The following is a 72089-nucleotide window of genomic DNA, read 5'->3' as shown; positions in this document are numbered from 1 at the left end:
ACCTGCAGAACAGCAAAGAAAATTTTCAAAGCTGCCAGGAATATGACAAAACAGCTTACATTCATAGGAAGAATAGCTAACAATGTATACTAAAATATTGTTGACTGTAATCACCCTGTTGTGCTATCAAATACTAGATCTTATTCATTCTATCCAACTATATTTTTGTGGTCATTAACCATCCCCACTTCCCTTTGTCCCCTACTACCCTTTCCAGACTCTGATAACCATCATTCTATTCTCTATCTCCAAGGGTTCAATTGTTTTAATTTTTAGCTCCAACACATGTATGAGAACATGTGAAATTTGTCTTTCTGTGCCTGGCTTATTTCACTTAACATACTTACTTCCAGTTCCATCCATGTTGTTGCAAATGACAAGATCTCATTGTTTTTTATAGCAGAAAACTGCTCCATTGTGTATAAGAACCACGTTTTCTTTATCCATTCATCTATCGATGGACACTTAGGTTGCTTCCAAATTTTAGCTATTGTGAACAGTGCTGCAAGAAATATGAGAGAGCGGATATCTCTTCCATATACTGATTTCTTTTCTTTTGGGTATATACCCAGTAGCAGGATTGCTGGATCACATGGTAGCTATATTTTTAGTTTTTTGAGGAACTTCCAAACTGTTCTCTATAGGGGTTATATTAATTTACATTCTCACTCAGTGTACAAGGGTTCCCTTTTCCCCACACCCTCGCCAGCATTTGTTATCTCCTGTCTTCTGGATATAAGCCATTTTAACTGGGGTGGGATGATTTTTATTGTGGTTTTGATTTGCATTTCTCTGATGAACAATGATGTTGAGCACCTTTTCATATGTCTGCTTACTATTTGCATATCTTCCTTCAAGAAATGTCTATTCAAATCATTTGCCCATTTTTTGATTGAAATATTAGATATTTTCCTATAGAGTTGTTTGAGCTCTTTATATATTCTGATTATTAATCCCTGGTCAGATAAATAGTTTGGAAATATTTTCTCTCATTCTGTGGGTTGTCTCTTCATTTTGTTGATTGTTTCCTTTGCTGTGCAGAAGCATTTTAACTTGATGTGATCCCATTTGTCAATTTTTGCCTTGGTTGAGTGTGCTTGTGGGTTATCACTCAAAATATATTTGTCCAGACACATGTTCTGGAGTTTCCTCAATGTTTTATTGTAATAGTTTCAGAGTTTAAGGTCTTATATTTAAGTCTTTAATCCATTTTGATTTGATTTTTGTATATGGTGAGAGATAGGGATCTAGTTTCATTATTATGCATAAGGAAATCCAGTTTTCCTAGCACCATCTATTGAAGAGATTGTCCTTTCCCCAGTGTATATTCTTGGCGTCTGTATTAAAAATGAGTTCCCTGTAGATGTATGAATTTCTGTCTGGCTTCTCTATTCTTTTCCATTGGTCTATGTGGGTTTTTTTGGGGGGAGTTGTTTTGATTTTTGTTTTTGTTTTGCTAGTACTGTTTTGGTTACTATAGCTCTGCAGTATCTGTAGTATAATTTGAAGTCAGGTAATGTTATTCCTCTGGTTTTTTTCTTTTTGCTCAGGATGGCTTTGACTATTCTGGTTTCTTTTTTGTTCCTTAGAAATTTTAGGATTTTTTCTATTTCTTTGAAGAACGTCATTGGTATTTTGTAGGGATGCATTGAATCTGTAGATTGCTTTGGGTAGTATGGACATTTTAACAATATTGTATATTCTAATTCATAAACACGGAATATCTTTTCATTTTTTTCATGTCTTCAATTTTTTGCATCGATAGTTTATGGTTGTCATTGTAGAGATCTTCTTCTTTGGTTAAGTTTATTCCTAGGTATTTTATTTTATTTGTAGCTATTGTAAATGAGATTATTTTATTGATTTCTTTTTCAGATACTTCCCTCTTGGCATGTATAAATGCTACTGATTTTTGAATTTTGATTTTGTATTCTGTAACTTTATTGAATCTGTTTATCAATTACAATAGCTTTTGGTGGAGTCTTCAGGTTTTTCCAAATATAAGATCATATTATTGGCAACCAAGGATAATTTGAATTCTTTCTTTCCAATTTGGATGCTCTTTATTTCTTTCTCTTTTCTGATTGCCCTAGCTAAGACTTCCAGGAATATATTGAATAATGGTGGTGAAAGTGGAAATTCTTATCTTTTCCCTGAACAGAGGAAAGACTTTCAACTTTTTCCCACTCAGTACAACACTAGCTGTGGGTCTGTCATACATGGCTTTTCTTGAGTCGAAGTATGTTCCTTGTAACCCCAATTTTTTGAGGGCTTTTATCATGAAGGAATATTGAATTTCATCAAATGATTTTTCAGCATCAATGGAAAAGGATCATATGTTTTTTTTCTCTTTATTCTGTTGATACGAAATATCACATTGATTTATTTGCATATGCTAAACCATACATGCATCACTGAGATAAATCCTACTTGGTCTTGATGAATGATCTTTTTAATGTGTTGTTGAATTTGGTTTGATAGTATTTTGTTGAAGATTTTTGCATCACTATTCATCATGGATATTGGTGGGTAGTTTTCTTTTTTGATATGTCTGTCTAGTTTTGATATCAGGCTAATACTGAAGTCATTGAATGAGTTTGGAAGTATTGCCTCCTCCTCTAATTTTTGGAATAGTTGGAGTGGGATTGGTTTTAGTTCCCTAAATGCTCATTAAAATACAGCTGTAAAGCCATTGGTTGCTAGGCTTTTCTTTGCTGGCAGGCTTATTATGGTTTCAACCTCATTACTTCTTATTTGTCTCTTCAGGTTTTGAATTTCTTAGTGGTTCATTCTTTGTAGGCGGTATATGTTTAGGAATTTATCCATTTCTTCTAAGTTTTCCATTTATTGGCATACAGTTGCCCATGATAGTCTCTAATGATCCTTTGATTTTCTGCAGTATCAATTGTAATGTCTCATTTTTCATCTCTGATTTTATTTGTTTATTTCTTCTCTATTTTTGTAGGTATTCTGGCTCAAGGTTTGTCAATTGTGTTTCTTTTCAAAACACCAATTTTCGTTCCATTGTGTTTTTCATTTGAATTTCATTTATTTCTGCTGTTATCTTTACTACTTCTTTTCTTCTACTAATTTTTGGTTTGGTTTGCTTTTACTTATCAAATTCTTTAAAATGCATTATTAGGTTGTTTATTTAAAGTTTTTATATTTTTTTGTTGTACATGCTTATTACTATAAACTTACATCTCAGTACTTGCTTTCCTTGTATCTCACAGGTTTTGGTATGTTGTGTTTCCATTATCATTTATTTTAAGAAAATTTTCACTTTTCTTTTTAATTTCTTCATTGACCCACTGGTCATGCAGGAGCATACTGTTTATTTCCCATGTGTTTGTATAGTTTCCAAAATTCCTTTTTATTGATTTCTAGTTTTAGTCCATGTTGGTTGGTCAGAGAAGATAATTGATAGGATTTACATGTTTTTGATTTTTTTGAGACTTGTTTTGTGACCTAACACATGATCTATCCTTGAGAATAATCTATGTGCTAAAGAGATGAATATGTGTTCTGTAGCCATTGGAGGAAATGTTCTATAAATACCTGTTGGGTCAATTTGGTCCACAGTGCAGATTAAGTCTGATATTTGTTGGTTCAATTTTTTGTTTGGAAGATCTGTCCAATGCTGAAGTCTCCAGCTATTATTGTATTGGAGTCTATCTCTCTCTTTAGCGCTAATAATATTTGCTTTATGTATCTGGGTGCTCCAGTGTTGGGTGCATATGTAATAACAATTTGTATATTCTCTTGCTGAATTGACTCCTCTATTACTATATAATGACATTTTGTCTCTTTTTATAGGTTTTGTCTTGAAATATATTATGTCTGATATAAGTATAGTTACTTCCACTATTTTGGTTTCCATTTGCATAGAATATCTTTTTTCTATCTCTTCATTTTAGTTCATTTACAGTCAGTGTTATTGATAGGTAAGGAGTTACTCCTGTCATTTTGTTATTTTCTCTTTCTTTCCTTCCTTCCTTCCCTCCTTTCTTCCTTCCTTCCGTCCTTCTTCCTATCTTCCATTTTGTGATGGTGATTTTCTCTGGTTTTAATTTGTATAGTTTCCAAAATTCTAAAATTTAATGTTTTAACTTCTTGCTTTTATTCTTTGTGTGTCTGTTGTAGTTTTTTTGATTTGAGGTTACCATGAGGCTTGCAAATAACATCTTATAACCCATTGTTTTAAACTGATGACAACTTAACACTGATTTCAAAAACAAACACAGAGAAAACTAATAAAAACTCTATACTTTAACTTCATCCCTCCTGCTTTTTACCTTTTTGTTGTTACTATTTATGTCTTATACTGTCTATGTAGTGAAAAGTAGTTGTAGTTATTGTTTTTTATAGGTTCATTTTTCAGTCTTTCTACTGAAGTTATGAGCAGTTTACATACCACAATTACGGTGCTATAATATTCTGTGGTTTTCTGTGTACTTACTATTATCAATGAATTTTGTTCAGTCAGATGACTTATCCTCGTTCATTAACATTTTTCCTTTCAGATTGAAGAACTTCCTTTAGCATTTCTTGTAGGACAGATCTGATGCTAATGAAATCCCCCAGCTTTTACTTGATTGGGAAAGTATTTTATGTTTGAAGAATATTTTTACTGGATATACTATTCTAGGATAAAAGTATGTTTTTTTTTCTTCAGCACTTTAAATATGTCATGTCACTCTCTCCTGGCTTCAGAAGACTGAGAAGTCTTCTGTCAGATGTACCTAAGCTCCTTTGTATATTATTTCTTTCTTTTTTCTGATGCTTTCGGGGTCCTTTCTTTATTCTTGACCTTTAGGAGTTTGATTATTAAATCTCTTGAGGTAGTCTTATTTGAGTTAAATCTGCTACATATTCTAGAATCTTTTTTACTTTAATATTGATATCTTTCTCTAGGTTTGAGAAATTATTATTATCCCTTTAAATAAACTTTCTATTTCATTCTCCTTCTCTCTCTCTCTGTCTCTCTCCCTCCTCTCTAAGGTGAATACCTCTTAGATTTGCCTTTTGAAGGCTACTTTCTCATGTTGTATGTGTGCTTCATTTTTTTTTAATAATTATAGTTTTTACTTTTGTGTCTGACTTTGTATTTTCAAATACCCTGCCTTCAAGCTCAGGAATTCTTTTTGCTTGGTAAATTCTGCTGTTTTGAGACTCTAATGCATTCTTCAGTATGTCAGTTGAATTTTTAGCTCCAAAATTTCTGCTCGATTTTTAAAAATTATTTCAACCTCTTCGTTAAATTTATCTGAGAGGATTCTGAATTCCTTTACTGTGTTATTTTGAATTTCTTTGATCTTCCTCAAAACAGCTATTATGACTTCTGTCTGAAAGATCACATATCTCAGTCTCTCTAGAATTGCTCACTGGTACATTATTTAGTTTGTTTGGTGAGGTCATGTTTTTCTTTCTGTTCTTGATGGTTGTGGATGTTCATCAATATCTAGGAATCAAATAATTAGGTATTTATTGCACTCTTTGCCATCTGGGTTTGTTTGTACTTGTCCTCCTTGGGAAGGCTTTTCAAGTACTGAAAGGGTATTGCCCAAGGCCCATGGCTACCACTGCCTGCCTACTGCCAATGCTTATTTATAGCCCAAAGTCTCTTTAGTCAATAGGTGGCAAATATAGTCTAACTTGTGTCCTTCCCTTTAGGGTGATGAGCTCACCCCCAAGATCAGGATTGTTCCAAAAATGCCATCTGGGAGCCAGGACCTTGAGTCAGGAACTAGAGGAATCTACTTGGTACTCTATTATACGGTGGCTGAGCTGCCACCCAATCCACAAGACAAAGTCCTTCCTGCTCTTCCCTTTTCTTTCCTCAAGCAGAAGGGGTCTCTTCCCATGTGCACTACTGCCTCAGGCTCATGGTGAGTACTAATTGGTTACCACTGATGTTTACTCAAGGTCCAAGGGTTTTTCAGTCAGTTTGTGGTGAATGCTGCCAGGCTTGTGTCTTTTCCTTCAGAGCAGGGGGCTTCCCTCTGGCCTAGGGCAGGTCAAGCAATGTGGTGCAGGAGTGAAGGCCTAGAATCAGGGACCCCAGGAAACTCCTTGGTACTCTACACTGCTGTGGCCAAGCTGGTACCCAAGCTGCAAGATAAAGTCCCCTTTAATCCTTTTCTCTCCTTTCCCCAAGCAGAAGGGGTGTCTCCCCTTGGCCACCACATCTGGGAATGTGCTGTGTCACACCTTAAGCCAGCACACCACTGGGTCTCACCCAAAGCCTGCGGTGAGTATTGCCTGGCTGCTATTGACATTTATTCAAGGCCTAAAGACTCTTCAGTCAGCAGATGATAGATACTGCCAGAAACAAGTCCTTCCCTTCAAGGAAGTGTGTTTCCTTCTGGCCCACAGTGTATCAAGAAATGTCATATGGGAGCTAGGGCCTGGAATGAGTGCCTCAGTACTCTGCCTGGTGTCCTATTCTATTGTGATTCAGCTGGTACCTAAGCTGCAAAACAAAGTCCTCTTTATTCTCTCCTCTTCTCTTCTCAAGCAGAAGGAAGGAATCTCTTTCAGAGCAGTGAGCTCTGCTGCCTCAGGTTGGGAGAGGGATGATGTAAGTACTCCCTTGACTGCCCTGGGTGGTGTCTCACTAGGTGGTTTGCACTGCAAGTCCACTGGCTCCAAACCCAGCAAAGCACCAGGACTTGCCCCAGAATTGCAGTGCTTATGGCCTAGACAGTCCTTCAAGTTTATTCAGATCTCCAGAGCCCTTTAACTCATGGTGGTGAGACTTGTAGGAACTCAGGTTCTGGTTGCTGATGGTTAATTTTCCTCTGAGTAGGGTGAGTCTAAATCCTCCCTTCCTCTGTGCATGGGTGTTGGCTGAGTTCTGCCTAGTTTTGCTTTCTGTTGTGACAGGGCAGTACTGAGTTTCAATACAAAGCACACAATGACTGCACTCTCCCTTTCCCAAGTGAACAGATTTTCTCTTCCCACCATGTGGCTGCTGCTGGGGGTTGGGGTAGAGGTGGAATTGGCAATTCAAGACTGCCTTTCCTGCCCTCTTCAGTGCCTCTCTCAGCAATATGACATTTAAATCAGGTGTTGTGATCACTAACCTGATGTTTGGTTCTTATGAATGTGATTTCTTGTGTGGATAATTGTTCGATTTGGTGTTCCTGCATGGGGAATGACTGCTAAAGGGTCAGCCATCTTGCATCTCCAGATCTTTATTCTGATTCTAATAAAATTCCAATAGCTTATTTTAATATGGTAAAGATAACTTTCAAAATTATATAGAAGAACTAAAGTTTGAAAAACAAGCCAAATAAACTTGGCATTAAAAAATTCTATTTTTGACCAGGCACAGTGGTTCATGTCTGTAATTTCAGCACTTTGGGAGGCCAAGGCAGGAAGATCGTTTGAGCCAGGAGTTTAAGACCAGCCTGGGCAACATGGCAAAATCCCATCTCTACAAAAAATACAGAAATGAGCCAGGCTTGGTGGTGTATGCCTGTAGTCCTAGCTACTCAGGAGGCTGATGTGGGAGAATCACTTGAGTCCAGGAGGTCAAGGTTGCAAGGCTTCATTGAGCCATAATTGTGCCACTACTCTCCAGCATGAGTGACAGAATGAGACTCTCTCTCTCTCTCTCTCTCTCTCTCTCTCTCTCTCTCTATATATATATATATATATATATATATTTAAAGGAAGTGCCAAAACAAACCATAACCAGAGAGGAGATATGTGCCTCATACATATTGCCATATTACTGACAATAGATTTGTATCTAAAAAGGTATATATATATATATATATATACACACACACCACAATGTTTATACAATGATAAGTAAAAGAAAACAAACAACCAGATATCCAAAGAGAAGCATAGAATGGTGAATCTATTCATGCAATGGGATATATAAATCCTATAAAATGAATACAAAATTATAGATCAATTTCAAAGATAGTATTTGGGGTTAAAAAATTAAGTCACAAAAGAAAAGACAGGATGGATCCATTTATATAATAATAAAATATACAAAACTAAATAGTGTATTATTTAGAGAGACATGCATATAGCATGTCATTATTAAGAAAGTAAAGAAAATAAATACTTGAAAATTTAGAATAGTTTGTGATTAACTCCTCAGGAAGGAACAGCAGTCTAATTGGGAAGGGACATACAGGGCATCTCAAAGGTATTTATTATGTTTCAATTCTGAAGATGAATGGTACATACATATGCACTTTTATTAATATTATTAGGATCATAAATATATACAATTGTTTCATGCTTTCACAATGTGAAAATCCCTAAACAACATGAAGCCATATAAAATAGACATCTTTTAAAAATTACTATTATAATTGATCATTAATATTTATGCCATCATTATTGGGTCTCAGCAGATACAGTAAATAGACAGGGATGTACCATGATGAGTTCAGTATTTTTTCTGTCCAACCATATCCAAGGCTCAAAGAATTACCTTGTCAAATAAGTGAAATGTTTAGGGTAATAAAACACCTTTCGGCATTTCAGCAATAGTAGTATAGTCCTGCTTTTATTGATTTTAGCACAAAGCTAATTTTATGCTTGAGGAATAGATAAATTCAGAGTAAATCTTTAGCAATTCCCAATTAATTTTTGACTTATTACATTTAGTAGTGGAAGTAGCAGGATGGAAGAATGAGCAGTGTTAATGGTTAGGAGTTTTTTATAGAGGTAAGGGAAAAGACCAGAAAATATTTAACACGAGTGATGAGAGGGGCTCAGAGCTTCAAGGACTAGATTTTACAGATATTCCTGCCTCTTGCAAATAGTAGATTGGTTCTCAGAGAAGGAAAATTAAAGAAATTAAAGATGGAGTTTAGTGGGGAAAATAAGAAAAATGATGATTAATACCTAACGTGTAAAATATAATGAGCTAGCACTTGGTATTAGTTATGCCATTCAATAGCCACAATAAGGTTAATATCACCAAATTATAAATGCTGAAACTTAATCTCAGATGGTAAGTTACTAATTGGTAAATGTCAGAGCTATCCTGAAATCATGGTTTGCTACAGAGATTCTTATTTAATGGTGTGTAATATTCTGGGAAGCATAAAAACAAAAAATAATTTTTAAAATTTAATTAAATTTATATATTCCTCATATTTTCCACAAATATTTGAGGTGCTTTAGCATTGTATATAATTTGAAATGAAATTCAAAAAATACTTAAATATGTTTAGATCCAGAGAAAATACAAATAGAATAAGAGGATAAGATTAAGGAAAAAGTTAGGAGATAGGATGAGTTTCTTCAGAAAAAGGTTGTTCAGCAATAAATTTTATTTCCTACCATTTGTTGGTGAGGTTTAAACCAAAATTAAAATACAGATATCTAGAGAGATAAATGGATTGAAACTTTATTCAAAAACTCTCAGCAAACATCATCACTCTCATGGGACTTGAGATTCCGTATATAATCTGTGAGTCAATGTTGACTTTTACTATCTCTCTACAGATTTATTTTGAAGCAGAACATATCTTGTGCACCAAGATTTCGGAGAAGCTTTTTTAGAACCTCCAACTTTACAGTAGCCACATTTGTTGTGGAAAGTTACTGTGTAAAAGCCTGGTTCTTACAATTAATGATGGGCAAAAGATTCATGTTCATGAATATAACTCAACTGTGTCCAAAATACATACTGTTTTGATATGCAGACATTAGACTTGGGGAGTGTGACATACTCTTTTCCTCTGAATTCTCATCTTCAGCCAATACTAAAAGTCTGTCATTTAAATAAACTTTTTCCGGTAATAAATTATGAGGACCAAAGTTTGAGTTTAATTATAAGTGGACCTGATGCAGTTCATCAGGAAATAAAGAGCAATAGATGTCTGTACTATATAGGTGATTATCAACCTATTGCGTTGATTAGAAAAAAATAATACATTTTACAAGATCAGGTGTTAAAGAGAAAAAAAATGGAGAGAAAAAAAGAGATTCTGCCTAGAATATATTTTCCTTAAATATATGCTTACTCTGTAGAGGATGAGAATAATTCCAAATTCTAGATCTGAATGGAGCACTACATTTAGACTTTGGAATATCAGAAATATGGACAAGAGTTGGACCATTTTGCAGCTATAAGTTTTAAAGTTTTGCCAAAATATATATTGTAGAAAAGGTAAAGGATGTCGGGGACCATCCCGCAAAGTGCTTTCCCTATAAGATTGGTAGAATGTTGGGACCAATTATAGAAATAGGTTGAAGTGTCAAAAACAAGCTTAACTCATTTGAAAGGTGTAAAGAGTACCTAAGGGAAAGGAAATGAATGAAGATATTGACTTGGTTTTACAGCTACAGAAAAAGAGAGAGCAAACTGGCATGTTTAGACCATGACAAATGATTTGAGACCTGAAAAATTCAAAAACTATCGAAAGGTCAGATTTCGAGTACAAAAAAAAAATGAGAGAAGACATATGACTTTTAGTAGGGCCTTAGGTACCCAGTTCTGGGAAGCATCCTCAACAAGTCACTATTATGTCTTCTGTCAGTCTTTCTACTGAAAGTTTGAAGATCAATAAACTGGAAAAAATGTGAAGGCAAGGGGAAAATACTTCTTAAAGTAGTATCTACAAGTCTAAGGAATTAAAAACAGAGGCCGGGCACGGTGGCTTACGCCCATAATCCCAGCACTTTGGGAGGCCGAGGTGGGCGGATCATGAGGTCAGGAGATCGAGACCATCCTGGCTAGATCAAGACCATCCACGGTGAAACCCCATCTCTACTAAAAAAAATACAAAAAATTAGCCGGGCGTGGTGGCGGGCACCTGTAGTCCCAGCTACTCAGAGAGGCTGAGGCAGGAGAATGGCGTGAACCCGGGAGGCAGAGCTTGCAGTGAGCCGAGATCGCGCAGCTGCACTCCAGCCTGGGGGACAGAGCAAGACTCTGTCTCAAAAATAAATAAATAAATAAATAAATAAATAAATAAATAAATAAATAAAAACACAAGCTGTGGTGGATTTTCAGAAGCACAAGTATTAACAGATTGGTATTTTTAGGGGTGGAGGATAGGCAGTATTTATTCTTGGTTGTCTTTTTGGAAATTTGTAGGAAAGCTTGCTGCTCTATGGGGAGTATTCTCCTAAATCTACTCTGTATAACTGTATTATTTACCTAATTAAAACATTGCCAGGCACTTTTTCAAAATGCATCTTCCTGTCAATCACTGTTACACATATTCATGTTATCTATTATGGAAAAAAAAGATTGTAGTAAAGTCGAAGAGTTTTTTGGAGTATGCACAAATTGTAGTCCAGATAATACTTGTAATTATATTTCACACATGAGCAAGAGCTAGTAATAGGGGAGCTAGTAATAGGGTTTCTAGGATGGGTCCCACATCCATGTTTAGAACTACAGGCACCTAAGGAAATAATGTGCTTAAGTAAGTCAATTGCATGAAAATTGTAGCTGTGCAATTGGTTAAGTTCTGAGTTACTAAGCATACTGAGGCTGACTCAACTTTTATTTTTCTGATTTATTGGATTTGCTTTGAATTCTCCATTGAATAGAGTTTAATTTCAGCTTATAAGTTTTTAATGGAATGTTGTAATTATTTTCTAACATATTTCAAAAATAGTTTAATATTTATTTTGACTTCTAGTTTGCTTAATTAATTTTAGTGTGGTGTTAATTAAGGACAATAGGAAATTTATTCAGGGAGAAGTGTGTGTATGTGTGTATTCTTTCTTGAAAGGCTTCTGAGTTTTCTGTGCAGGCACCCCTTGTTTTATTGCACTTTGCCTTATTTTACTTTGTGGATATTGCATAGTTATTGTTCACAATGCTGTGTTGAACAAGTCTATTGGCACTATTTTTCTAACAGTATGAATTCACTTTGTATCTTTGTGTCACATTTTGGCAATTCTTGCAGTATTTCAAACTTTTATGTTATTATTATATCTGTTATGGTGATTGTAATCAGTGATCTTTGATGTTACTATTGTAATTGTTTTGGGTTGACATGAATTGTGCCCATATAAGATGGCAAACTTAATCAATAAATGTTGTATATGTTTTGACTGCTCCACCAACTGGCCGTTCCCCCATCTCTCTCCCTTCCCTAAGGTTCCTTATTCCCTGAGACACAACAATATTGAAATTAGGTCAAATAATAACCTCACAATAGCCTCTAAGTGTTAAAGTGAAAGGAAGAGTCACATGTCTCTGAATTTAACCCAAAAAATAGAAATATGATTAAGTTTAATAAGGGAGGCATCTCAAAATCCAGCGTAAGCTGAAAGCTAGGTCCCTTGTGCCAAACAGTTAGCCAAGTTGTAAATGCAGTGGAAAAGTTATTGAAGGAAATTAAAAGTGCTACTTCAGTGAACACACAAATGGCAAGAAAGCAAAACAGCCTTATTGCTGCTAGGGTGAAAGTTTGAGTGCCTGGATAGAAGATCAGACAGACACAACATTCCTTTAAGCCAAAGCTGAATCCAGAGCAAGCCCCTAACTCTCTTCAATTCTGTGAAGGCTGAAAGAAGCGAGAATGCTGCAGAAGAAAAGTTTGAAGCTAACAGAGGTTGATTCATGAGATTTAAAGAAAGAAGGCATTTCCATAACATAAAAGTACAAGGTGAAGTAGCAAATGCTGATACAGAAAGTATAGCAAGTTATCCAGAAGAGCCGACTAACATGATTGATGGTGGCTATACTAAACAACAGATTTTCACTGTAGATGAAACAGCTTTATAATGCAAGAATATGCCATCTAAGGACTTTCATAGCTAGAGAGAAGTTAATGCCTGGCTTCAGATCATCAAAGCTTCAGAGAACGGGCTGACTCTTTTGTTAGGGGCTAATGTAGCTGGTGACTTTTAAGTTCAAGCCAGTGCTCATTTATCACTTTGAAAATCCCAGGGCTCTTAAGAATTTTGATAAATCTACTCTCCCTTAGCTCTATAAATGGACAACAAAGCCTGGATGACAGCACATCTGTTTATAGCATGCTTTAGCTGAATACTTGAAGCCCACTCTTGAGACCTACTGCTCAGAAAAAAATATTTCTTTCAAAATATTACTGCTCATTGACAACGTGCCTAGTCAGCCAAGAGCTCTAATGGAGATGTACAAGGAAATTAATGTTGTTTCCATGCCTTCTAACACAATATCCATTCTGTAGCCCATAGATCAAGGAGTAATTTAGACTTTCAAGTCCTGTTATTTCAGAAATACATTTCATAATGCATGGTTGGCATAGATAGTGATTCCTCTGATGGACCTGTGCAAAATTAATTGAAAACCTTTTGGAAAGCATTAATCATTCCAGATGCCATTAGGAACATTTTTGTTACATGGAAGGAGGTGAAAATAGCAACATTAACAGGAGTTTGGAAGAAGTTAATTCTAACCCTCATGGATGACTTTAAGGCTTCAGTAGAGGAAGTTACTGTAATTATGATAGAAGTAGCAAGAGAACTAGAACTAGAAAAGAAGCCTGAAGATGTGACTGAATTGATGAAATTTCATGATAAAACTTTAACGAATGAGGAGTTGCTTTTTATGGATGAGAAAGGTAAGTGGATGCTTGAGATGAATTCCATTCCTGATGAAGATGCTGTGAACATTACTGAAATGACAACAAGGAACTTAAAATATTATATAAACTTAGTTGATAAATCAGGAGAAGAGTTTGAGAAAATTGAAAGTTGACTTTTTTTTTTTTTTGCAACAGAGTCTTGTTGCCCAGGCTGGTCTCAAACTCCTGGGCTCAAATGATGCTCCAACCTTGGCCTTCTAAAGTGTTGAGATTATAGGCATTAGCCACTGTGCCTGTCCTCCAATTAAAAAAGAAAGTTTAACATACCATCAAACAGTATCAAACGCTACAGATAAATCTTTCCTGAAAGGAAGAGTTCATTGATGCAGCAAACTTCATTGTTGCTTTATTTCCAGGAATTGCCACAGCCACTCCAGCTTTCAGCAACCACCACCCTCATCAGTCAGCAGCTACAAGCATCAAGGCAAGTTCTTCCACCAGCAAAAAATACATTACAACTCAATGAAATCTCAGATGGTTGTTAGCATCTTTGACCAATAAAATATTTTTAATTAAGGCATGTACATTGTTTAATGGACATAATGCTATCACACATTTAATAGGCTATAGTATAGTATAAACGTATCTTTTATATGCACTAGAAAACCAAAATATTCATGTGACTTTCTTTTTTGCAATATTTGTTTTATTGTGGTTGTCTGGAACTGAAGTTCTTCCACCAGCAAAAATACGTTACAACTCAATGAAGTCTCAGATGATTTTGGCATCTTTGACCAATAAAATATTTTTAATTAAGGTATGTACATTGTTTTATAAACATAATGCTATTGCACTCTCTGACGTATGCATGTATATTAGTGAAGTATATTGACCCGATTAATATTTTACAGCCACAGCCTGGATGTGGCACACATTTTTTCTGGCCACCATTCATTTTTGAGAAATTGGCCACTTGGTCATATCTACTTGCAAGGGGGCCTGGAAAATAAGGTTTCTAGCTGATTGACCATGTTTCCAATTCAACTTTTTAACTATGAGAAAAAGAAAGAATGGTTTTAGGGGGAAACTTAGCAACATACCACAAAGATCAAAACGCAGTCAAACCTTCTTTACACTCTGATTTGTTCAATTTTATCTTACGATTTTATGTATTTTTATATCATATTACACAGCACGTCTTCTTCAAACCTCTTCTTCTCCAAATAAAATAGCAGTGGTGGCATTACAAAAAAGCACTTACACTGCAAGTGTGTGCATAGACACAGATACATACATACATCGTATATGTAGCACCCATAAGTACACATAACCATACATATACACACATGTACACATATACACACACAGATATTCAGGTAAAATATCTAAGGTCAATGGAAAAAGAGACAATTCTAGAATTTCCATGACAAAGTAGGGAAGATACAAAAGAATGAAACTCAGACTGTCAGGCTTCTCATAGGCAGCTTAACAATATCTATAGAAATATATTTGACAAAATTATCATTTATATATAAGGATTAAATAAAGACACTTGGGTCATGCAGGAAATCGAAATGAACCACTTATATTCTTCTTCTCTTAAAAAACAAATCACTTAAAAATAGACTCAGTAAAATAAAGTCATAACAAAGGTTTCCAATTCAATAAAGAAAACAGAAAATAATAGAGAACAATAAATACACAGTTGACTTAAAATAGCCATTGTTAACATAGTGGCATTTTAAGAAACAAATAATAAAATATGGAGATTATCTAAATATAATAACTACTACTTTAAACCAAATTTAAGATTATAGCTAATTTCAATAAAATCCTGGTGACAGGGAATGCTGGAGAGACAGTAAACATGATAAAGATGTTTGCATGTGTGTGCACACGTGTGTGTGTGTGTGGAGTATAATTCATTTATACTATGAATATATAATTTAATATTGATTAAAATAACTTTTTGGGTTAGAAGTCATAGGTACTGCTTAGCTATAACTTGATTTGATGAAGTAATAAATAACTTCAAGTTTCAGAATATACGCTAACATAAAACAAATAGATGTAGAACTTCCAAACCACCAGAAATTAGTGGGAGAACAGACAATAAACAATACTCAATTCTCCATGAAAGAACAGGAAGAAAGAAGACAAATAAGAAGCACATGTATATTTCTACTAAAACATAATAAAATAAGTTATGTCAGAAATATGATAAAATGAGTGATTGTAAAAAATAAGAAATGACAAAATAATGCTACTAAATTTAAACATTATCAGATTGAGTTAAAAAAGCAAAATTCAGCAATATATCATTTATAAATTTTGTTTACAACTAAATGATATAAAAATAATTGAAAATAAAGCAATGACCAAAGACACAAATGAATAGCAATGGAAATGCTATTTCCCAAACAATGAAATTTATGACAAAATGATTAAGTGGGAATGAGAAAAATGTTTAATTTTTGAGAAAACAGAGATGCCATCAGATAATGGGTACAGGTATGCCTCGGTGTGCAGAATCAAGTGAGCCTGATTGATCCATTCAGAGGCATAAAGCTCTTCTCTCTGTGTTTGGTGCTTTGGACAAGGCTTGCATATTACAGCGTTTGTCTAATATGCTGACTAAGACAGTCACACTGCCTTAGTCCAGCCTTCTTGGGCACACCATAGTTTATCTTTCAATAAAGGTAACTACACGCAAGCATAAAAACTATGCTACTCATAAAAACATCTCTAAATTATCAGTTAAACTGCTAAGTATTCAAAACAAAGTCAACAAATCAGCAACAGTGAAAACAAAGAGAACTAAGAAAGATCCATTTAAACCAAGAACATGTAGAAACTAGAGTATTAATCGAAGACAGGAGTGCTCATTAAAGATGATATTGATAAGGATAAATGTTAAGTATTCAACTCCATTTAAATGCAGCTACTCAAAATGTATGTCTTTCCAAAAGGAATCAGTGGCACCTTGTCAAATGCCTTAAAATAAACGTGGTAGGGGAATTGCTGACATAGCTTCTTCCACTTTCCTTCTGGATGTCTGGTACTTACATACTCCCCTGGCCCTTCAAGTCTTTCCTCTTTCCACTTGAGGAGGCAGTGTGTCCGTTCTGAGATCTCAAACTCTGTGCTGGGAGAACCACTGCTCTCTTCAAAGCTGTCAGACAAGAACGTTTAAGTCACAATTTTCTGCTGCCTTTCCTTCAGCTATGTCCTGCCCCCAGAGGTGGAGTCTACAGAGGCAGGCAAGCCTCTCCTTGAGCGGCGGTGGGCTCCACCCAGTTTGAGCTTCCCAGATGCTTTGTTTACCTAGTCAAGCCTCAGCAATGGCGGATGCCCCTCCCCCAGCCTCACTGCCGCATCGCAGTTCAATCTTGGACTGCTGTACTAGCAGTGAGCAAGGCTTCATGGGCGTGGGGCCCGCCTAGCCACGCGCAGGATATAATCTCCTGGTGTGCTGTTTGCTAAGACAGTTGGAAAAGCACAGTATTTGAGCGGGAGTGTCCCGAGTTTCCAGGTACCGTCTGTCATGGCTTCCCTTGGCTAGGAAAGGGAATTCGCCGACCCCTTGTGCTTCCCAGGTGAGGCAATGCCCCGCCCTGCTTCGGTTCATGCTTCATGGGCTGCACCCACTGTCCTGCACCCCCTGACAAGCACCAGTGAGATGAACCTGGTACCTCAGTTAGAAATGCAGAAATCACCCTTCTTCTGCATTGTTCACGCTGGGAGCTGTAGACTGGAGCCGTTCCTATTCGGCCATCTTGGAATAATCTCTCATATATCTTATGGTAGTACCCTTTTGGTTATACTATCCCAAGGTTGATGATTTGTACAATAGAGTGGTAACTTTGAATGTCATGTGCAAAACTTTCGTTATTGTTTTTTTTTTTTTTTTTTTTTTTACCTTAGATCACCAGATAATCCGTTTATTCTTTCAAAAACTGGATACATGGAATAAAGGAAATAATTAGGAATTTTGATATAATATAAATGTGACACATATTTAGTCAAAATATTGAAGCAGTATGAAAGAGAAGCAATAAATAAGTGATGTTTTTGAAAATAAATGTTTGTTATTTTAAAGTAATGCAGCATTAGTAGAGTTGTTACTGTCTTTTTCTCAAAAAAGACTTGGAGTAGTAAATTATGTGGAAAAGTATTCTTTAGTCACTACGATTTGATTTGCTTAAACAGATATCTTGAAGGCTATACATGAATTCATGGAATATAATTATACTTTTCCGAAACATGTGTAGAGTTTACAATGTTTCTCGATATTTCAACAATTATATATTATTCTGCCAAAATTAGGTGTATCATGCACGTTTCAAATTCCATTATTTAATGGCTCTATGTATTGTCATAGTTAAAAGAGACACCATTCAATATGTCCTAAAGGTATTAAAAAATCTAACCATTACTCTATAAAGTGTGTATAATAGATGTATCAGTGAAAAAACATATGTACAGATCTCAAAAGACGTGATTTTCAACCTTAAGTACAACTTTCAAGTAGTTCTCCTATATCTATTGATTTGGGCAATTTTCCTTTTTTTCTGATTTGTGACTTTTCTGTGTTATTCTTTTTATTAAGTTATACTTATAGAACTATGAAATTGATTTTCTTTGGAAACTTTTTCCCCACTATTTTAACTTTGAAAGAGATTCTAGCATCCCATCATATTTTTCCCCATCAAAATTGCCTGAATTAAAATTGGCAACCTAAAATTAGTTTTCTAACTATAATTTTGAATTTTGTTTAAATTGCATTTTTCATAGATTTGTAAAATTTGAAATCAATTATGTGTTTAACTATGCGAGGGGGAAGAAAATTAAAGTCACATTGTAAGTGAAGCAAATCATTGTTACCTTTTATCATGCTATAAAATGCATGCTTTGGTATATGAAATATGTGAAGAAGTTTGAAACTTTGGATAAATTGTTTTTTCCTCTGTATTCTCCCAGAAGAGCTGTCTATAGTAAAATTATAGAGCCTGGAGTGGATTTATGTAATTAGCTTGGTTGCAAGCCATCCTTCCCATAGGTCAAGCCAATTAAAGGATAACTAAGGGAGACATGGCTCCAAACAGTGGCATATGGCACAATGGCACTAATGCTCACTGGAGAGGGAAAACAAAGTCACATGGATTATAACTTTGACATAAAATGAAATTGGATGTTGAACACTCGGACTCAAAATCTCCCTCCCTTTTTGTTTTTACTCTGCATACTTTCTTTTCTCTCTTCTGCTCAGTGTGCTCTTTAGTGAGAGGAGGAGAGGAAGATGTGAACACTGTGATTTTAGTCACGGTATTATTTGCCACAGTGTGATTTGCCACATGGTGATCATGGTATTAGTTGCCACTCTGTGATCAACAACTTCCTGGCTTTGTTGTTAATACTGGCAAAGATCCAACTTTGATGCCATGGCATATGCTAGTTTGCTAAAAATTCAGCTTCCTACTTTAGAAATCTGAGCGTGCAGCCTCAGGACCCAGATAGACATTCGATGGGGTTAGTCTGAAGATTAGGCAAAAACTTTGAGTAAAGTGTTAAAATAATATATAGAAGAAGCAGTTTGAATTAATAATGCTAGATTGTATTTAGTAGTAAAAATAAATAAAATCACAATCTTCACCGATTTTTCTTTACAAATTTAAGGTTAAAAGGGGAGAATTTTAGCGAATAGAAAAATAAATGGAAGTGTGGAGTTACTCATAATCAAACACATAGATTGTGTCAATTAGTGGTACTCAGGAGTGTCAGAAGTGTAAATTGACAGGCTCACAAATGTATAGATGTTTGTTTCTTAATTCAAAGTCCATCAACTACTGCTTCAGGATTAACTTTAGATTGCAAAACAATTTGCCATCAACTGTGATGGGATTTCAATCCGCTCTGCAGTTTGTTCCCTTGGTTCTGTTCTTTTGCCCATTTTAAGGACTAAATTGTTGAAACTAAAGCTAAAAAGAAGTAGAAAATTAAGCCATTTTAACGACATTTTAAAGGACTTTGTATTGCACCAAAAATAGCTACTTTGAAAAACTATGGATAAAATATTAGAGATTTATTTTCCTTCTGTCTCTGCTACTAACTTGCTGTGTGATTTTAAACACATTTGATTTCACCTCTATCTGCCTTAGTTTCCTTACTTATGAAGTAATGGGAGTCTGGGAGTGGGGTGACTACATGGTCTGTGATGTTTTCTTCTGCCATAAACATTCTGAGTCTAATGCACCTATTTTTAAATCAGATTTCAATCTGCAGAAAAATAAAATGAAGAGTTAGGTTGAGGAGAGATTATAATAAAGTGCATATCTAGAAAAGATAATTCAATTTTTTAAACCACAAATAGTTACTCTTTTGAACAAAGGTTGCTGTATACTATGGCATGTGGTGCATCGCCCCTTTACCTCAACATTTCTCCTTGAGAACTATACTAAAAGCCTTCACATCCCGTCAGCATTCCCTCTCTATCCAAATGTCTTTATTTTCTCATCTTATATTGCCTAAATTATTTGCATTGCATAGCCATTGTTCTTTAGGGACCTACATTCAAAAGACTGCTCTGTGCTGAATCACATTGAATTTCACCCTAGACATTTATTAATGCCTAATAATATCAGTTTTCACATAGAAAAATGCTTTATTTAAGCACTCTTTGTGCTGACAGTCTAAGTCTCATTAAGCAATATTGCATTTTTGCTGTGAAAGATGCATAGAAATATGAAACTAATTTTCATTATTCACATATGCTGTGGCTGAATTTATAAATACGTGAAGTAAAATATACTTTTTATATTCTAATTTATTGACATCTTGTGAATTTTCAGTAGATGGATAGTTCATGCTCTGGCTATTTTATTCTCCTCTAAAAATCCGTAAGCAAACATGTTATTCATGAGCCTACATCTGACTATAGACTATAGATGAAAGGTTTTACCTTGTCCCCCAGTGCTGTGTACAGAGACTGAATGATATCCCTAAACTTAGTTTCTTTAAAATGCTACAAGCTAAACTAGAACTGGTAACAAGAGTATTGTAGCAGAATTATCAGTTCATTTTTTAAAATAAAGGTGGGTGTGTGAGGCTTGTCACATCTCTATATTTACAGTGAAAAGTCAATTGTAGGCAGTTTGTGTTGAAAATGACAGCATTTCTATCAAGCTCTACATCAGCTGCTGCTAGCCAGAGTCAGAATTATCATCCTTCACTGGGCTGTCTTGCTTTATGATATCAATTAGCAAACAATCTGTTTTGTTGGCAAATGGTACGATTAGGATGCAAAACAGAGTTACTGTGAAGCAAAACATTTTTCATCGAAAAGGCTGTTTTGCCCATCCATGAGGAGGGGGAAATGGTATCATTTTTCTGTCTTTCAGTCTTTCTTTAATTTGACAATGATGTTAGTTTATCAACACAAATACACGTAATAATATTATTAGGTTGGCTGTTTTTATCTTTTCCAATAATGTTAATATTTAATTTTTAAGTAATTTACAGCTTTTTTTTTTTTAGTTTTCACTTGTTCTAAAATTTATGTTGGAACCCCTACTTACACTCTAGAAAACATTACAAAAAAAAACAAAAACCAAAAAACAAAACACACACACATATTCCACAAAAAGCAGAAGAGAAGGTACACTAGAGGGCACTAGTAAGCTATACTTTTTATTTTATTTTATTTTTTTCACTTACCAATGTAATTTGCATGTCTTTAGGGATGCTTTTACCACTTAATCTGATCTACTTGAGACTACTCATTTTTCTTTGTTTCTACTTGTTTTTTATTTTTATTTTTTTTAGAATAAAAAAGAAGCTGAGGAAGCTCCTTTGCTATTTTTCATTGACCAGGAAGTTCCAGACCTTTAGGTTCATTATTTTGATAAGCTTTATCCCACATGGATTGTCTGAGTGGCCTTTATACCTTTATTGAAATCCCCTGATTTGGTCCTATGACATTTCTGATGCTTTTTTTGAAAGAGCATCTCTACAGCTGCAAGTGATTGCTACTTAAGCCCAATTGTAAGGGTTTCGAGATGTACACAAATCACTCCTGGCTGTTTTCTTAAGCCACATTTAAACCCTAGTCTCCAGAGGTGAAAGGCAAGATGTTAAGTAATCTGCCACCTGGCTCATTCTAACATCACTGGTAGAGAAGACAAATTCATTTTCTGAAAAATAAACAAGAATAATTTTTTCTTAAAAGGTCAAATGAAATTAATGCTTCATGCTCAAATCTCTGGCATTTCAATTAGCTTTTAAAAGTCAGAAACAAATAGAGATCTCTAAAATGTGCCTAAAGAGAACATACATTGTATTTGTTAAACAAAATAAACCAAACTTAATGACTTTCTCAAAATATATTGCTCTTGCCTTCTTATTTAACAAGATTTTTTTTTTTTTAATTTTAAGTTCTAAGACAGTAGGAATAAGTTTGAGTCCCCAAATCTCTGTTGTTACTGGGCACTAACTTTCATTCTTTCAATTGCGCATTCTTTTGAAATATTATTTATTAAAATCATGAGTAAAAAGGTGAGAGTTAATTCACAAGTACACCTAATGTAAAGAATGTAGAAAATTCCTAATAATTGTAATTATAATATTAATTAAATTGCTTATAGTAATATTTAGTAAAATACAGTTAAACCTTGATAATAGTCCAAATCCAATCTGTTGAAATCTAATATTTTGCAGTAACATATCTTTTGGAATTTCTGCTCTCAAAGACTCAGCTACAAAAATACAAATATTTATAGTGTATATCTTATGTAACATGTGTTTTTTTTCTAATACCCATATGTTACTTCTGTCAACAGTAACATATAGGAGCCACCTTAAAATAGGACTAAAGAAATCCATTCTCATATCATCATCCTAAAGTGCTATATTCTGAAATATTGAGCACAAACATCCACCTTAGCCTCCTCCCCACTACACACAATACCAACCATTACCATTGCCATCTTTTCTGTTGTTGAAGTTATTTTTAAGATTTGATTGGGAGAATTTTCCCAGGTTGTGGATAGGATGGGGGAAAACCTGCAGAAGACAGGGCTCAGGTTAGTGGGATGGCATTATTTTTCTCCTTTGCTATGCCAGTAGTCATTTGCCAGTCTGTTGGTCTGTTATCTCTATGGACACCAGGTTAAAAAGGCATTAAAAACATGGCGCCTCATATATTAGATCAGATAAGATCAAAATGAATTTGGTCAAGTTCATGCTGGCAGGCAAGTGATGGAGTCAGACCAGGACTGAAAACCAAATTTGTTGTGGCTTCAAGTCCAAGGCTCTTTCTGCTTCACAAACCTGTTACGAAGGGGAAGTCAAAATCCCCACCCACCACCCAAATCTCGTCTTGAATTGTAATATCCAAAATCCCTATAATCCCCACATATCAAGGGAGAGACTAGGTGGGGGTAATTGATTCATGGGGGCTGTTTCACCCATGCTGTTCTCCTGATAGTGAGTTCTCAGGAGATCTGATGGTTGTATAAGGAACTCTTCCCCCTTCACTCTCTCCCACCTTGCTTCCCCTTTGCCTTCTGCCATGATTCTAAGTTTCCTGTGGCCTCCCCAGCCATGCTGAGTTATGAGTCAATTAAACCTCTTTCCTTTATAAATTACCCAGTCTTGGGCAGTTCTTTGTAGCAGTGTGAAACGGACTAATACAACCTACAAGTGTTTATTAATTTTCTCTACGTAAGTTTTGAATAATTATTGTAATGATTTAAGATTATTAAAGAAAGTCAATTTTCAGTAACTGAGATGACTAAAATTATTCTTTTTCCAGCTTTATTGAGGCATAATTGATACATAAAATTATATATATTCAAAGTGTACAACATGATTTCATATAATTATATATATTCAAAGTGTACAACATGATTTCATATATGTATACCTTGTAAAATTACGATGATCAAGCTAATTAACATTACCCATTACCTCCCATGGTTTTTTTTCTTTTTTTTGCATATGATGAGAATACTTACAACCTACTCTTTTAGCCCTATTTCAAGTATAATATCTTATAATTAACTATAGTCACCATGGTTTTCCTTAGGTCCCCAGAACTTATAACTGCAAGTTTGTACCCTTTAATCAACATTGCCCCCATCTTATCCACCTCTTCAGATTCCTGGCAACCAACATTCTACTACCTGTTTCAGTGTATTTGACTATTTTATATTCCACATATAAGTGAGATCATACAGTATTTTTCCTTCTGTGTCTGGCTGTTTTCATTGAGACTCATGTCCCTCAGGTTCATCCATCCATGTTGTTGTGAAAGGCAGGGCATCCTTCTTTTCTAATGCCAAATAATATTAAATTTTATATATATATATTGCATTTTATATAATATATATATACATACGCATACACACACAGAACACATATATATTTATAAACCACAATTTCTTTATTCACCCATCAATGAATATTTTTTTCCTTTATTTCTTCTAAAAAAAAAAAAACAGGATACATATGCAGAATGTGCAGGTTTGTTACATAGGTATACATGTGCCATTGGTGGTTTGCTGCACCTATTGACATGTACTCTAAGTTCCCTCCCCTCATCCCCCAACCCTAATCCCCCAACAGGCCTTGGTGTGTATTATTCCCCGTCTATGTCCATGTGTTCTCAATCTTCAAGAACATGTGGTGTTTGATTTTCTGTTCTGTGTTAGTTTGCTGAGAATGATGGCTTCCAGCTTCATCCATGTCCCTGCAAAAGACATGATGGCCTTCCTTTTTATGGTTGCAAAGTATTCCATGGTGTATATGTGTCACATTTTCTTTATCCAGTCTATCATTGATGGGCATTTGGGTAGGTTCCATGTCTTTGCTATTGTAAATAGTGCTGCAATAAACATATGTGTATATCTGTCTTTATAGTAGAATGATTTGTATTCCTTTGGATATATACCCAGTAATGGGATTGCTGGGTCATATGGTATTTCTGGTTCTAGATCCTTGAGGAAAATACCATACTGTCTTTCATAATAGCTAAACTAATTTATATTCTCAACAACAGCGTAAAAGCATTCCTATTTCTCCACAGCCTCACCAGCATCTATTGTTTCTTAACTTTTTAATAATCATCATTCTGACTAGCATGAGATGATATCTCATTATGGTTTTGATTTGCATTTCTCTGATGATCAATGATGTTGAGCTTTTTTTCGTATGTTTTTTGGCCATGCAAATGTCTTCTTTTGAGAAGTATCTGTTCATATCCTTTGTCTATGTTTTGATAAGGTTTTTTTTTTCTTGTAAATATGTTTAAGTTCCTTTTAAATTCCGGATATTAGACCTTTGTCAGATGGGTAGATTGCAAAAATTTTCTTCCACTCTGTAGGTTGCCTGTTCACTCTGATGATTATTTCTTTTGCTGTGAAAAAGCTCTTTAATTTAATTAAATCCCACTTATCAATTTTGGCTTTTGTTGCAATTGCTTTTGGTGTTTTTGTCATGAAGTCTTTTCCCATCCCTATGTCCTGAATGGTATTGCCTAGGTTTTTTTCTAGGATTTTTATGGTTTTGGGTTTTACATTTAAGTCTTTAATCCATCTTGAATTAATTTTCATATAAGTGTAAGGAAGGAGTCCAGTTTCAGTTTTCTGCATATGGCTAGCCAGTTTTCCCAGCACCATTTACTGAATAGGAGATCCTTTCCCCATTGTTTGTTTTTGTCAGGTTTGTCAAAGGTCAGATGGTTGTAGATGTGTTGTGTTATTTCTAAGGTCTCTGTTCTGCTCCATTGGTCGATACGTCTGTTTTGGTACCAGTACCATGCTGTTTTGGTTACTGTAGACTTGTAGTATAGTTTGAAGTCAGGTAGCGTGATGCCTCCAGCTTTATTCTTTTCCATCAATGAACATTTTTATTGTTTCAATATCTTCATTGTTGTGAGTACATCTGCAATGGATACGGGAGAGTAGATATCTCTTTCATACATGGATCTCATTTCCTTTGGATATATACCCAGAAGTGGGATTGTTGGATTATATAGTATTTTTAGTTTTACATTTTTGAAGAACCTCCATAATGTTTTTAATAACCTCCATAATGTTTTTAATAATGCCTATACTGATTTACATTCCTATCAGTGGTGTGTGAGGGTTCCTTCTCTTCCACATTCTCACTAATACTTGTTATTTTTTGTCTTTTTGATAAAAGCCATCCTAACAGCTGTGAGGTAATATTCCATTATGGTTTTGATATGTATTTCCCTGATGATTAGTGATATTGAACACCTTTTCATATACCCACCGAGCATCCCTTTTTTGGAAATTACTTTCAAATAAAATGTATAAAGAAGCTTTTAACATCTTCTGAGTAAGATAACACCTAGCTTTTAAACATGCATGTTTCGAATATTCCCCATTTTCTAGTATGCTTTTTTAAAGTGCAACCAAATAGAGTTGATGTTTACATTAGCAAATGTAAACAAAACATCTTAATTACTAGAAGTATTTGATGTCCTGAGATGTTTTGTTTTCCTAGTGGGAAGCAATTCATTTAAAACATTGTATGAGGGTCATACGTTTTGCTTTAATTTATGGTGCTCTCAACTTAAGGACAAATACTACACTTAAGAGTAAGACAAGTATGACTTTCATAAATATATTTTCATAAAGTCACAAACTCGTTGTTTACCAATTTGAACACACTATCATAATTGTTTTTATTTGCATTAAAATACTCAAAATTAATATTAAAGGCTTGCATTTAAGCCATTTCCATCATTTGTTTTCTCTATTACAACCATACTTTATGCTCTCTCAGTAAATTGCTAGATTTTAAATTTTTACTAAGGTATACTTTATATACAGCCTTATCATTATTATATTATAGTAAGTCCCAATAATAAATACTGCAGAAATAGTTGTAGTCTTATGTGAATATACGCAAAAAGGTTTTCAGGTGTCAGCAGTTATGCTGACACTGCAGGCACACATTTAAAACCAAAAATCACATTTAGAAGGCTATCTTGATTCAACCAATGGAAGATCTTGCATTTATGGCATGTTTAAACTATAAAGTAAAACAAATTTCCAGTTTCCACAGGAAACAAGTTTAGCAGGTTTATTTCTTAAGAAAACATCTGGTTTCAAATAACACATTGCCAATATTTTGCAGAAAACAAGGCTCTGCAACAGTACAATCAATAGATCTACATATAGGTATTGATATATGAGAAAAACAAAGACCTTTATTTTGTTGTCATGTAAATAATGGTTTCTCAATTTTGAAATTATATGCATCATCCGTTTGACTTGGCTCCATTTGTACATGCCGGCCTGGAATCACAGTATAAAGCCATGTGGTGAGAATATGCTGCCATGATTGGTGGTAGAGCAGGAAGGAAGGTGAATTCTGTGTTACCTCTTAAATTCTCCAAGAGCATGTCACATGATACTATACCTACAATTCAATAGAGTCAAAATTCTAAAACATTTATCTATTAGATGAGGTGTTCAGAGATTATAACTGAGGGCTCTATAGGAAGAAATATCTGCTTGTCCCAAAATGGAAAAATGAGATGAAGAAAGGGAAAGAGGAAAGAAGAAAGGAAGGAAGAGATACTTAATGTCTACCCCTCTGAGAGGCACTGTGATAGCCACTTTTACATGTTAGCTCATTTCATCTTCAATCAAACTATCTTAAAGTAGATAATGCAGCTATATATCAATCCACCAAAGAAAGAGATACAAGTGCCTTTCTATGAAATGTTCTGATACAGTAGGCTGTGTGTGATTGACTAGATTTATTGTTCATCAGAGGAAGACATTGTTCAAAGCATTATAATGTATTATATGTATGTGTTTGTGTGTGTGCATGTTCACACATGAGATTGTGCATGAATGCATGCATGTGTATACAGGAAGTGCCAAGTCAGCATTGCGGATGAAATTATTTTGCCATGAAATTCTAAAACTTAGCAAGTTTATGAATAGAAATTTTATTTATCCATCTGATAATTTAAGCTTTTGGAAAAATGTCTGACTTTGGTGGTGGTCCTCAAACCAGCCTTAGATCTGATGATTGCTAGAAGGACTCACAGCACTCAACCAAGCTGTTATACTCATGGTTATGGTTCACTACAGAAAAGAATACGGATTAAAATCAGCAAAGAAAAAAGGCACATAGGCAGAGTCCAAGTAAGACTAGGTGCAAACTTTTGGTTATCCTCTCTCAGAGGAGTCAGATGAACAGTAGTTGATTCTTCCAGCAACAATATGTGACAACACTTGCAAAGTATTGCCAAATAGGAAAGTTCATCCAAGCTTTAGTGTTCTAAGATTATATTAGGGGTCAGTTATATAGGCATGAAATGACCTACGTGACTGATATAATCTACTCAATCTCCAGCTAACCCCTCTCCATATGAGAAACTGATGGCCCTGGACTTCAAGTGAATAAAACATGCATTCATCATAACTATCTGGCTTGGTCCAGGGCCCAAAGGACTCAAAGACATGCTTTTCAGGCAGGCTATTCCAAGGGCTTTGAGGATATCTTCCAGGAGTGATCAAAGGCCAGTCCTGAAGTCCTTCAGAACATGTGGGGTTTGGATAGCCCAGGTCTGCTGAGTTAACCATTCACTGCATAACATAAAGGCTGCAGGTATTTCCTGATTTCTGCCACCTACTGCACAAAGTTAACAGTATATTATGAAGATTTTTAGATGTTGAAGACATATTTCTTCATCAAATAAATAAAGATTATAGCCTGTGGTTAATTTATTCAGAAAGGGACTATGTACAATGCATACTCTCTGATAAAAAAAAATTGAGGTCAAAATGTAGCTTTCCAGGAAAGTTTTGAGAATATTGGTAAGATTTAGGTTGCAAGTCACCATTCAGAGGCTACCTTGAGGTGCATGCCATATGACTCTACCTTAGGAATTAAGCCCAAAAGTTGGAATTAAGTTGTGTCAGATGCAAGCATAGCTGAGTGCAAGGAAAGATCTAACTAGCAGACATCTATAGCTTAGAACTGGAATTCAAAAGAACTTGGACATACCCAAGGAATTAGGCATGCTTGGTAGACATGATGGGCTAAGGCTTGGTCAGTTATTAAAATAAGGGGTAGAATAGGTCATTAGTATCCTAAGGCTGCTATAACAAATTACAACAAACTTAGTGGCTGAAAACACCACAAATTTATTATCTTACAGTTCTGAAGGTCAAAAGTCTGAAAATAATCTTAAAGGGTTAAAATTAATGTCAATGCCAAGCTGCATTTCTTCCAGAGGTTCAAGGGGAAACTCTATGTCTTTGCCTTTATCAGCATCCAGAGGCAGCCTGCATTCCCTGGTTCATGGCCTCTTCTTTCATCTTCAAAGTGCATCAGTCTAACCTCTGACTGTCATCACATTTGTTGTGATTCTGACTCTTGTGTCTCCATTTTTCCTCTTGTAAGAACCTTGTGATTACATTCTACCTACCTGAATAATATAGGATAATTTCCCCACTGCTTGTCTCAAGATCCTGAACATAATTACATCTCTGAAGTTCCTCTGCCATGTAAAGTACAATACTCACAGATTCAATGGATTAGGATGCAGACATCTTTGGAGGACCATTATCCTGTCTATGTAACAGGAGACAAGGCATCCACAGGAACAGCTGGAGTTGAAGGAGAGTTATAGCAATTACCACTTTTTGATGTTGGGTAGCCCAGTCAGGTCCAAAAGAATATGGCTGCAGCCTTACTTACCTAGGAGATTGCCATCAATCAATGGATGGAATGTAACCCTCAAAGGACCCATCAACATTTAACAGGGATTTTTCCTTAGTTTTGTGACTCTAGAAAACCAGTGGTTAGTAATCAAGAAATACTCCTTATATGAAGGACTTACTCAAATTAACACATGTAAAGAGGAATTGGCTTACCAACTGCCATTTATTTTGCATTTACTATATGTCTAATTTTGCCAAACCAAATACTTAGGTTATTTCATGCAGTTCTCATTGCAGCATTCAAAAAATAGGTTTTGGTAATCCTCAATGAGAAAATTGAATCTGAGTGTTCATTTACCTGCCCAAGATGTCTTAGAAAGTAACTTGGAAGAGATAGAATGTGAATCTGAGTGATTTCAAAGCCTAGGCTTTCTCCATTAGAATGCTAGTATGCTAATTAACAACATGGGATATCCCTTTACATGACTTAATTTTTTTCTAGCCATAATTATTAATCCATTGTTATGTTCATAATCCAGGGTAATCTCTTTTTCCAATTCCAGTGATGTCAAGTTGTGTGTGCTATACAATATTATATCTAACAGGAAAACATGATTTTAAACAATTTTAACTAATGTTTGCATGAATTTTAACTCAAATGCTCAGGTTTGAGGATTCCATTATGATGACATTATTCAGCCTTTTAAAACAAATCAACATTATTGGATATCTACAAAAAGAGTGCTAATGGATTATCAATTTCATCTCTTCTTCTGCCTGGAAGCTTAGCTAGACTAAATTTTGCAGTTTCCCTTCCAGTCATGGTCTCACAGCCAGCTTCTAGCCCCTGATGTAGTTCATTTCCAGGCTTCATCTATATAAATATCCCACATGTAATCTTTATGATATTTTCTGGCTGACTAGATGGAGAGGGCTTCACAGTAAGCTTGAGAGCCAAATTCCACAAAGTGGAGGAACTCTACTTTCCCAAATACTCTATTGGAGAAGAGCTACCTAGAAGAGCTATTCAACCAAGAATACTGTTAATATGTTATATTATATTAGTGGGGCTGAAGTCCAGGGGTGGGGTGGTAAAGCTACTGAAATTTTCAGGGTTTATTTACTACAGCAACTATTATTGCCTTAATCAATACAGATCCTATCCTTTGCAATTATTTTATTCCATACCTGAAAAAACAAGTCTTTTATTGACTGCCATTTCACCTTCCCTGAAGCAAAAACATAAAAAATTTTAAAGAAAGACAAAAAGAAAAAATTATTAAAATGTCTATTTTTTAATAGAAAATAAGTGTCATAGGTATCTGTCAGTGAGTAGCAGTGTTTCTTCCCTTTCATCTATGCTTCTGTCCCCAGTGACATCTATATTAATTTCCCATGAACGTTTATGTCACTGCCCTTATAATTGTCTCTAATGGTGCCTAAAGCAAATCTAAATAATCTTACTTTGACAATTTTATGATTTCTATCTTGCAATGTCACAATAAACTTTCACTCAGAATAGATAAAAGCAGAAATGTTAAAAGTAATAAAATAACGAGACTCAGTATCTGCTTTAATGCATTTCTGCAATAGCAATAGTACAAGTTATTTTAGTTCTTACCTTAAAATTAAAGTTAATGAAATATGTAAAACAATATAAATTGTGTTATGTGCATGACAAATATCATATAAAACAAAGATATGTATCATATATCTAATAATTATAGACATTACCTATTTATGTTATCCTGTAGTTTTGTAACCAGTAATGAATAAATTTCAATAACAAATCTTCTGAGATTACTGGGAATCTCATTATGGGAGGTAATTTTATTATGTGATAACTGAGGAATGATTCTTTAAGGCCCACTCTTTCCTACTTCATAAGCTTCTAGTCTTGAAGACCAACGTTTAGGCATTAGCAAGCAAAGTCTGGAATTTTGAGTTAAGCAGTGATACAATTTGGCTGTGTCTCCACCCAAATCTCATCTTGAATTGTAATCCCCATAATCCCTATATATCTAGGGAGAGACCTGGTGGAACATGATTGGAACATGGGGGCAGTTTCCCCCTTGCTGTTTTCCTGATAGTGAGTAAGTTCTCGCGAGATCTGACGGCTTTATAAGGGGCTCCTCTGGCTTCGCTTCTCACTCTTCTTTCTCCTGCCACCGTGTGGGGAAGGTCCTTACTTCTCCTTCGCCTTCAGCCATGATTGTAGCTTTCCTGAGCCGTCCCCCAGTCATGTGGAACTGTGAGTCAGTAAACCTCTTTCCTTTATAAATTACCAGGTCTTAGGTATTTCTTTAGAGCAATGTGAAAATAGACTAATACAAGCAGGGTAGCAGAAAGTACGTTCACAGACATGACCTACAGGGTTCAAGTGGGCCACGATGAAGTGGATTTTGAAATGTGCAGCAAGATACAGTTCATCCATATTCAGTTATGAGAACTAAGTCCTGTCAGAGCACACCTGACCATGTCACTTTATCCCAGGTATTGTGAGCCCTGTATCTATCTTGGTGCTAAACAGTTTCCCCTTTTTGATGAATAGCTAATATGATGCTGCCGAAATTGTCAGCACCGACTATTACAAACAAAGTCAGAATCCTAAAAATTTGTCTGGGAGTATCAAAAAAATATCGAATCAGAATTTTGTCCAGCTACATCTGATTAGACATCTCTAGGATTGCAATCTGATGATCCTAATTCTACTTTTTGATGGCAACACTGAAAACAAAATGCATTTAAAGCAGTGTAAACCACTGATTTCCAAACTGGTCTGCAGATTAGAACCACTTGGGGATTGTTAAAAAAAATTCTAGCGCGCAGGTAGCAGCTGAGAACAATTAAATCACAATTTGAGGCTGCAGTTGGGCCTTCAGAATTTTTTGAATCTCCTAGGTGAATTTAATCTGCAGGCAAGTCTGGGGACCACTTATAGTTATTTAAGAATTTTGATGATGATAATAGGTTCCCATGCCAACTTCTCAACAGAGGTTGTAACTTGTGTATATTAGACAATATTGCCAAACAAATATTATTTCAGTTCAAAGTAACGGGCATTTAACAAAAAAAATAAAAAGCATGGAAATTAAAATTACTTATAATCTTATCAACCAAAAATAATTGTGATAGATTTTTTGATCTGATTATTAATAAGGGTGTGTTTGTGTATATGTTTGTAGGTCTAACAAAAATTGCGTACTGTTTTGTAGCCTTTTTCTTCTACTTAACAATTTGTAGAATCAAAATTTTGCTTTTACATGCTGCTTTATGTGGCCTTATTCTGCAGTCCTTTTCAAAAACTCTTCTGGACCAAAGCACTGTTTCCTTTTTTATAATTACTTATCTTTAATCTGCCCTTAAGGCCCTTTGCTTTGGGGCTTAAAAAAGTTGAGGCTTACTATTTTAAGTGAATCATAAGCATTTTGTTTGCGTAAGTGAAAACTGGATCTTTTCCCTTCAGATCAAATCAGAAAGAAATTTAGCAAAGAAAGTGGATTTTAAATGTAGCTACATCAAAATCACCTGGAGAGATAGTTAAACTATTCATGGCCTCATCCCAGAGTTTGATTCACTAGGTTCAGTATGTCAAGGGTGGGGCCCCAGAATTTGCATTTCTAATAAGTTCCCGGGAAATGCCAGTGCTACTGATTAGAGAACCACACTTTTAGAATGATTTTGATTCTTCGTTATCTTCTCTTTGTTTTTCTTGGTCTCATCTTTATTATGTTACAAGTAATTTTCATTTGCTGCTAGCTTCATAAATTCCCATCTTTGATATAAATTTCCAAATACTTCTTTCAAACATACCACTTCACCAAAACTGACTCAGACTGAGAACTCTGCTTCTGAATAGTTCAAAATTACTGATACCTTTTCTCAAAAAATGATATGCTGAGGTCTCTTCTATGTCCAATGGGCATGTTACCCTCAACTCACCTCTTCTTTATTGAAAAAAAAATTATATTCCTTCCTTCCAAATTCTGAGAGATGTATTTACCATAAGTTTGAGATATCGGAGGGGGGGGGGGGAAGCTCCTGTAACAGGTATGGCAAAATGTTTGTGTAGTGCTTTGTGCACCAGGCTGGAAAAAGCAAATTTCTTCAAACCTGCAAATGAAGGTTGTGTTGTGTTTGCTTTGGATACAATTTTTAAATCTTTTTCTTTTCAAGTGTTAATTCCTCCAGTAAAGATAATCTGTTCTCTTTCATGTCTCCTCCTTGGGCAATACATTTCAAAGATTAATTTAATATGGATAGCATGCCTGTGTATCTTGCCTAATACAAAATCCTGAGGATATTATTTCTGGCTTAGAAAGCATGGAGAAATTTATATCTAGGAGGTTTGGAATGCTCAGTTTTCAGAGAAGTTTTGCTGCGTGTCTGGCCCTGGCAGTTTGCCCGTGTTCTCAGTGGGTCATTAATAAAGTCTACAATTGCACTTACATGTAGATTTGCTTCTACACTGACTCAGCAGTTGCAACTGCCATCTTACACTGTCATGGATCATTAAGAAGTTTCACCTGTCATACTTTTTAAAGACACTCTATTCCTGTTTAGGTTAGAGCTGTTTTTCTACTTTAACTTACCTTTCTAAACTGAATTAAATAAAAAAAAAAACATATCTGGGGGGAAATGGGGAAATGTTTTAATAAACAACTCAGAATTCAGTAACGGTTTCAACTTCAGTTCCTTTCTGACTTAAAAATCAAGTATTTATTTAGAAAATGCCTTCAGCCAGAGTAGTTTGGGATTTATTTCATGTCACAGATTAAATTATTGCTTGCTTACTTCCTTAACTTGAAATGCATAATTAATATTTCACAGCAAGTTTAGATTAGTAGTTACATTTTCTTTACTTAATTTTCAAAGTCACTTAAAGCCATCTGAGCCTTAGTATTTTTATATCACAAACAATAAATCAAGTTAAATGTTAGAAGCAGAGAGCTCTAATTCTACATTTAAATCCAAAGCACTGGTAACACTACAGTTTAGCTGTTATAGACTGTCACCAAATCATAACTCAAATGTTTCATAATTTTTTGATAGAACAGCCCCAATTCAAGAGTTGGAAAGTACTACAACAAATTAATAATAAGCATATTGAGAATATGAGAGCTCTACTGTTACTTCCATGACAAAATGTTGTAGTTTGAGGCTTTATAGTAGAATTTTAAGACCGTAATTTCTGCAAAAATCATCTTACAGGCATCAGTCTGAAGATATATTCATTTTAAAGAGTTACAAATGTATGACAATGTCTATGGGCAGGGAAAGTTATGATGTTATAATGCTTCCATCTGAGCCAAAGGATAGCAGATGATATGAAAGGATACCATACATCTGTCTCCTTATAGGTAATTGGTGTGTGTGTGGGAAATCCTAATATTGAAATGGAGTCCTTTTCAAGGTTTCTTGCACCATTGGAATAACAAATGAACAATACGTAATGATGATATAATTACATTTTAAAGAAGTCTTTTTTTCTCTTCATTTAAAGTGGCAAAGCAAAGCAAAAAGAAGTGAACAATAATATTATAAAAGATGACAAAATCCATACCTAAGCTGTAATTGTGGAGATATTCTTGGTTTGCATTTTTAGAGGGACTTGAGTAGGACATATAAGTATATGCTGGCTTTTGAGTCATACAGATGCATTGACCCTTGACTCAGCCATTTAATAGCTATGTTGCAACAGCCAACTTATTTAACTTCCCTAAGCCTCAATTTCCTCAACTTTTGAGGAAAATAATAATAAGATTAATAAGACCTATTCATTTTCTGCAAAAATTATCTTGAAGTGATGTATGTAAGTCATAATAGTAATTCTATTGGCATTAAATGAAATAATCTATGCACAGCACCTCCCCCTGGCTGTTGATACATGGCAGATTTTGTATGTGTTTGGTGAATACCATACAAAACACATGAGTGTGTGTACAAGGCACGAAAGTTGCTTGTCTTATTCACCACTCCATCCTGGTACTTAAAACATACATGATACATGGTATATATCCATAACTCTTAACTGGGGGTGTGTATGTTCTGCGGATAGATGTTATGGAGGCATTTCTAAAATGTGTTGAATTAGTGAGTGTCTCAAATTATTGCACTGAGAATCGACAAGGAGAAAATTCAGGAAAGACTCCCATGTAGGGTTGCCAGATTTAGCAAATAAAAATATACAACTCCTCATTCAATTTTAATTTCAGATAAACTAATTTTTCTTTGGTTATCATAAATATTCCCCAATGATGCATACACTAAAAATTACTCGTTGTTTATTTGAAATTGAAATTTAACCATGCGTCCCATATCTTACCTAGTAACCCTAGCATGAATATAAACAATATAAAAACTGGCAGTTGTTACATGTAATCTAATAATAACTATGATAGCAAAAATAACACCTCACTTAGCACAACTCCTGTTCTCGCTCCCCTTCCCCACAGCTTTTTGCAGTATAGCCGCAGTGGTCTTGTTTACGTTACTATAAAGTGCTAGATATTTTTTTTTCCATTGGTAGGATATTGTGATTTCATCTATCTAGAAGGGATCACTCCCTCATCTCCAAACATACCAATCTTAGACCCAGCTCAGACATTTCAGGCTCCCTCTTTCCTGCTCTACACCCACATTCATTCTTACACTCCCTTAAACAATGGTGTTTGTTTCTTTTGGAGCACTTTCCTCATTTTGTAATTATGAATTAATTAATGCAATTATATGATCAATATCCATCTCCTCTACTAGATTGTAAATTCTGTGACTCTTTGGCTTACAATTTTAAAAGCATTCGGCATATGGGGTAATATTTTAAATATATAATTATTTGTATTTTATTTTAAATAATGCTCAGCTTTAGGATAAAGATATCTTCTGGTTGCCAGGCTTTTCTGGAGTCTAATAGATACTCTTCCCCCCACCACACCACGCCCAGCATTACATTCTAACATTTTTGTCCTCAGGAGACCTGGGATGGAGAGTAGGAAACTGGAAGCCTTAGTGCCTGAGCTGAGAGTTTTAGGATGACATGTTTGGAGGTGAGGGGTTGGTTCCTTCTAAATAGATGAAATTGCAAAGAACCTACCATGGGGAAAAAACTGGCACTTCCCAGAAAATTAAACAAGGAATCCTCTCTCTTTTTGATTTTCCATTTTAAATTGTAGCAAATACCACTCATCCTAATCTTTCTCTGAAGATTATGCAAAATATTTAGCACAGTTCTTAAATGTAGCAAATGCTCAAGAAGAGGTAGCAAGAACAATAAAACAATAAATGAGCAGCAAAGTCAGTGTCACTCACAATTTAAAAGAGAATTTACTTAGACTCTGTTGCTCCTGGAAGGCTTTACACAGAAGGTAAAACTTCAGCTTGGTCTGGAGTTGTATTTACATTAAAGTTGTGGCAGTGTTTTGTAGATAGAGATTGCAAAGAGTGATTGCCAGATCAGCAGCATAAGCATCACTTAGGAAGTTGTAAGTAGTTGTCCATCCGTACCTCAGACCTACTGAATCAGAAACTCTCAGGTATGGCCCAGCAGTCTGTGTTTTAACAATCACCTCAAGGAGATACTGATACACCTTAAAGATTGAATCACTGCCTAAATATAGTCATGCACCTGATAATAATGTTTCCATCAATAATAGACCACACACATGATTGGGATCCTATAAGATAATAGAGCTGAAAAACTGTCTACCACCTAGTGACATTATAGTCATAATGTCATAGTACAATTACTTTATTTGAATAATTTTAGTGTAGCCAAAGTGTACAGTGTTTACAAAGTCTACAGTGTATGGTAATGTCCTAGGCCTTCACATTCACTCGCCACTCACTCAGTGACTCACCAGAGCAACTTCTAGTCCTGCAAGCTCCATTCATGTTAAGTGCCCTACAAAGACGTACCATTTTTATCTTTATACCATATTTCTACTTTACCGTTTCTATGTTTAGATATGTTTAGATGCACAATTACTCACCATTGTATAGCTATCTACAGTATTCAGCCCAGTAACATGCTATGCAGGTTTGTAGCCTAGTAGCAACAGGCTATGCCTCGTAGCTTAGATATATAGTAGGCTATACCATCTAGGTTTGTGTAAGTGCACTCTATGAAGTTTGCACAAGAACAAAATTGCCTAACGATGCATTTTGCAGAACACATCTCTGTCACTGATGCATGACTGCATAGGAATCCCCTTGGTGCTTCCTTGGTGCTAATGCCAGGGTCTGGTTGAAGCTAGGTAACTTTAAAATGAAGCCAAGTTTGAGAACCACTAATAAGAGATAGTTTCTGTCAAAATACATACAAGTTATTTGAAAGTATTCCATGAATTTGTATGGAGGCAATAGTAGAGGATTTTTTTAGATAGTAACAGCCAGTAGCTAGTGATCAAGTATTGATTGAATAGATACAATTTGTCTTGTATAAGTAGTAACTACAGCAACTGTGTCACTATGTCATCTGCTGAGAGGAAGCACCTCACATATTTAAAACTTTCTACATGTTTAGCATTCATGTTGCACGATTTTTTTTTATGTTTGAGTGAGACATTCTATCATCCTTATATTTGGGAGACTTATTTTGATCTGTGGTATAATTGGTTTCTTTTAAAAGCTATGCATTTTATAAGCAAGTCCTGCTGAGTTTAAAGAAAAATGCGTGCGGGATCACAATTGCCTAGGTAATTTCTACCTTAGATATAGTTTCACTCACTGTTTTAAAGACACACAAAAAATAAAAAACCAACCTCTTGTACTTTTTAATTAAAAATAAGTAATCTTGTAGTGGGGCACTTTCCCATGTGATTAGGCAGCTTGATGGCATTCATTTTTCTGATATCTCTGCTTAAAATAATAAAATCATATATATACCTTTGATATAGGGAAAATATAGTCATATAATTATTAAATGCTAAACAGTAGTCAGGTCGGGCATGGTGGCTCATGCCTGTAACCCCAGCACTTTGGGAAGCTTAGATGGAAGGATTGCTTGAGCCCAGGAGTTTGAGACCAGCCTGTGCAAAATAGGGGGACCTTGTCTCTATAAAAAAATTTAAAAATGAGGCAGAGGATTGCTTCAGCTTGGGAGGTCAAGGCTGCAATGAGCTGTGATCACACCACTGCACTCCATCCTGGGTGACAGAGTGAGATTCTTCCTCAAAAAATAAAAAAATTAAAAATGAAAAGTAGTCTATGGTCCGTAATCATGTTTTCATACATTTATTCTCTTTTCTGACATCTCAGAAAACAACAAGAAAAAGTATCTATCTGTCCCCTTCCTGATAAGTTAGAAAGCAAAGCATGATTAACATTAAAGGAATCTTGTTAGAAAAATAATTCCTGCTTCAAGAACCAGAGATGTTATAAAGATGTTTTAGGAACAGCTTTCTTCTCTCACTTCTCCTATTCCTTCCCTTAACTTGGGGTATTGGCATGTGTGATAGATAGCTGGAGTGTAAAGTGTTTTCAGGAACTCTGCTTGATATAGACCAATGTCATATAACCAATATGAATCCTGCCGTGAATGAATTGTTTGTCTGCAAAGACCTCTTCCTTTGTGATTCCCATTTCATTTTGGATTTCTGCTTGTGTTTGTGTAAAGCAACTACCACCTCTATGATTGTTTGTACATCCCATAAAGTCAGCTGTGGTTTAATTGAAAGAAATATAGTGCCATCCCAGTACTTGATAAAGGTATGCGTTTTTACAAATAGGACCAAGAGATTTCTAGCCACAAAACAAGACATGCTTGGAAGCTATGATGATGCAGAAACCACACACAAAAAAGCTTAGCTAATATGTATTAGATTCAAACTCGTTAACTTTTATTGAACCCTCAGTAGATACAAATATTATATTGGGTTTTATCCAGTTTTCTTTCCTCAACAACAGATTTAAAGTGAGACAAGAACTTGATTGAGCAATTGATACAGGAATTTCTATGATAAAGCAGGAGAGTTAATATCAAAATCACAACCTTGGTAGAACAATAAAGTTGGGGAAGATAAATTTATCCAAGCTGGCACAAAAGTAATTCTACTGCAAAATTCAGAAGCTTCAGCCTGGAGAAAGATGCGCAGAATGGATGGACTGGATTCTGTGTCAAGTGACCAGCCCTGGAGGCTAAGATTTTAGTGCACTATGAGAAGAGTAACTTTGTTCATGATGTTCATAGAACTGGACTGCCTGCTCCTATTCCTAACCTCAGACTTCTGAAAGCCAACAGCTAGGGTCCTATTATTACATTAGATTGATATTCTGCTCCCTTTATGCATCTTGAATCTTATTTCAGATGCCCATCTCGAAAATATAAAGCAAAAATTGCTCACTAGGCACTCCTAGACACCTGGAAGCTGTTAGTGAATCAATGTATTTATTGAGAGCAGCACATTATGAAACTTCACAAAAAAGAAGATGCACTATGTAGGATAAATGTAAAACAATTACCTCATAAAAATGATATTTATGTATTAAGATCAGTATATTAGCACAGGTTATTAAGTATAATATTAAAATTAGTATACAACTATATATTAATCAGAAAATATTTTGTGAAGTAGAACTGGTGGGGATTTACTAAGACTGATATTTGCAAGAATAGAAAGAATGTTTTCTTCATATTTGTGAAATTAGGGACAAACATATCGTATAATACATAAAACAGGGAAAAAAGCATTTGCTATTTTGCCAGTCTCTTTTTCTACCTCTCTCTTCCTTTTTCCAGGGAGGGAAATCTAATCTGAACATTTAAACTTTAGAATATGGTTCTGGCCATCTTTAATAGCCATGGTGGTGGATGGAGCGAAACGGGTCACTGTGTTAAAAGGCCATGGCCATAGTTGATTTCCTTTGGCTCCCCTCCTTGATGTGGAAAGGAGGCCCTGGGTTGCTAGGACCTACATGCTGTTTCTAGGGCCCCTCTTCTGCATTTTAGGGCAATGATGTTTGATAGCTTAGCTTAGTTCAGTGCATTTCAACTGTGGGTGGTACCACTTTCCAAGTCGCTATCTCTGACAATTTCCAGTGCGAATTTCTAGATGTGGGATTTCTGGGTCAAAGGCAAATGACTATCTAATTTAGTTAGATACTCCTGCCAATTTCTCCTCCATAAGTTTACACCAATTTGTAATCCTCTGTATCAGAGTTGCCTATTCTTCTACAGCATCACCAACAAAGTGTATAGTTAGGCTTTTGAAATGCCAAAATGAAAGGTGAAATATCTCTCAGAGTAGTTTTAATTCATATTTCTTTTTTTTTAGTCAAGTTGAGAATCTACTTATATGCCTTAGGACCATTTGTAGCTAATGCTCTGCATAGCCCCTCATTAGTTGTCTTTTGTCAGGGATTTTCTGGTTATTTTGCTTTGTTTATATTTCCATATATGGTCTTTAAAATGAACTTCCATAAAATAATGGTAACAAATAATAATTGTCCTGGCATTGTGTGAGAATCACATTATCTTGTGTGAATTTGACTTATTCTTAAGACATTAAATAAGCACATAAAGTGAAGTTTAAAAAAAACTGGCCAGGAGCCGTGGCTCATGCCTGTAATCCCTGCACTTTGGGAGGCCGAGGCAGGTCGATCACCTGAAGTCAGGAGTTCAAGAGCAGCCTGGCCAACATGATGAAACCCCATCTCTACTAAAAGTACAAAAAAATTAGCCTGGCGTGGTGGGCACCTGTAATCCCAGCTATTCAAGAGGTTGAGACAGGATAATCGCTTGAACTCGGGAGGCAGAGGTTGCAGTGAGGTGAGATTGCACCATTACGCTCCAGCCTGGGCAACAAGAGGGAAACTCCATCTCAAAAACAAAAAAGAAAAAAAAATTCTTTGCCTCACTCACCTTGATATCTTGATATTTCATTTTATGACTGTATTTTTTCCTAGGGTATAGTTACACATTTTAATTTTGTCAAATTCTCACTTTTTACTGCATGTATAGGTAGAGCCATTTCCCCCATATATAGTTTTATGCAATGAGAAACTGAAGAGAATCTTCAGTTAATTTCACAGTGATGCCAATGAGTACACAAGTGACAAACATACTAAAATATATTGAATAAAGTACTGAATTCCTTTTAGTATTTAAAACGAATGGGCTTTACTGCCTGCTCTTTAGCTGCCTTGATGCTCCTGAAAAGAACACATTATGTCAAGAAGTATGTAAGGAGCTTGTTTACTGTGGGGAAAAAAGAAAAGTTTAAGCTCATTAATATGTAGGAGATTTAGGCACAAATGCATTTCTATATTTCCTGTACTATAAAACAGTGTTTTTTTTGTGTGTGTGTGTGACATTTCTGCATTTCCGAAGTTGGAATGGTAGTTAAATTGATGTCAAAAAAAAACTTGACATTCTCAAGATAGATGAACAAGTTAGAATGTAGTTGTTAGTACTTGTACTTGTGAGAATTAAGCCAAAGCTTTGATTTCTACCTTGACATTATTCTGTCTGTCTGAAGAATGCTAAGGAGGTCCGAACTGAAAGCTCAGGTTATGAAAACAGTGTTGTTTTGTTGCTGTGTATAACTGCAGAACACCAAAACCAAAACAGGCCTCAGAGTGAGAAGAAGGCTTATTTTCAAACTATAACTATGATCTTCCATAAGATCTTAATTATACTTCCTTACAGGGATTATCATCCTTATAGGGATAAATCCTGACCTTTCAGCTAGTTTTATTTTTCCTTCTTTTAGATGTCTTATATTCGGTATGATCTTGACTTCAAAAAAATATGTTATATCCACAAAAATATTTACAGAACATTTTATGAATATCAGGTATTGATTGAACTACCATTCCAATAGGTTCTGTCTATATATGCAGTAAGAAGTCAGACAAAACTGAAATGTATAATTATGCCCCTTGAAACATATATGGACACATTGAGAAATCACGGCAAGGCAAATAATTCAATTTTTGTGTTTATCAATATCTTAAAAATAAATCAAGTTCACAAAGGTTATCAAGGAAATAATGCAATTACAAAATTATGGTGAATTTAAAAATAATCTGAAGCAAAACTTCCCCTTTTTCCAATCAATTCGAGCTCCCATGAGTACGTTAGATTTACTGCCATGCGGTATGCTGGGAGCAAAGGGGGCCTGTTTCTAAGATGAGGAGGAATTGGAGGGAATAGCAGAGTCAAAGGTGGAAATCAGGATAGACGTGACAATACGGGAGAGGGCATTAACAAAAAAATCATTTCTGTGCTGGATTTTGAGAACTAAAAGGGGTCCAACAGGAGAGAAATAGGGCAAGGGTCCAGTTTTGAAAGCATGGAGTGAAAATTGAGGCAGAGTCAACTGCATAGCCAGTTATTTCCAAAATTTTATCTAAAATACAATAAGAACAGGGCTCTGTCCCCGAGAAGTACAGCCTAAACTTTTATGGCATCATCCTCAGAGTTACGTGGAGAACATGAATAATTTAACAGCACTGAAGGTCTGAGCAGAAATGGACCCAGTAAGCAGATTTGTTATCTCTTAGGAATTTGGGGAGACCTGTCTACAGGCCATCTCTCAGGGGAGTCAGGCACTTCCAGGTAGTCTTACAGTCTTAGAGCAGTAATGACCATTTCAAATCCCTGTTGGAAAATATATTTGCTAACTATTGCTGTTTGAAACTGAGAGAAAAGAGGGATTCCAGGATAGAAAACAATGATTATAGTTCTGACAAATTACAGTGGCATTGTGGCAAATGTAGAGGGGGATAAAACAATAGACTATTTATCAAGAAGTAGCAGTATTTCAAATAGCAGAACTGGCTTCTTTAGTTAGATCCTAACTTGCATTTCAAAAGCCCTCCAGGTTGTAAACACTGGGTAATAATTACAAGGAAAATGTGGATAAAAGAGAACCTCACACCATTTGGCATCTTTATTTCACAGCATTTATTTTATAGAAAACGGATTATATTTAAGGATATTTAGAGGAGTAAGTTCTGTGCAAGTGTTGATATTGAAGAATCCACTAAGCATATCCAATATTATATTCTTAGAACATTTTCATATAAAATGCATTTCAAGAAGTGTTCAGAGATGTCTTTTACTTTAATCAGGAGAAACAGACATCTGTTCTTCATGAACTTTTCTGCTACTGGGTAAAAAGAAAAAAGAAAGTTTATGTACAGTTCAGTTTTTATACGTTATGGTCCACTAAGTTTAAAAAAGAAAGATTCTGACCATCTGTCACCAAATATATTTAAATTGGAAAGCCATATTCTTTAATACGTTAGTGATACTGTTGTACATGAAAACTCTATCAGTTTGTTAAGGAATAATGAGGTACTCCAAAAAACAATTACTATTTCAGGTTGATTCTGAAGAATCATTATTCATTCTCATTTTGGTTTACAATTTCAAGAAATAACAGGGACTTGAGCTATTAATTCACTAATAACTTTTTATATAGGGGAGGGGAATTCCTTTAGTTTATTAATATGTCAAAAATAAAAGGTGTGTAGGGTTTGGATTCCAGTACAAGTAATGTTAATTTTTGTTATTGATTTATGACCTAGATCAATTAATAGGATAAGAAAGCCCCAGCATATTATGATTTAGTCTTCTTCTTCAGTAATCTCATGTGGGTGAGGATGATGTATCTAAATCAATTTCAATGCGGTTCCACCATTCAATTAATTTAACTCAAAAAGCATGTCTTACACTTATTCTGTGCAGCACACCATGCTGAAAATCAAACTGATTATATTCAAGCAATTGATTATGGCAATAAAAATAATCAGGAGACTCCTCTACAGTTTGAAAAATTAAGTTTGTCAATGGACCAGTAAAATGGGCACCTGCCTATCCTCTAGATGTATGTGTATCTAAATTTTATTTTAAAAATATTAAAAAATAAATTTATTGAGACCTTTCAAGCTTTTCATGAAATTTAAGTTAGGGAGTTGTCTCTTTATTCATGTAAGCATGTATTTCTTCATTCAACAGGAATTCATTAAACTACTCTATTAATCTACTATTATTCAGAAACAGTGCCAGGCACTGAGAAATCAAGTTTAAGTCTATTCTCCTAACCAGCTCATGATGTAGGTATAAACAAAAAGACATAAAACCTCCATGAGAGCTTTCCTCTTGTAATTTGGGGAATGGAGATCAAAAAGAGCTTCTTAGAAAAATGGACTTCTAGATGGAGGCCTCAGTGCATTTGGCAGGCCTCTATGCATTTGGCAGAGAAAGCGAAGTACTTGTAAGTTGTATTGTCCTCTTTTAAGAAGCTTTTAAATGTGAACACTATTTAGGCCTATCGCTTTCTTCTGGTGACTCTTCGAGCTTAATTTGCCTCCTTGTACCACATGATCCCATTACTTTTGACACAGATGTTTGAACTGGCAATGGATGACTGAACCAAAATCATCCATCACCTGGGCAGCAGTCCAGAATAGTCTGCTGGATATCACCTTGCCAAACAATCAGAATTTGTCTCTTGAGTTAATTAATTAATTTATCCACTAATTCATTTTGTTTCAAGATAGGCAGGACTATTTAAACCTACCCCAAGGTCCAAGGAAGCTGTGAGGCTGAAGAAAGAGGCTGACGAATCCAGTTTCTTAAAAGCATTTAATTGGGACTTATGAACAGAAGCCACATGTATGTCTCACGTGGTGGCAGTGAGACAAGATGGTGCATCCCTGCACCAATACGCTCCAGAGTCAGGGCTTTATACCATAGGTAAAGGAGTGGTTCAGATGGGATTTGTAGGATAATTGAAGTATGATAACATCAATGTTGTTCGACCTAAGGGAAGGATCTATGGTGAGTACCTGCTCTTACACAAGGAACAATAAATAAACTGGAAATCTTAGAGACATTTCCAGGACTGGGGTTACTCAGTTAAACCAACATGGCAGATTTGCTTCTAAGGTGGAGGTGCTTTAGCTTCCACACATTTATACTTTCAATAAGTAATAATTTATCATAGGTGCTAATTGCTAGCATATGGAGATAAATATGACAGACATGTATGGCATCTTTCAGAAACTTGCAATAATCACATCAGGTGACTGAAACAAGCAAGTGACTTCATGAGAAATACATACTATGGTGAATCAATTATAGAGTGTATCCCTCTGTAATTCTATAGTAATATATATATATACATATATCCCTCTAAATAGTATCCTATAGAATAAATAGGACTAGGCCGGGCATGGTGGCTCACACCTGTAATCCCAGCATTTTGGGAGGCTGAGGTGGGCAGATCATCTGAGGTCGGGAGTTCAAGACCAGCCTGACCAACATGGAGAAACCCCATCTCTACTAAAAATACAAAATTAGCCAGGCATGATGGCATATGCTTGTAATCCCAGCTACTCAGGAGGCTGAGGCAGGAGAATCCCTTGAACCCAGGAGGCGGAGTTTGTGGTAAGTCGAGATGGTGCCATTGCCCTCCAACCTGGGCAACAAGAGCGAAATTCTGTCTCAAAATAAGTAAATAAATAGGACTAGTACCTTAATGCATTAGTCTGGATTTAGGTGTCCATGGGATGAATGCTGAGTGGTGAATTCTGGCATAAATAGTATCAAATCCAAGGTTAAGAAAAAAGTAATCAGGTGATAGGTCAGACATTCTATTTTAGGAATCTTGTTTGGAGATAAGGGGCAAGGGAACTGTTATAATCTGAAGAAAGAAAGTAGTTTATCTTTGCTCAGATACAGCATAGCAATATGATTGTGGAGGGGTAGATAAGACATGATTCTGAAATGGTAAGGAGTGCCATTTAAAGAAGAGCCATGAGTAGCATTATGGAGCTTGGGTTTATCCAGAAGATCCTGAGAAGCAGTGAAGCATTTTAGGAAAAGGAGTGCTGGAATCAGATTTTCATTTGATAAATAGTACTTGGTTTGCAGTGCAGGGTACACATTGAAGAGATAATCAGTTACTAGTGTAGTAGTCAGCCAGTAATCTATGGAATAAGTAATGAGGCCTGAACCAGGGTGTAAGCACATAAATTCCAGTGATATCCCGGTGATAGAACCATTGGTTACTGATTAAATATGGGTTAAGGATGAGAAAGAAAAGCTAAAGATTATGACTAGATTTCAAGATTGAGCCATTTGGTAAATTCTTACCAAGAATTACAAAAAAAAAAAAAAAATGAAACACAAATGGGAAGAGATGTTCAGTTTTAGACTTACTGTATTTGGTGTGTTTGAGGATTGTCAGTGAAGCAATAGAAAGTGGTTTATAAAGATAAGGAGGTCTGAAAGGAGATGAAGCCTTAGAATATCTCTTTGGGAGCTATCAGTATATAGTTAATTAATGCTATGGATCTGGATGAGATCACGTCATTAAAACAAAAGAAAATGGTAATGTTGAAGGAGACAGAGAACAAGAACCTGAAGGTCACCAAATCATGAGCAGAGTAAGAAAAGCCTAAGAAATACTAAGGAGCAGTAAAGAAGAGGAAGGTAATAAAATGGGAGAGCATGTTGTCCTAGAAATTGAGAGAATATGCTGAAGAAATTAGGGGTCAAAAGTGCTAACAGCCACTAAGAGGTCAAGAAATGGACCACTAAGAAATGGAGAATTCTACTGGATTTAGTCTTGAAAAGCCATTCTTGGGAGCCATTTTACATTCTTCAAAGTAGTGGATGGGTTTGTGTTTGGAAGCTAGATGAAAAATACAAGGGCAATGGGGCAGTGAAGTATAAATGTATTTCTGGGGATATTTTTCTTTTAAAATATGGTTACAGAGGTATATTAAGGTATATGCCCTCCCCCCTTTTATGTGGTAGGCTTGATTAGATTTTCATGCTTATGGGCAGGGAGAGGGAGAAATTGAAGATTCACAAGAAGAGTACTAATTTTAGATTGGAGAAGGGGCAGTTCTTAAATGTAAACAGAGAAAAGGAGGCAAGAATGTAGTGGACTTCTGTTTTCTCTGTGTAGTGGAAAGCAGGGTCAAATGCTGGAATTGTAAAGGAGGATGGTCAGGATCACATCTCTTAGCACAGAAAAAAAGTTTAGACAATAAATAGGGGAGAGAATAGTAATTAGAGAGGGAGACTGCTGTTGAAGCTAGAAACCATGAATTAGTGACCTTAATCTGTATGGTTGTGTGAATTTTCTGGCAATAACAGACATTTGAGTTGATTCAAGATTTTGATGTTTCCGGCCTAGAACAATAGAAGGTAATGGGGTAATGAAGTTGGATTTTGGAGACAGCATTCTGGAAAGATGAGTCACACAGCTCAAACCAGATAGGTAATGAAGGGAAGGAGGAAGGTTTTTGGTGGGTTCAGGAAAACTAGAAGAAAGAAGGTTTTGAGTCTTAGGAGTTTGAAAAATAGATACAGTGGAAAAAACTATGTGAGAGTTACATTATAGTGAGAGCGGGATCACTGAACTTAATTTCTCAGAGATCAAGCAGTTCTGGATTTTAGCCAGGTTTTGCTGTTGCCATACGAGTGGGTAGTCAGTGCAGACCAGAGATTAAGTTTATTAGAGGTGGGGAGATCAAGGATGCAAGAAGGAAAGTGATGAGATTAGCCATTCCAAGGGACACCATAGTCATTCAGTATTATTGCAGCTACCAGCATGAAGAGACAGACTATTTTTCTGGTCTGTAAATCTTCATTAGGGAGAGCCAACACCCTCTGGGACAGCTGAAAGGCAAGGGCTTCTAGGGATGAGCTGTTTTTATAAGAATGTGGATAAGTAAGGGCTGGGGATAGCACTGGCAGAGAATAGGTTTTGCTTCATTACTCTGAAACTAGTGGGCTACAGGAGTTTTTGTTCTGAAGCTGTGGAGAATCTGGGTTCAATTAGGACACAATGGTGAAACAAATATTTGATGAAGACTGGGAACAAAAGAGTTTTTATATCATGATGTGAAACTTAAAATTGGAGAATAAAGGAACTAATTTGTTCAGAGAAGGGGAAAAGGAGAATAATATGTGTATAATGATGAAGAGAAAAGAGATCAGAGAGCATGAGAAATGTTTATCTCTTGATGCTGACTGACAGCAAGAGTATATGTGGGCAGCTTGGTGAATTATGCTGGCCAGACAGTTGCCAAAAAAATTCCATGCAGCTATTACCAAGGATTAGGGAGCATTCAGTCTTCACAAGAGTTGCCTTTGGCTGGGGATGACACCTCCTCTCAGGTGGGGGAGGTAACTGCAGCTCTCTGAGAAGAGTGATGTGTACATAAGAGATATTGACAACTGGTCTGTGTGCACCGAGCCCAGAAGACAGAGCTTATGTTTTAGAGGCCCGTGTCTGAGGGTGTGTTGCCCGGGGACAGGTACAGAGTGCTACTTCTGACAAGAGACTTTGATAAACTCTGTGGCTGTGAGCTGCTTAACTGTTTTCATGTGATCTCACTCTTATATCTTCAGATGTGCATAAAATATAGAATCTGGGTAAAAATAATTTGTTTTCTGTCTGAGCATTCACAACTTTCTTTATGATACTTTCATAGGAATTTGAATATGAGAGAAGGATGTTGGTTTATTCAATCCAGATGTGATGCTCAGTCAGATATCAGGGCCAATGAATAAAATTTGATGCTAAATTTTTGTTTTGTTTTGTTTTGTTTTCTTGTTTTAAGACGGAGTGTCACTCTGTCGCCCAGGCTGGATGCAGTGGAGCGATCTCGGCTCACTGCAAGCTCCGCCTCCTGGGTTCACACCATTCTCCTGCCTCAGCCTCCCGAGTAGCTGGGACTACAGGCGCTCACCACGCTCGGCTAATTTTTTGTATTTTTAGTAGAGATGGGGTTTCACCGTGTTAATAGGATGGTCTCGATCTCCTGACCTCGTGATCCACCTGCCTCGGCCTCCCAAAGTGCTGGGATTACAGGCATGAACCACCGCTCCCGGCCGATGCTAAATATTTTAACTAAACCTATTTAGTGACATTCGAGGGAACTAGAACTCATGAACAGTGAGAGTTGGTGGAAGAGTCTCCAAATTTTCTGTGGGGTCCTTAGAAAACCCTTTATCTTGTCCACTTTTGCTCCAGTTATGTTTCTAGACGCACTGGAATTCCAGGCTTCCTCTGGACCATGCAATAGCAAAAGCCACCAAGATAGTTGGAGACTCTGCTGTTACAAAATAATTGTTAATCAACTAGTGCCTCTCCAAAATACTCACTCCTCCTCTGCTACAGTGTTCTTTTTGCTCTTATTTCTCAACATTTTCTACTACCTGGAAATGGGTTATGCCTGCTAGATGACCTGAATTGTAGTTGAGTTAATCATTTTAGAAGGTAGATAGAAAGGTTTATATTTTTCAGTGTGATTTTCAGCCACAAATTCACAATCATTCTAACCAGAGGCCATTTTTAGGGAGAGGAGAGCTGTGGAGAAGGCAGAACCAAATTTCTCTCTCTCTCTCCTTCTTTTTAATGTTCTAGCATTAGAAAGAAGATTGTTATCATTCTTTGAAGTCTCAGAACTGCTAAAGTGGTAATTCATCTTTTTGTCTCTTTGCTATGCTCTTTTGTATTGTTTTGTAAACATCCAGCTTTAATAATCGTGTATAATGATTTTATATAAGATTTAAGTAATGAGCATTTCTTCATGAAAACTTATTGAGTTAAATGTAAATGTGATGTCTCCAAATGGTATTTATAAATTGAATAATCTTTTATCAGTTATTATAAACGTTAATAATAAGAATCTGTTCTATAAATAACTTGATATTTAGGAGGAACAATGAATGTATTTTTCTTAGGAACACAGCAATTATCTGCTAATTCTTAAAATTTTGTTTCAGCTATAAGAAAAAATATTTTTGGCTATGTCCTTCCTTTTACTTAATAAAACTTAATTATCTCCTCTGTGTTGAGTTTAGGTATGGTCCAACATTAAATAATACATGTTGACTAAATGAAAATAGAAAAGAAAAATTGATCTTTTCAAAGCAATTATTCAAGTAAAACAATTTATAATTTCACTAGGGTTGTAGTTAGCTATTTTCAGAACCTCTGTTCAAATCAGCTTATAATATGCACATTTGGATTTGCCTAAGAATTAGGCCACTAAAATAGAATAAAATTAACCAAGTATGTATTTCCTCAAACTCCATTAAGAACTGTAATTTGGTTCCATATTTTTTCTTGGTTATAAAAAGGATTAAAACATTTAAAATGTAAAAATATAAGTATATTATTTTACTCATTTCAACAATTTTTAAAATAATTTATTACAAAGATTTATATAAAGCCTGTTTGTATTTACATGAACTTCATATATTTTCTTCCTCTCTTTTCATCTTTCATTGACAATGTTGTATTTCTTGTTCCTTTTTCTGACCTTTATATTCATAGCAATGGCATATATGTTTTTTTCCTCACATGGTAGAGGAAAAACTTCCATATTCAGCCATAGTATTTATGATCAAAGTAATGTAAATATTAAATATTCATATGTAAATATATACTCAGAAATTATACCCATATCCAGAAAGGCTACTAGTTAAACTCTTGTGAGATTTTTTTTAATTACTTGAAAAAAAATTAAAAACACTAAAAAATCGTATTTACATATGTCACTATTTAATGAATATATTTCATATTTACATATGTCACTATTTAATGAACATATACATAATAAAAGGAATAATCTCTACCTCCTCCCAGCCAATCCACCTCACAATTACCCATACTACTAGAGTAAACCCAGTTAAAAGTTGGAAGTGGGTCATAGACTAAAACTTTTATTGGAACCAATTACATTCTGAGCGTGTAAATAACAATTGAGGTTGTGCGCACACTGTCATGTTTACCATCCATTGATGAGTGGGTAAACCTAATTTAGATTCCAATATTTTGGTACTTTCTGCAGTGGATACGTTAAAAAGTCCAAAATATATACCTAGGAAAAATAGGCAGATGGAGCCTAGTGCTAGGGGAGTCATACCAATTAGCCTTCAACCTGTAGCATTTATTTTCATCTTTACTTTTTTTCCCCCCTCTCTTTCTCAGTTGACCCTTGATTTCTTTTTAACCCCAGACTCCCATCTGTTCTATTCTACAGCTCCTTCATTATGACATGCTCATTTACTGGCTATAAACTCTTTTCTCACCATATTGTCTTTCCTACTTGGTCTTTGCCGAGGTGTTGATGACAGAATGCCTGCCACTCCACCCAGCCACGTTATTTTTCTCACAGTTCTCACCCATAGTCTTCTTTAAGGGACTTCTTCCACGTAACAAAGCTCACACTCTGACTCCAACTTTTGGATCCAGGGGTTGGAACTTGTCCCTAGGTGACCTTCTCTATTAAACAGAACCTTATGACATCTTTCAAGGCTCTCTTTAAAGTGGAAGATGCTAATGCCCTGGATAACCAGATCCTTTTTTGTATAAATCTGAACTGGAGAAGTGAGGTAATAATGTTATAGATGAGAAAGCAGAAAACAGAAAAGTGTACATTCCCAAATGGCTGAGAGGTGTAAAGAAAGAGTTCCAGAGTCAAATTCATCAGACAGCTGCTTGCTGAAGGATGGCAAGGAAACCTAGTTGTCAGACTTCCAAGTTCCAGTTGCTGTTAGATCACCCTAGCTCTGTGCACTTTGTTGTCCTTCAATTCTGACTGGATTGTTCAATTTTTCCAGGACTCTTGTAAGAAATGGCTGAAACATTCCTTTCTATGATCTTACACTAGACTAGTGCTACTTAATGTAACCTAGATGAGCCTCCCCATTGAGACAAAAAAATTTAGTACTCCTAACTCACTCACCTGGTAGTTGGTCCCTTCAACTTGGTCTCTGGATAACCTGCATAGGTAGAACTTGTGTTTGAATAACTACCATTTGACATGATATGGACTGTACCTCAATCCTACTTGTATCTTTTTAATTAACTAATCAAGAGGGAAAGACCCTAGGTCAGTAATAGTTTCTACTAAATATAATAAAATTACAGCATACTGTATTTTATCAACAGATACCTGAAATGTAATTTAAAATCCTTAATCTGCATTCTGAAATTCTCTGTGTTGCAGACAAACAAAGTATGCAAGAGAAAGGTTGAAAAGTACTCGTTTCTACAGGTTTGTGGTTTGGTATTGTTACTTCTGAATTTTAGTTTTATTTAAAAAAAGTGTGGGGATAAAAAGGTTAATGACATATAAAGATCTCAACTAATAGAAAATGTAAAATCAAATTTGCCTGTCAGATGAGAAATCTACAATCTAGCTACAGCAGGATTTTAGATTGAGTAATCCATCTAGACAAGTGTAATTACAGAAAGTGAAAATCACTTTTCTAGTGTTAAGTTTAAAGTTTGATAAACAAAAATGATTGTTATTTAGTCATATACAAATAACCACTATTTTTAGAGATGCAGTATACCAAGGGATGTGGTTTTACAACCATATATCTCTGCATGATAGATATTTCTTTTCTTTCTTTTTGGTGGATTTAAACATTTTTAAATAGTTTTTGTTTTTCTTCCTATGTATTCTAAGCATGAAATTCAAAGGAAACTGGTAAATTTTTGTTTTATTTTAAGATAGGTTTTTTTTTTTTTTTTTTTTTTTTTTTTTTTTTTTTTTTTTGAGGCAGGTTCTCACAGGCTGGAGTGCCATCTCGGCTCACTGCAACCTCCGCCTCCCAGGCTCAAGTGATTCTCCTGCCTCAGCCTCCCCAGTAGCTGGAACTAGTATTTGATTATGATAAAAATATGTAACATGAGATTTGCCCTCAACAAATTTTTAAGACTAGACTACACTATTGTTAATTAAAGGCACATTGTTATATAGAAGATCTATGGAAATTATTTTTTGTTTTGCATGACTAAAATTATATACCCATTGAACAGCAATTCCTTATTATTCCTTCCCCCTAGTCCTTGGCAGTTGCCATTCTACTTCCCACTTCTATGATTTTGACTACCTTAGATAACTCATATAAATGGAATCACATGTTATGTGTCCTTCTGTGATTGGCTAATTTCACTTAACATAATTCCCTCAAAGTTCATCCATGTTGTCACATACGGCAGGGTTTTCTTCTTTGTTAAGGCTGAATAATGTGTATATTTTACATAGTCACATACAATTATATGTATATATCACATGTTTTAAATCCATGCATCCTTTGATGGATATTTAGGTTGTATCCACATCTTGGCTATTATGAATAGTGCTATAAAAACATGGAAGTATACTTGAAGAGATACTTATTTCAGTTCTTTTACCTATATATCCAGCAGTATAGTTGCTGGATCATATAGTAGTTACATTTTTTATTTTTTTTGAAGAACTTCCATACCGTTTTCTGTAGTGGCTTCACCATTTTACATTTCCACCAACAGTTCCCTGTTTTCCATATTCTTGACAATACTTACCTCTTATTTTTTCATAATAACCAATCTAATAAGTGTATGCCAATATCTTGTGGGTTTGCTTTGCGTTTCTCTGATGATTAGCAATGTTGAGCATGTTTTTATCTACCAGTTGGCCATTTTTATGCTTTCTTTGGAAAAATGTCTGTTCAAGTCCTTTGCTGATATTTTAATCAGGTTATTTGTTATTTTTGCTATTGAGTTTTTGGAATTTCTTATATATATTGGATAACAAACCCTTATATGGAGTTTGCAAATATTTTTCCCATTTCACAAGTTGCCTTTTCACTCTGTTAATTGTTACCTTTGCAGTGCAGAAACTTTTTAGTTTGATGAAATCTCACTTACCTATTTTTCTTCTGCTGCCTGTTCTTTTGGTGTCATATTCAACAAAGCATTGCCAAGCCCAATGTCCCGAAGCTCTTTCCCTACAATTTCTTCTAATAGTTTTATAGCCTCAGGTCTTATGTTTAAGTCTGTAATCCATTTTGAGTTGATTTTTATGTATGGTGTTAAATAAAGAGTACAATTTCATTCTGTTACATGTGGATATTGTATCCAGTTTTCATAGCTGTATTTGTTGAAAAGGCTATTTATCATTTCCCCATTTTGTATCCCTGGTACTCTTGCCACAGGTCAGTTGACCATGTGTGGCTGGGTGTATTTCTGGGCTCTCTATTCTGTTGCTTTGGTCTATTTGTCTGCTTTTATGCCAGTTCATTAAAGCTTTGATTGCTGTCATTTTGTAATATGTTTTGAAGTCCAGAAGTGTGAGGCTTCCAGCTTTGTTCTTTCTAAAGATCATTTTGACTATTTGAGTTGCCTTGTGATTCCATATAAATTTTAGGATTTACTTTTCTATTTTTGCAAAATGCCATTGATATTTTGCTAGAGATTTCATTGAAATCTGTAGACTGCTTTGGGTGGTATGGATATTTCTACAATGTATTCCAATCCATGAACATGAAATAGTTCCCATTTATTTGTGTCTCCTTTCACTTATTTCAGGAATATTTTATATTTTTTAATGTACAAGTCCTTTGCTTTCTTAGTTAGCTTCATTCTTAAGTATTCTACTCCTTTTCATAGTATTGTAAATTAGATGTTTAAAAAATTTCCTTTAAAAATTATTTATTGTTAATGAATATAAGTGCAACTGATATTTATATATAGATTTTCTCTCTAGCAACTTTGTTGAATTTATATTTTAGTTATAACAGTATTTTGTGGATGCTATGATTTTCTACTTATAATATCATATATCCTGCAAACAGTGATAATTTTATTTCTCCCTTTACAAGATGGATGCCTTTTGATTCTTTTTCTTGCCTAAATGCTCTAGCTAGGACTACCTGTACTATGTTGAATAAAAGTAGTGAGAGTGACCATTCTAACCTTGTTTCTGATCTTAAATGAAAAGCTTTCAGTTTTTTATCATTGAGTGTGATGTCAGCTATAGGCTTTTCATATACGGCCCTTATTATGTCGAGGTAATATTTTTTATTTCTAGTATGTTGAGTGTTTTTTATTAAATTATAAAAGGATGTTAAATTTTTGTCAAATGGTTTTTGCCTCTACTGAGATAATCATGTGGTTTTTTACCCTCTATTCTGTTAATGTGGTGCTATAGTCTAAATATTTGTATCCCCCCAATTTATACATTAAAACCTAATCTCTAATGTGATGGTATTAGAAGATGGGGTGTTTGGAAGGTGATTATGTCATAAGGGCTCTGCCGTCATGAATGAAATTAGTGCTTTCATCAAAGAAATTCCAGAGAGCTAGCTACTCCCTTCCACCATGTGAGGATGCAGGGAAAATATGCTGTTCATGAGAATCAGAGCCACATCAGATACAAACTCTGATGGTGTTTTGATCTTACACTACCCAGAAGAGAGTTGTTTATAAGCCACCGAAATTATGTCATTTTGTTGTAGAAGCCCAAATAAACTAAGGCATGTGGTGTATCTCATTGATTTATTTTATATGTTAACCCATTGAGCCATCCTTGGATCTCAGAAATAAATTCCACTTCGTCATTTTGTATGATGATTTTAATGTGCTGTTGAATTTAGTTTACTAGTATTTTGTTGAGTATTTTTACATCTATATTCATGAGGAATATTGGCCTGTAAGTTCCTTTTCTTGTATAGATGGTCCCTGATATATAATGGTTCAATTTAGGATTTTTCAACTTTGCAATGGGCTTATTCTGACATAAGCCCGTAGTAAGTTGATGAACATCCAAACTTATGGTTTGAGTTACAGTTTTATGACTTTATGGTGAGATTATTGAGGTATTAAATGCATTTCCAACTTAATATTTTTGACTTAAAGTGGGTTTATTAGGATGTAACTCTGTAGTAAGTCGAGGAGCACCTGTATTATCTTGATATGGCTTTGGTGACAGGGTAATGCTGGCCACATAAAATGAGTTTGGAAGTGCTCCCTTCCAATCTTTTGGAAGAGCTTGAAAAAGAATTGGTATTAATTCTTCAAGTGTTTGGTAGAGTTCTCCATTAAAGCCATGATCCTGGGCTTTTCTTTGTTGGACGGTGTTTGATTACTGATTCAATCACCATACTAGTTATAGATCTGTTCAGATTTTCTATTTCTTCATGATTCAGCCTCAGTAGAGTGTATGTTTTTATGAATTTATCCATTTCTTCTAGATTATCCAATTTATTGGCATATAGTTCTTCATAGTAGCCTCTCATAACCCTGTTTATGTAGCATTAGTTGTTATGTCTCCTCCTTCATTTCTGATTTTATTTATTTGAGTCTTCCCTTTTTCTGTTGATCTGGCTAAAGTTTTGTTAACTTTCTTTTCAAAAAACCAACTCTTAGTTCCATTGACTCTTTTTTCTATTTTTCTCTTCTCTGTTTTATTTAGTTCTGCACTAATTTTTATAATTCCCCTCAATTAACTTGGGGCTTGGCTTATTCTTTTTCTAGTTCATTGAGGTATAAAGTTAGTTTTTTTATTGGAGATCTTTCTTCTTTTTTTAATGTAGTTATTTATCGCTATAAACTTCCCTATTAGTACTACATTGCTACATCCCTTAACTTTTGGTATGTTGTATATACATTTTTGTTGGTTTTGATACTTTTCTTTCATTTTTTTAAGTTTATAGATACAGTTGTAAGTATTTGTCATGTACAGTATGATGTTTTGAAATGTGTATACATCGTGGAATGACTAAATCTAGCTAATTAACATGTACATTACTCACATAGTTATCATTTTTTAATGAGAACAGTTAACATCCACTCTCAGCATTTTTCAAGAATACAATAAATTGTTATTAAGAATAGTGGTCATGTTGTATAATAGATCTCTTGAACTTATTCTTATCTTAGTGAAATTTTGTTTCCTTTGAGCAACATCTGCCCAGTCACTGAGCAAACAGCTCGGGCACTGGGTAACCATCATTCTGCTCTTTACTTCAATGAGATCAACCATTTTAGATTCCAAATGTGAGTGGGATCGTGTGGTATTTATGTTTCTGTGCCTGGCTTATTACATTTAGCATCATGTTCTATAGTTTCATCCATGTTGTGACTAATGCCAGGATTTCCTTCTTTTTAAAGCCAAGTGTATTTAATTGTGTATATATACTCCATATTCTTTAACCATTTATTGCTTGACTCTTGGGCTGTCCATATCTTAGCTATTGTAAATAATCCTGCAATAAACATGAGAGAATAGATATCACTTCAGTGTTCTGATTCTATTTTTTAAAATATATCCATTAGTGGGATTTCTAGATCCTATGATTGTTCTATTTTTAAATTTTTGAGGAACTTCCATAGAGTTTTCCATAATGACTGTACTAATTTAAATTCCTACTTATAATGTGTAAATAAATGTTCCCTTTTCTCCACATCCTTGTCAACACTTGTTATCGTTTGTCTTTTTTGATAATAACCATCCTAACAGATGTGAGATGAAATCTCATTTTGATTTTATTTTGTATTTCCCTGGTGATTAGTGATGTTGAACATTTTTTCAGATATCTGTTGGACATTTGTATGTCTTCTTTTGAGAAATGTCTATTGATTTCTTTTGCCCACTTTTTAATTAGGTTACTTGTTTTCTTGCTATCGAGTTGTTTGAATACTTTATGTATGTTAGATATTAACCCCTTTTTAGATACTGGAAATTTCTTGTCCCAATATGTAGGTTGTCTCTTCACTCAGTTGATTGTTTCTTTACCTATGTTGAACCTTTTATTTTGTTGTAATCCCATTTGTCTATTTTTACTTTTATTACTTTTGCTTTTGGGATCATATCAAAAAAAATTATTGTCTAGATCAATGTGATGAAGATTTCCCCCTGTTTTCTTCTAATAATTTCGTAGTTTTCAGTATTTCATTTAAGTCTTTAATTGACTTTAGGCTGTTTTTTGTTTGTTTGTTTTTGTTTTTTGTTTTTTTGTATACGGTATGAGATAAGGGTTTAATTTCACTGTCCTTCCTGTGGATATCTAGTTTTTCAAACACCGTTTATTGAAGACTGTCCTTTTCCCATTGTGTGTTCTTGTCACATTTTTGAATATCAGATAACTGTAAATGAATTATTTCTGGGTTCTCTATTCGTTATGTCAGCTCCATGTTTTTATGCCAGTATAATGCTTATATTAGTCCATTCTCACACTGCATGCTGTTTTTGTTACTATAGCTTTATAGTGTATTTGGATGTCAGACAGTGTAATATATACTGCTTTGTTCTTCTTTGATCAAGATTAACTATACAGGGTCTTTTGTAATTCTATAGAAATTTTATGATTTTTTTTATTTTTATGAAGAATGTCATTGGTATTTTGATAGGAATATCATTGACTCAGTAGATAATTTTAAGTAGTAAGGACATTTTAACAATATTAATTTTTAAAATCCATGAACACAGGATATTTTTCATGTATTTGTCTTCTTCAATTACTTTCATCAATGTTTTACAGTTTTCCATGTAGAGATCTTTCACTCCTTTTGTTAAATTTATTTATTAGTACTTTATATTTTTATAATACTGTAATTGAGTTTTTAAAAATTTCTTTTTAATATATTTTGTTGTTTATAAAAATGCTATTGATTTTTCTATGCTGATTTTATATCCTTCAACTTTACTGAATTTTTTAAATTAGTTCTAACAGGTTTTTTTTTTGGTGGAGTTTTTAGGCTTTTATGCATATAAGATCATGTCATCTGCCAAAAAAAAATTAACATTTCTTTACAATTTGGATGGATTTTATTTTTTTCTCTTTCCTAATTGCTCTGGCTAGGACTCGCAGTACTGTGTTGAATAGAAATGGTGAGAGTGTGCTCCTTCTCTTGTGCTGGATCTTAGAGGAAAAGCTTCCAACTTTTTTGCATTGAATATCATGTTAGCTGTGAGTTTGTCATAATGACCTATATGGTGTTGAGGTACATCCCTTTTATTCTAATAGTAAAGGATTTTTATTATCAGATGATGCTGAATTTTATTTAATGCCTTTTTTGTGTCAATTGAGATGATAAGGTGGCTTTTATCATTTATTCTGTTAATGTGATATATTTATTGGTTTGCTTATGTTGAACTATCCTTGCATCCCTGGAATGAATCCTACTTGGTCATGGTGAATGATCTTTTCAATGTGCTGTTGAATTTGATTTGCTAGTATTCTTTTGAGGACATTTGCATCAATGATCATTGGGGACGTTGTCCTAGAATCCCATCTTTGTAGTGGAGTTGTCTGAGTTTTATATCAGGATAATTCTGGCCTCATTAAATATATTTGGAAGCAATCCCTGATCCTTAATTTTGTGGAAGAGTTTAAGAAGAGTTGGTATTGTTTATTTTTTAAATACTTAGTAGAATTCAACAGTGAAGCCGTCAGGTCTTGGGCTTTTCTTTGATGAGAAACTTTTTATTACTGACTTAATTTTCATACTCATTATTGGTCTGCTCAGATTTTTTATTTTCTCGTAATTTCATCTTGGTAGATTGCATCTGTCAAGGAATTTGTCCATTTATTCTGGGTTACACAATTTTGTGATATTTAATTGTTCCTAATAGTCTCTTATGATCCTTTGTAACTATGCGATATCAATTATAATGCCCTCTTTATTATTTATTATATTAATATTTATTAGTGTATTTGTTATTTTTTCTTGTCTAGCTAAAGGTTTGTTCAGTTTATCTTTTCAAAAAACAACCCCTTAGTTTTGTTGATCTTTTCTATTGTTTTCTAGTCTCTATTTCATTCTGATGTTTATAATTCCCATCCTTCTACTAACTTTGGCCTTCGTTTGTTCTTGTTTCTATCTCTATTAGGTGCCAAGTTAGGTTATTTATTTGAGATCCTTCTTCTTTTTTGAAGTAGGTGTTTATTGCTATAAACTTTCTTCTTAGAACTGCTTTTGCCCTAAGCGTGGGGTTTTGTGTTTTTATTTGTCTCAGAAAATTTGTAAATTTCCCCTTTAATTTCTTCATTGCTCCATTGGTTGTTCAGAAGCATGTTGCTTGATTTTCACATATTTGTGAATTTTCTGAAGTTCCTCTTATTATTGATTTCTAGTTTTATACCATTGTGGTCAGGAAACATACTTGATATGATTTCAATCTGCTTACATTTGTTAAGACTCATTTTGTGGCCTAATATATAATCTCTTTTGCAGGATGTTCCATGTACAGTTGAAAAGAATACGTATTTTGTAGCTGTTGAAAGGAAAGTTTTATATATATTTGTTAGGTCCTTTGTTCTAGAGGGCAGTTCATTTATAATGTTGCTTTGTTGGTTTTCTGTCTGGATGATCTGTCTATTCCTGAAAGTAAGTTTTTTGAGTCCTATACTGTTACTTTACTGCAGTCTATCTCTCCCTTCAGATCTATCAATATTTGCTTTATATAATTAGATGCTCCATGTTGGGTGCGAATATATTTACAATTGTTATATTTTCTTGCTGAATTGACCCCTTTATCATTATGTAATAATCTTCCTTGTCTGTTTTTACGAGTTTTGGCTTAAAGTCTATTTTTATCATATAAGTATAGCTACTTGTGCTGTCTTTTGGTTTCCATTTGCCTGCAATATCTTTTCCATTCCTCCACTTTCAGTCTATGTGTGTTCTCATAGTTGCAATGACTTTTTTTTTTTTTGGTAGGCAGCATATTGTTGGATATTATTATTAATATCATCAATCCATTCAACCACTGTATGACTTTTGACTAGAGAATTTAATCCATTTACATTGAAGGTAACTGTTGATAAGTAAGGACTTACTACTGCCATTTTTATTAATTGTTTTCTAGTTGCTTTGTAGATTCTTTGTTCCTTTTTTTCTCTCTTGCTGTCTTCCTTTGCCGCTATGCAATTTTCTTGAGTTACATGTTTTTATTCCTTGTTCTTTATTTTTGTGTTTCAACCATAGGTTTTTGCTTTGAGGCTTGCAAAAAAACATGGTTATAATAGGTAGCTGAGAACAACTTAACTTTAATCACACACAAAAAACCCCTCCAAAAACACCTCTACAATTTTATTTCATTCCTTCAACATTTTGAATTTTTGATGTTACAGTTTAAATCTTTTTATTTGGCATATCCCATAACATATTATTATAGTTATTATTATTTTAATAGTTTTGTCTTTTAACATTTAAACTACAGATATGTGAGGTACACACCATTGTGGTATCAGAGTATTCTGAACTTTACAGTTTACTTACTTTTACCAGTGAGTTTTATACTTTCAGATGTGTTTGTGTTATTCATTACCATCCTTTTCTTTCAGCATGAAGATCTCCCTTTAGCATTTCTTGTAAGGCAGTTTTGGTGGTAATGAGCTCCCTATGTTGTATTGTTAAATTTCCATTTTGAGTTCTTATTTGACCTACTGGTTGTTAAGATTATTTTGTTTATTTCCCACATATTCATGATTTTTCCAGTTTCCTTCTGTTATTAATTCCTAGTTTATTTCCATTGTATTTAAAATTTGATATGATTTCAGTCTCCTTAAAAATGTTGACTTTTTTCCCCCTAAAATGTGATTTATTCTGTGCAATGTGTTGTTTGTGCTTGAGAAGTGTATATATTCTTGTGCTCTTGAGTGGAATGTTCCGTACATATTTGCTAGGTAAATTTGGGTTATAGTGCTGTTAAAGCCTTCTATTTCCTTATTGATCTTCTGTATCATTGTTCTATCTATTATTAAAAGTGAGGTATTAAATTCTACTGTTATGCTATTATCTACTTCTTTCAGTTCTGTCAACATCTTATTTTTATATTTGGGTTCTCTGATGGGTGTGTGTATATATATTTATAAATGTTATATTTCCCTGTATTGACTCATTTATTATTTATATAATGGCCTTGTTTGTCTCATGATAGTTTTTAATTTAATGTCTATTTTGTCTGATATAAGTGTGGCTACTCCTGCTCTCTTGGTTATCACTTTTATGGAGTTTTTAAAATCTTTTCTTTTTCAGACTGTGTGTGTTCTTAAATCTAAAATGAGTTCCTATAAAAAGCTTATACTTGGATCTTTTAAAAAAAATCCTTTCAGCCACAGTATGTATTTTGATTGGGCAGTCTTATTCATTTGGATTTAATAACTGATAGGGAAGGGCTTACTATTACCATTTTGTTAACTGTTTTCTGTTTGGTATCTTTCTCATCCTTCTTTTCATTTTCTGCTGTCTTTCTTTGTATTTCCTTTATTATTTGTGGCAACATGCTTTGATTCCTTTCTAATTTTCTTTTATATATCTTCTATACATACTTTCTTACAGTTACCATGGGGCTTATATAAAGTATCTTGCACAACAATCAACTTTATGCTGTTATTGTTAATTTTTATCTTTTTGTCTCTTAACTATATGTCAAAATTAAAAGTTATATGCCTGGCTTGGTGCAGTGGCTCACACCTGTAATCCCAGGTCTTTGGGATGCTGAGGAGAGCAGATGATTTGAGCCCAGGAGTTTGAGACCAGTCTTAGCAACATGGCAAGACCCTGTCTCTACAAAAAATAAAAAATTAGCCAGGCATGGTGGCATGCATCTGTGGTCCCAGCTACTTGGGAAGCTGAGGAGGGAGGATCACCTGAGCCTGGGAGGTTGAGACTTCAGTGAGCCATGACCTTACCACTGCACTCCAGCCTGGACAACAGAGTGAGACCCTGTCTCAAAGAAAAAAAAATGTGATATATTCATCACTATTAGAATATTATAGTATTCTATATTTGTTATTTGTTTACATATTTAAATTATAGCAAGATGTTTACTTATATACACTTTCATGTTGCCATATAGCATCCTTTCATTTTACCTTGAAGGGCTCCCTATAGCATTTCTTTTAAGGCTGGGGCAGGTTGGGTGGTGATGAACTCCTTTAGTTTTTGTTTATCTGGGAAAACTTTATTTTCCCAGATACGTGTCCTTCACATTTGAAGGACAGTCTTGATGGATATGGTATTCTTGATTGCTGCTTTCCCACCACCTAGTTATTTGAATATATCATTATATTCCCATTTTACTTTGCATATATCATTATGCAAAGTTTCTGAAGAGAAATCCACTGATAGTCTTATGAATGCTCCTGTGAATGTCACTTTTCTCTATTTTCATTTTTTTTTAATCTTGAATATTTGACTATGTTTCTTGGTGTGAATTTCTTTTAGTTGAGTCCAGTTGGAGTCTTTTGGGCTTCTTGACTCTTGGTGTCCATTTTCTTCTGTAGATTTGGAAAGTTTTTATCCTTTATGTATTCCAAAAAGCTTTGTGTCCCTTTCTTTCTTTTTTCCCATAATGCTTATACTATTCCACTTGATTGTGTCCTGTAGGTCTCTTAGACTTTCTTTACCCTTTTTCTTTATTTTTCTTTTTGCTCTGCTGACTGGATAATTTCTAATGACCTATCTTTGAGTTTGTTAATTCTTCTGCTTGATTGAGTCTGCTATTGAACCCCTGTAGTGAATTTTTCAATTCAGTTATTATATTCTTCAGCTCTGAAATTTATGCTTTTTTAATGTATTCTCTTTGTTGCTATTCTTATTTTGTTCATACATGTTGTTTTCCTGAGCCCACTGAACATCTTTGTGAAAGTTATTTTGTTCATCTTGAGGTAATTTATATAACTGCATTTTAAGGGTCAGTTTCTTGGGGTACAGGAACTCTTACCTGTTTTCTGGATTTATCACAGAGGGAATTAGTGAATACATTGTTGTTGCATTGATGTTTCCATGGGATGAAACAAGGGTTTGGATCTCCTAGTCCTCCATCTTGCTGACATCCCCATAGTGGATAGTTCTACTGTGTGTTCTATAGACATCTTGTATTAGTTTGTTTTCACACCGCTGATAAAGAGATACCTACACTGGGAAGAAAAAGAGATTTAATTGGACTTACAGTTCCATATGGCTGGTGAGAGTTCAGAGTCATGATGGGAGGCAAAAGCACTTCCTAAATGCTGGCAGCAAGAGAAAAATGAGGAAGAAGGAAAAGAGGAAAGCCCTGATACACCCATCAGATCTCTTGAGGCCTATTCAGTATCATGAGAATAGCATGGGAAAAAGCAGCCCCGATGCTTCAATTACCTCTCCCTGGGTCCCTCCTACAACATGTGGAAATTCTAGGAGACACAATTCAAGTTGAGATTTGGGTGGAGACACAGCCAAACCTTATAATTACAACCCCGGCCCCTCCAAATCTCATGTACTCACATATCAAAACCAATTATACCTTCCCAAGTCCCAAAGTCTTAATTCATTTCAGCATTAACCCAAAAGTCCACAGTACAAAGTCTCATCTGAGACAAGGCAAGTCCCTTCCACCTATGAACCTGTAAATCAAAAGTGAGCTAATTACTTTCTAGATACAGTGGGGGTACAGGTATTAGGTAAATACAGCCATTCCAAATGGGAGATACTGGCCAAAACTAAGGGGTTACAGGGCCCATGCAAATCCAAAATTCAGCAGGGAAAATTTTGAAGCTCCAAAATGATCTCCTTTGACTCCAGGTCTCATATTCAGGTCACACTGATGGAAAAGGTGGGTTCCCACAGTCTTGGGCAGCTCTGCCCTTGTGGCTTTGCAGAGTACAGCCTCACTTCTGGCTGCTTTCATGGGCTGGCGTTGTGTGTCTGCAGCTTTTCCTGGTGCACAGTGCAAGCTGTCAGTGAATCTACAATTCTGGGATCTGGAGAATGGTGGCCCTCTTCTCACAGCTCCACTAGGCAGTGCCCCAGTAGGGGCTCTGTGTGGGGGGCTCCAACCCCACTTTTCCCTTCCTCACTGCCCTAGAAGAGGTTCTCTGTGAGGGCCCCACCCCTGTGGCAAACTTTTATCTGGGCATCTAGGTGTTTCCATACATCTTTTGAAATCTAGGCTGAGGTTCCCAAACCTTAATTATCGACTTCTGTGCACCTGCAAGCTCAACACCATGTGGAAGCTGCTGAGGCTTAGAGCTTCCACCCTCAGAAGCCACAGCCTGAGCACTATGTTGGCCCCTTTCAGCCATGGGTGCAGTGGCTAGGCACAGGGCACCAAGTCCCTAGGCTGCACATAGCACAGGGACCCTGGGCCCAGTCCATGAAACTACTTTTTCCTCCTTGACCTCCAAGCCTGTGATGGGAAGGGCTGCCATGAAATTCTCTGACATGGTCTGGAGACATTTTCCCCCACGGTCTTGGGAATTAACATTAGGCTCCTTGCTACTTATGCAAATTTCTGCAGCCAGCTTGAATTTCTACTCAAAAAATGGGTTTTTCTTTTCTACTGCATTGTCTAGATGCAAATTTTCTGAACTTTTATGCTCTATTTCCCTTTTAAAATGTAATGCTTTTAATGGCACCCAAGTCACCTTTTCAGAGCTTTGCTGCTTAGAAATTTCTTCTGCCAGATGCCATAAATCATCTCTCTCAAGTTCAAAGTTCCACAAATCTCTACAGCAGAGGCAAAATGCTGCCAGTCTCTTTGCTGAAACATAGCAAGAGTCACCTTTGCTCCAGTTCCCAACAAGATCCTTATCTGCATCTGAAACTACCTCAGCCTTGATGTTATTGTTCATATCACTGTTAGCATTTTTGTCAAAGCCATTCAACAAGTCTCTAGGAGGTTCCAAACTTTCCCACATTTTCCTGTCGTCTTCTGAACCCTCCAAACTCTTCCAACCTCTGCCTGTTACCCAGTTCCAAAGTCACTCCCACATTTTCAGGTATCTTTTCAACAACACCCCATTCCTGGTACTAATTTACTGTAGTAGTTTGTTTTCATGCCACTGATAAATACATACCCAAGACTTGGAAGAAAAAGAGGTTTAATTGGACTTACAGTTTCATATGGCTGGGGAGACTTCAGAATCATAGTGACAGACAAGAAGCACTTCTTACATGGCACTGGCAAGAGAAAAATGAGGAAGAAGCCAAAGTGGAACCCCCTGATAAACCCATCAAATCTCATGAGACTTATTCACTATCATAAGAATAGCATGGGAAAACCCAGCCCCCATGATTCAATTACCTCTTCCTGGGTCCCTCCCACAACATGTGGGAATTCTGGGAGATATAATTCAAGTTGAAATTTAGGTGGGAACACAGCCAAACCATATCACATCTTAAATTCAAAGCCAAAATCAAAATTTTATATCAGCTACCTGAAACCTGTTTTTTCCCATTTAGGTGCTCTCACTCCCAAATCTGGTATTAAATCCTTTAGATCCTACCTTCTAATCTTCCTGAAATCTCTTCTCTTCTTTCTAGCTCAGTTGGCCCCAACAAACTACAACCCATCTTATACCTTGGTTTCCTTAAGGTTTCCTATTTTTTCTGCCTGTATCATGTCCTCCAATAAACTCTCCCCCCTGTAAACAAGATAATTGTTTTTCAAAATAAATGTCTGATTTCCGTCTTTCTTTTTTTTATTTTATTTTATTATTATTATACTTTAAGTTTTAGGGTACATGTGCACAATGTGCAGGTTTGTTACATATGTATACATGTGCCATGTTGATTTCCTGCACCCATTAACTCATCATTTAGCATTAGGTATATCTCCTCATGCTATCCTCCCCCCTCCCCCCACCCCACTATAGTCCTCAGAGTGTGATGTTCCCCTTCCTGTGTCCATGTGTTCTCATTGTTCAATTCCCACCTATGAGTGAGAACATGTGGTGTTTGGTTTTTTGTCCTTGCGATACTTTACTGAGAATGATGATTTCCAGTTTCATCCATGTCCCTACAAAGGACATAAACTCATCATTTTTTATGGCTGCATAGTATTCCATGGTGTGTATGTGCCACATTTTCTTAATCCAATCTATCTTTGTTGGACATTTGGGTTGGTTCCAAGTCTTTGCTATTGTGAATAGTGCCTCTATAAACATACGTGTGCGTGTGTCTTTATAGCAGCATGATTTATAATCCTTTGGGTATATACCCAGTAATGGGATGGCTGGGTCAAATGGTATTTCTAGTTCTAGATCCCTGAGGAATTGCCACACTGACTTCCACAATGGTTGAACTAGTTTACAGTCTCACCAACAGTGTAAAAGTGTTCCTATTTCGCCACATCCTCTCCAGCACCTGTTGTTTCCTGACTTTTTAATGATGGCCATTCTGACTGGTGTGAGATGGTATCTCATTGTGGTTTTGATTTGCATTTCTCTGATGGCCAGTGATGATCATTTTTTCATGTGTTTTTTGGCTGCATGAATGTCTTCTTTTGAGAAGTGTCTGTTCATATCCTTCGCCCACTTTTTCATGGGGTTGTTTTTTTCTTGTAAATTTGTTTGAGTTCATTGTAGATTCTGGATATTAGCCCTTTGTCAGATGAGTAGGTTGCAAAAATGTTCTCCCATTTGGTAGGTTGCTGGTTCACTTTGATGGTAGTTTCTTGTGCTGTACAGAAGCTCTTTAGTTTAATTAGATCCCATTTGTCAGTTTTGGCTTTTGTTGCCATTGCTTTTTGTGTTTTAGACATGAAGTCCTTGCCTATGCCTATGTCCTGAATGGTATTGCCTAGGTTTTCTTCTAGGGTTTTTATGGTTTTAGGTCTAACATGTAAGTCTTTAATCCATCTTGAATTAATTTTTGTATAAAGTGTAAGGAAGGGATCCAGTTTCAGCTTTCTACATATGGCTAGCCAGTTTTCCCAGTACCATTTATTAAATAGGGAATCCTTTCCCCATTGCTTGTTTTTGTCAGGTTTGTCAAAGATCTGATAGTTGTAGATATGCAGTATTATTTCTGAGGGCTCTGTTCTGTTCCATTGATCTATATCTCTGTTTTGTTACCAGTACCATGCTGTTTTGGTTACTGTAGGCTTGTAGTATAATTTGAAGTCAGGTAGCATGATGCCTCCAGCTTTGTTCTTTTGCCTTAGGATTGACTTGGCAATGCAGGCCCTTTTTTGGTTCCATATGAACTTTAAAGTAGTTTTTTCCAATTCTGTGAAGAAAGTCATTGGTAGCTTGATGGGGATGGCATTGAATCTATAAATTACCTTGGGCAGTATGGCCATTTTCACAATATTGATTCTTCCAACCCATGAGCATGGAATGTTCTTCCATTTGTTTGTATCCTCTTTTATTTCATTGAGCAGTGGTTTGTAGATCTCCTTGAAGAGGTCCTTCACATCCCTTGTAAGTTGGATTCCTAGGTATTTTATTCTCTTTGAAGCAATTGTGAATGGGAGTTCACTCATGATTTGGCTCTCTGTTTGCCAGTTATTGGTGTACAAGAATGCTTGTGATTTTTGTACATTGATTTTGTATCCTGAGACTTTGCTGAAGTTGCTTATCAGCTTAAAGGGATTTTGGGCTGTGACAACGAGGTTTTCTAGATATATAATCATGTCATCTGCAAACGGACAATTTGACTTCCTCTTTTCCTAATTGAATACCCTTTATTTCCTTCTCCTGACTAATTGCCTTGGCCAGAACTTCCAGCACTATGTTGAATAGGAGTGGTGAGAGAGGGCATCCCTGTCTTGTGCCAGTTTTGAAAGGGAATGCTTCCAGTTTTGCCCCTTCGGTATGATATTGGCTGTGGGTTTGTTATAGATAGTGCTTATTATTTTGAGATACGTCTTATCAATACCTAATTTCTTGAGAGTTTTTAGCATGAAGCGTTGTTGAATTTTGTCAAAGGCCTTTTCTGCATCTGTTGAGATAATCATGTGGTTTTTGTCTTTGGTTCTGTTTATATGCTGGTTTACATTTATTGATTTGTGTATGTTGAACCAGCCTTGCATCCCAGGGATGAATCCCACTTGATCATGGTGGATAAGCTTTTTGATGTGCTGCTGGATTCGGTTTGCCAGTATTGAGGATTTTTACATCAATGTTCGTCAAGGATATTGTCTAAATTCTCGTTTTTGGTTGTGTCTCTGCCCAGCTTTGTTATCAGGATGATGCAGGCCTCATAAAATGACTTATAGAGGATTCCCTCTTTTTGTTTTGATTGGAATAGTTTCAAAGGAATGGTACCAGTTCTTCCTTGTACGTCTGGTAGAAATTGGCTGTGAATCCATCTGGTCCTGGACTCTTTTTGGTTGGTAAGCTATTGATTATTGCCACAATTTCAGAGCCTGTTATTGGTCTATTCAGAGATTCAACTTCTTCCTGGTTTAGTCTTGGGAGGGTGTATGTGTTGAGGAATTTATCCATTTCTTCTAGATTTTGTAGTTTATTTGTGTAGAGGTCTTTATAGTATACTCTGATGGTAGTTTGTATTTCTATGGGATTTGTGGTGATATCCCCTTTATCATTTTTTATTGCGTCTATTTCATTCTTCTCTCTTTTCTTCTTTAGTAGTCTTGCTAGCAGTCTATCAGTTTTGTTGATCTTTTCAAAAATCCAGCTCCTGGATTCATTAATATTTTGAAGGGTTTTTTGTGTCTCTATTTCCTTCAGTTCTGCTCTGATTTTAGTTATCTCTTGCCTTCTGCTAGCTTTTGAATGTGTTTGCTCTTGCTTTTCTAGTTCTTTTAATTGTGATGTTAGGGAGTCAATTTTGGATCTTTCCTGCTTTCTCTTGTGGGCATTTAGTGCTATAAATTTCCCTCTACACACTGCTTTGAATGTGTCCCAGAGATTCTGGTATGTTGTGTCTTTGTTCTCATTGACATCTTTATTTCTGCCTTCATTTTGTTATGTACCCAGTAGTCATTCAGGAGCAGGTTTTTCAGTTTCCATGTAGTTGAGCTGTTTTGAGTGAGTTTCTTAATCCTGAGTTCTAGTTTGATTGCGCTGTGGTCTGAGAGACAGTTTGTTATAATTTCTATTCTTTTACATTTGCTGAGGAGAGCTTTACTTCCAACTATGTGGTCGATTTTGGAATAGGTGTGGTGTGGTGCTGAAAAAGATATCTATTCTGTTGATTTGGGGTGGAGAGTTCTGTAGATGTCTATTAGGTCCACTTGGTGCAGAGCTGAGTTCAATTCCTGGGTATCCTTGTTAACTTTCTGTCTCGTTGATCTGTCTAATGTTGACAGTGGGGTGTTAAAGTCTCCCATTATTATTGTGTGGGAGTCTAAATCTCTTTGTAGGTCACTCAGGACTTGCTTTATGAATCTGGGTGCTCCTGTATTGGGTGCATATATATTTAGGATAGTTAGTTCTTCTTGTTTAATTGATCCCTTTACCATTATGTAATGACCTTCTTTGTCTCTTTTGATCTTTGTTGGTTTAAAGTCTATTTTATCAGAGACTAGGATTGCAACCCCTGCCTTTTTTTGTTTTCCATTTGCTTGGTAGATCTTCTTCCATCCTTTTATTTTGAGCCTTTGTGTGTCTCTGTGTGTGAGGTGGGTTTCCTGAATACAGCACACTGATGGGTCTTGACTCTTTATCCAATTTGCCAGTGCGTGTCTTTGAATTGGAGCATTTAGTCCATTTACATTTAAAGTTAATATTGTTATGTGTGAATTTGATCCTGTCATTATGATGTTAGCTGGTTATTTTGCTCATTAGTTGATGCAGTTTCTTCCTAGCCTCGATGGTCTTTACAATTTGGCATGCTTTTGCAGTGGCTGGTACCGGTTGTTCCTTTCCATGTTTAGTGCTTCCTTCGGGAGCTCTTGTAGGGCTGGCCTGGTGCTGACAAAATCTCTCAGCATTTGCTTGTCTGTAAAGTATTTTATTTCTCCTTCACTTATGAAGCTTAGGTTGGCTGGATATGAAATTCTGGGTTGAAAATTCTTTTCTTTAAGAATGTTGAATGTTGGCCCCCACTCTCTTCTGGCTTGTAGAGTTTCTGCCAAGAGATCAGCTGTTAGTCTGATGGGCTTCCCTTTGTGGGTAACCCGACCTTTCTCTCTGGCCACCCTTAACATTTTTTCCTTCATTTCAACTTTGGTGAATCTGACAATTATGTGTCTTGGGAGTTGCTCTTCTCGAGGAGTATCTTTGTGGCATTCTCTGTATTTCATGAATCTGAATGTTGGCCTGCCTTTCTAGATTGGGGAAGTTCTCTTGGATAATATCCTGCAGACTGTTTTCCAACTTGGTTCCATTCTCCTCGTCACTTTCAGGTACACCAATCAGACGTAGATTTGGTCTTTTCACATATTCCCATATTTCTTGGAGGCTTTGTTCATTTCTTCTTATTCTTTTTTCTCTAAACTTCCCCTCTCGCTTCATTTGATTCATTTCATCTTCCAGCACTGATACCCTTTCTTCCAGTTGATCGCATTGGCTCCTGAGGCTTCTGCATTCTTCATGTAGTTCTTGAGCCTTGGCTTTCAGCTCCATCAGCTCCTGTAAGCACTTCTCTGTATTGGTTATTCTAGTTATACATTCGTCTAAATTTTTTCCATCTTTCTAATTAAAATATTTTAATGATTTCCTCTTGATCTTAAAATTCTAAACTCTTAAATTTTTTAATTTTTTATTTATCATGAGAAGTAATTGGCCAGCCAATGTAACCCACATTACATCTTAAAACTTTCCTTCCAATAACTCGTCTTCCTTGTTTTCCTTCAACGCTGCAATTCTTTTTTTTTTTTTTTTTTAAGTGGAGTCTCACTCTGTCACCCAGGCTGGAGTGCATTGGCAAGATCTCGGCTCACTGCAAGCTCCGCCTCCCAGGTTCATGCCATTCTCTTGCCTCAGCCTCCCGAGTAGCTGGGACTACAGGCGCCCGCCACCATGCCCAGCAAATTTTTTTTTATTTTTAGTAGAGATAGGGTTTCACTGTGTTAGCCGGGATGGTCTCGATCTCCTGACCTCGTGACCCACCCACCTTGTCCTCCCAAAGTGCTGGGATTACAGGTGTGAGCCACTGCACCCAGCCTCAACACTGTAATTCTGTGAAGACATACCATCATATGACCCAAAAACCCTGGCTGTATTTGACTGCTCTGGGTTGAGCTTCTAGCTAAAACTTGGGCAATCACAGTACTTCCTTAAGAATCTGAGAAAGATTTGCTAGCTTGATGGGCAAAACTGTTGGAACATGAAATGTGAGATTATGAACACTCATTTTTCAATTCCTTCAATTCCTTTTCAATTCATACAGCAAGTCTGAAAGAACAAGCATTTAAAGAAAATTAGGTGAAATTTGAAGAGACCAAG

Source organism: Nomascus leucogenys, chromosome 3, assembly GCF_006542625.1.
Source record: "Nomascus leucogenys isolate Asia chromosome 3, Asia_NLE_v1, whole genome shotgun sequence".
In the NCBI taxonomy this organism is placed as follows: Eukaryota; Metazoa; Chordata; class Mammalia; order Primates; family Hylobatidae; genus Nomascus; species Nomascus leucogenys.
This window is presented reverse-complemented; position numbering follows the sequence as displayed.